We start from the raw sequence: 72,089 nt of genomic DNA, 5'->3' as shown, positions 1-72,089 counted from the left end.
CAAATCCAAACTCATATGGACTAAACTCAATCTTAATTTCTTGCCACCTGGCAGCTCAAGGGTCTGCCATTGCTTCCAAGTTGTTGTGCAACAAATTGAGAACTCTAAGAACTCATATGCAAAGCCAACTTTAACTGGAATGGACACAGAATATGTCAACACGAAAGGTTATAAACCTCAAGTCGTGTGCTAGTGAAGAACTTCAGGTTCTATTCTTGATTAGTTCTTGAGACTTTTAAGACCTTTAAGACTCCCACTGTCCTCTTGACATATAAGACTCCCTTGTCAAACATCCAAGATATAGTGCGGATTCTAATCAAGACAAACACTTTACAGAATTGGCCTTAGTTGGTCTTTGTTTTATCCAAAACATCACAACTTACCAATTTCAAATGTACAAGAGTAGAAAACTTTTACTCTTACATTTGACAAGTGTTTTAAACCTTCTTTAAGACATGTCACTCAAGTTACAATCTTGGAGTATGACTCTAAGACTTGTATTAGAACGAAGTATGACTCATCTTCTTGATTTAACCATTTCAACAATTCAAGTTCCCTCTTCTTAGTCATAAGAATGCACTAAGACTTCCTTAGAGAACTAATTGTGCTATGGTTTCTTAATCATTAAGATGATCACAAAAACTGATACTAAAGTACTCTCCCATCTTTTCAGATTTGAGAAACTTTTATCCTTCTGCCTAATTTGATTCTTCTTATTCGCTCTGCCATACATTGGAACCTTTTCCAATGTCTCAGAGTTACACTTAAGCTTGTAAGTATAATCATATTTACTATGACGAATAGTCTTATCAATCTTTTGTGGTGGACTAAATCAGTGCACAAGAATGTGTACTCGATCCCTTAGTCCTTCACTTGACTCACACATCCATGTGAACGAGTAATTAGTCTTAATTTTTCCAAAACTTGAAAGTTCTCATTCATCATGCTATATAACTTGCACGATTCCAAGTTTTGGTCCAATTGAAACTTGGGTGATGAGAATCTTTCCTTATTTGGTAAATTTTGACATTACCACAAATGAAAGAATCAATTTCATATTTCCACTCTTGCTCTTAATGGAATCATATAAGCAACAATTTTTCCTCAAATGCCATTGTAAGGATATTTTAAAATAAATAAAATCAAAAATTTTCCCTTTTATTTTAAAACTTTGCGGAAAAACTTATCCTTACAACCCATATGAAAACTTGTTGTTATCTATTCCTAAGCAATATCTCATAACTCCTAAGAAGTAGCTCAAGAATCCGATCTTCAAGCTATGCGATAGAAATCCATCTACGCGATCAGATTCAGCATATTCTTTCTTTAAGTTTCTTCACTTTTTCTTTGATTCTTAAAACATCACCATGTGACCCAGTCACATCATGTATCAGGAATCTCAGAATAGAAACTTAGCAGAGTTAGATAGTGGACTTTACCTGAAGTAGAGTCAAACTTATTGACTTTAACATCCTTAGGTAAATTTTGGCAGCTTCGCAACCAATGCCCCTTTCTTTGGCAATACAAACATATGGACCCTTTGATAATGGTACACGAGACTATCACAGACTTAGCTTTTCTCTTTACCATTTGGTCAACCAAGTTGACTATGGCCGATCCCTTTCCATTGGGAAGAGAAAGCTTTCCGGGATTTCCTGTGTCACTATTGTCAATGTCCATCAAGTTTTAAGAAAGTTGATCTTAACAAACAGATAAGATCATTAAGGGTCTTGTCATAGTCTGTTTCATAGGTGTCCCAAAGGAACTCACTATGTGACTTAGAAAGTGATTGAACCACCAACTTTCTTAAGACTTTGACACCCAACTCTCCCGGCTTGTCAATATGTGACTACATCTCCAAGATGTGATCACACCTAGACCTTGCCTTGCCAATAGGGCTTGAGTGACCTTAAACTTTTCAAGAACTTGTGGGTTAGGGAGAATAATTGGAGGAGGTGAAAGAAGTATGATATCCATGGGACATCATCTTCATTAGGAAACCTTGTTTCAAGAGATTTGGGAAGATCATAGGTGTCTAAACCAGACATCTTTTGGGAGATATTCAAGATAGTTGATTTAAAGTCCTTAATATGACACCCAATATGAAATATTAAGGCTAAAACCCAACAAACTATTTTATAACTTAGAAGAGGTATGCCGTAATCCAAGCGATAAAATATTTGAAGGTAGGTGAAAGACGATTCACCAATTTCCACCAAGATAAACGAAATGTATTATTAGGTTTTAATTGGTTTTGAAACTACTAGATCTTTGAGATTCATTGAACTGTTCAATGGCATGTTTCAATCTCGAGTGTGCCCTTCAGGTTTTGTGACTGGGATGCCGAGGATCACAAAACAAGGTGTGAAGTAACCATGCAAATCACTTGGTACCCTTAATAAATTACCCCTCAATCGATGTGCCGGTTAACCACACACGCTCCATCGATACTATGATAAATATTAAGTCACCCTTTACCTACCTTGTTAAGTCCAAGTTAGTGTGCTGGTTAACCACACACGCTCCACTAACGACTTAGACAAAGTGTAAAGTGTAATTTCATGGGTTAGCACCTTATTCACATTTTTCCTAAGGAACTAAGATTGGGTATTATTAAGAGTTTAGTTACTTAGTATTTTCATTAATACTTTTAATGAAGGGAGAATTATAGTCCTGTCAAACCCGTTCAGCTAACAACCCTCCACCAGTCAAGCAAGCGGTGGGTGAGAGTGGACACCCATTAAGTTGCCATTTTATAGGCAACAACCTTATACCCACCTTATAGACCGACTTCGTGAATGAGGCGTACTAGCGGTAAGACTGACTTTACTCTTATACATATATATATTATTAACTTATAATATTATAAAGTATAAGGGTTGAATTTTAACTTTTAAAATTCTAAGGGCTAACTTGGAATTAAAGTATTCATAAGGAAAACTTTTCAAATTCCAAAACTTGAGGGCAAGTTTTGAAACTATTCAAAACTAATTAATTCCATAATTTATGTGTTTAAAGTAGTTTTAATCCAAAAACTCTTCAAGTTCCATAACTTGAGGACAAGTTATGGAAGACTTTAAATTAATAAAAGAACTAACTTTTTCTTTATTTTATAACTTATGGATTTAATTATGGTTACATATTTTTCTTTTAATGAAGTGACTCTTGAACTTCCATAACTTGAGGACAAGTTATGGAGTCATAAAAATTATTCAATGACACAAGACTCTTCATTTTGTAACCATTGCCAACTCTTATGAATTTTATGAGTCTTTAATGTGACTCTTCATGTAACTTGAGGACAAGTTACACAAACACATTTTATAGTCAACTCTTAGATTAAAATGGATTGAAAACAACTATTTCACTCAACATTTCTATTAATTTAGCAACTCATAAGAACAAGATAATTCAAATCAAACTTTTTCATGTAATTAGTCTAAACCTTAAACTAATACAAAACATGAATCTATTGACAATTATCTTTGAAAATGGATTAGCATGAACATTACCACATCAAAAACAAGTTTATAAGTTCAAAAACAACTTAGGGTAATGTTCATAGTCCATTTCTAGCCAAAAAACTCGAAAATATGCTGTCTGGGTTCCAACTCGTCGAGTGCACGAAACAACTCGGCGAGTTGGATGCTTTTTGCCTTGGACTCGGCGAGTCCATTCATGGACTCGGCGAGTCTGCTGGGCAGACAGCATCAAAACTCGTTTTTTCAGCCCCTTTTGCAAGTATAACAAGAAAACAAGCCTAGTCTCTGATACCACTGTTGGGTTATGAGCATTCTAACACTCCTAAGTGTACATGCAACCCTAAATACCTTGTATCTATGTTTTCTCTATTATACATGCAAATAAGAACTTCCAAGGTATTATCCTAATCTAGCATATAAAACAATGAATATAATAAGATAGAATACATACCTCTTTCATGTAGAAAGTCTTCATGAAGCTTGAGTGCCTAGTGCCCCAAGTGTGACACCTCAAATGGAATCACAATCATCAAAACACTTAGAATAGCTTGAGAGAATTCTACAACTCATGAAATCGCCTAGCCCTCTCTAGAATAATACTAGTGGCCGATTTTGCCAAGAATAATATCTTTATATAGTGTTACAATTAGGGCAAACCCTAATTGTCATGACTTTCCATTTCCTTGGATCCATGGGTTCAAATACACCATGGAGCATCCATGAACCATCTTATGGGTTTTAGCCCAACTTGATTATCCATGGAGCATTAGCCCACTATACAAATATGGATGATTTACACAATCAACCCATATATTTAATTAGTCTTCTTTTGATCACTTAATTAATCCTAGATTAATTATTGATCAATACTAATTAAATAATCTCATTATTCTTATTATTAATATACTAGAACTTATAATATATTAATAACCATAAGTGTCTTATTTCTCTCATTATAGTCTATCCAAGTGCATGATGGTATGCAACCCAAATGGACCATGCCGGGTCGGGTCAAGTCTTACCAATTATAGTTATGGACTTAGACATTAATCCAACACTACCCCAGTAGCTAAGTCGCCCTATTGATTAGCACCAGCAGAGATGCAGGAATTATCTGGTCAACTTAACAAGCTGATCAGCAAAGGCTTTATTAGACCAAGCTTCTCACCCTGGGGAGCACGAGTCTTGTTCGTGAAGAAGAAAGACGGATCATTCCGTATGTGTATCGACTATAGAGAAATCAACAAGCTGACGGTCAAAAATCGTTACCCGCTGCCTCGCATAGACGATTTGATCGACCAACTGCAAGGGGCGAGCTACTTTTCCAAAATTGATCTAAGATCCAGATATCACCAATTACAAGTACTAGAGGAGGATGTCCCGAAGGCAGCCTTCCGAACTTGCTACGGACACTACGAGTTTATGGTGATGCCGTTCGGATTGACCAATGCGCCTGCAGTCTTTATGGATCTAATGAATCGAGTATGTCGTCCTTACTTGGATCAGTTCGTCATTGTTTTCATTGATGACATCCTGATCTACTCTCGAAGTAAGGAAAAGCATGGCGATCACCTGCGACAAGTCCTAGGAACCCTGCGAACGGAGAAACTCTACGCGAAGTTCTCGAAATGCAAATTTTGGATCCGAAGAGTCGAATTATTAGGACACGTGGTTAGCGAAGAGGGAACGTGGACCCATCCAAAATTAAGGCCATCGAGAATTAGTCAACACCGAAGACGCCTAACGAAATTTGTCAATTTCTAGGCCTCGCTGGCTACTATCGATGATTCATACAGAACTTCTCTCGAATTGCGAAGCCTCTTACTACACTGACCCAGAAGGGCGTGGCCTTTGACTGGGAAGAGAAACAAGAAAAGGCTTTCCAAACATTGAAACGAGCTTTGTGCACCGCACCGATACTATCCCTTCCCAAAGGAATAGAAGACTTTGTAGTCTAATGTGATGCGTCAAACCAAGGACTCGGTTGTGTTCTGATGCGACGGGGTAAGGTCATAACCTACGCCTCGAGACAGCCGAGGACACACGAAGTCAACTACACCATACACGATCTTGAGCTGGGGTCAATTGTGTTTGCCCTGAAGATCTGGAGATATTACCTGTATGGCACAAGAAACACCATTTTTACTGACCACAAGAGTTTACAACACATATTCGATCAGAAGGAGCTCAACATGCATCAATGACGGTGGGTCGAACTACTCAATGACTACGAATGCGAAATTCGTTATCATTCGGGTAAAACCAACGTAGTAGCAGACGCCCTAAGTCGGAAAGAATATTCTGGTCGAAGGGTCACGTCACTAACAATGACTATCCATTCACATCTACCCGCACAGAATAAGGAGGCACAACTGGAAGCCTTGAAACCTGAAAATGTGGCGGGTGAATCCCTTAGAGGAATGGATAAGAATCTAGGAGTTAATGGTGACGGAGCCTTATATCTCGTGGACCGAATCTGGACACCGCGACATGGTGGCATTATAGACTTGGTCATGAAGGAAGCCCACAACACTCGATATTCCGTGCACCCAGGTTTAGATAAGATGTATCTGGATCCTAAAATGCAATACTGGTGGACTAACATGAAAGCAGAGATTGCTACCTTCGTAAGTAAATGCCTTACTTGCGCAAAGGTAAAGGTCGAATACCAGAAACCCTCCGGTTTGCTGCAACAACCAGGGATTCCATAATGGAAGTGGGAGCGGATCGCTATGGATTTCATAACCAAGTTACCCAAGACAACGGGTGGACTTGATAGCATATGGGTCATCGTCGATAGGTTGACCAAATCTGCACACTTCCTGCCTATCAAGGAAACTGATAAAATGGAGAAGCTTACGAGAATTTACATTAGGGAAATCGTACGATTTCATTGTGTCCCTATATCCATTATCTCCGATAGAGATAGTAGGTTCACTTCGAGGTTCTGGCAGTCGCTACAAAGCTCCCTTGGAACAAGGCTGGACATGAGTAAAGCCTATCATCCACAGACCGACGGACAAAGTGAGAGAACTATCCAAAAGCTAGAAGATATGTTGAGAGCATGTGTGATCGACTTTGGGAAGGCATAGGATACTCATTTACCCCTTGTCGAATTTTCCTACAATAACAGTTATCACACGAGCATCAAAGCTGCTCCATTTAAATTCCTCTATGGCCGAAAGTGCAGATCCCCTCTATGTTGGGCTGAAGTGGGTGACATGAAGCTAGCTAAAGGACGAGTTCCTAAGAGCAACCTCACTGGTCCGGAGATCATTCAGGAAACGACAGAGAAAATCATTCAGATTCGTGAACGGTTGAAGGCCTCTAGAGACCGACAGAAAAGCTATGCAGACAAACGAAGGAAACCTTTGGAATTCCAGGTGGGAGACCGAGTCCTGTTGAAAGTCTCACCCTGGAAGGGCTTGATATGCTTCGGTAAGCGTAGGAAGCTCAATCCAAGATACATAGGGCCTTTCGAGATTCTCGCTAGAATCGGCCATGTAGCTTATAAACTCAATCTACCGCGTGAACTCATTAGCATACATTCTACTTTCCACGTCTCAAATTTGAAAAAGTGCCTGTCCGACGAGACTCTTGTAATCCCACTCGACGAGATCGAGATCAACGAGAGCCTCAACTTCGTGGAAGAACCCATAGAGATCATGGACCGTGAGGTCAAGAAGACGAAGCAAAGCTGCATCCCGATAGTGAAGGTTCACTGGAACGCCAAGTGAGGACTGGAGTTCACTTGGGAGCGCGAGGACCAAATGAAACTTAAATATTTTCATCTTTTTACTTAGTTATTTGTATTAACTTAGTTGCTTAAACTCTAATTTCGGGACGAAATTCCCTCTAACGGGGGGATGATGTGACAACCCGAAATTCCCACCTTGTACAGTTGATCAATTTAATCAAAGTTAGACTCGTTTTGCTAGCTTTTAACACTGTTTGGGGTCTATTTGATTGTTCTAAACCTAGTACAATTAATGTAGGAACCTAGAAATGAGAGAATACGAGACATAACAAGCAAAAACGGGCCAAACACTCCAAAGCATGGAGTGTGTGGCCGTACACCTGAGTGTACGGCCACACACAGGTGTGTACGGCCACACACCCAACCCAACCACACACTCTTACCTATAAAAGGTATCCTTACCCATTTGGAACACATTTTCCCCACTCCTTCAAAGCTGGAACGTTTTCTCTCAAGTATCATCCACATTTCCATCTTGTTCTTCATAAAAGTAAGTGATTCTTCCTTTTTAATAGTTGATGCTTGAAATTATCTAGCCTCATTCACCACTATGATCCATGAAAAACACATTTTGGTGTTAGATCTTCAAGAACACCAAGAACACACACTAAGTTTTGGACCCTAAAACACCCTTTTCTAGCCTTTATAACACATGTATGCTTGTTATAACTTGATTAAGGCCTAGATCACTTGAAGGTGTACCTGAAAAACATCATTTCTCATGATCTTCAAGTGTGTGCAGCTGCACACCTTCATAGTGGCCGCACACACACCTTTTAAGTCCCCAAAATAGCAACAAAATTCATTTAAGGCTAAGGCATGAAGAATGAAACCTTCCTAGATGTCCCGTATAGCTTAAATCACATTTTGACACATTCCATAAGGAGTGTGTGGCCGCACACACCTCCTGGCCGCACACACACATTTGTTGTGCATTTTGACCATACACTCCCTTGTATAGGCATATACCACCCCTATACAATCTTATATGGTTGTAACACTTCATAATAAGTGTTTAATAGTCCCTAATGTGGTCCAAATTCAATAATTAGTTGTTTCAAACTCTAATCGCACACATATATGTCTTTATATGGTTAATAGGATATGTTTGTGCTCAAGTCCACAATTGTCACTCAACTTCCTAAACCGATCCTACAATCACTTCACTCACTACAGGTGAGTTCATACCCCTTAATTAACCTTTGAAATGCTTTTAAATGTTTTTAAATGCTTTATGGGGGGATACAATTTGAACCATGTTAGTTATTAGATCAATCACATGTGATTAATAACCAACATACAAATGGATTTTTCATGCTTTTAACTGTTTTACCAAACAAATGACTTTAAACTGTTATCAAACTATTTTACATGTCAAACTCTTTATCAAATTCACTTTTATACTAAACCTTTCTTTTACAGTTTTCAAACTTATATACTGTTAAAACCATTTCTACTACATATATAGTTATATAAATAAGGTTTGAAGGACTTAGGAGAGATTACCCACTTTACTTCCTGTCGTCGTTTGGTTGTGTTCTTAAAGTACCCGGTTGTTTGTCCGAGTGTCGTTGAATCCTTACTTATATTATATATGTATATATATATATATATATATGTATAGATATAAAGACTTTTATCTCAGTTCAGTACATTCAATAATTTAACAAGTTTGCTAATAAACTATAATAGGTATAGTTTAGAGTTATACTACTTACTAATTCTAGTCCAATGAAGCATAAAAGAGTCAGTTCATACATGAGTCATTACTTATTACTATGAGAACATATGCAACTATACTATGATGAGAACATATACAACTATATACTAGAAAGAGAACATATACAACGATACTATGATGAGTAAATATACATTACATATACATGAATACGTTAACATAAATGTGATCCACTGTATCGGAGCATGCCTTCAATGTCATGGAACGAATTGTAGCCAGAGTCTCTTGGAGGGAGAGCGTGAGTTTACGTATAGATCTATACTGGATTGACTATCCTACACCTTGCTGCTAGCTACAGCTAGACCTGCAGGTCTGCAGGTGCCAAACGTCATACCTTTTTACGACCTACAATGTCGTGTTTCACAGTCGATAGTATGGTACAATTTATCACATAATACCTTGATAAATCTAGTTTAAGGTAGTTAGTACAACAATAATTCCTATAATATAACACTATAATATTACATTGATTTACCCTTTACATTCATTTAGTGATTATTTCACTTAAACATTAATGTACAAACTATATTTTGATAATGATAGTTACACTTGGGAAAATTACACACTTTTACAAGAAACAAACATACGAGACAGTTGTGCCTTGGTAGAAGGCTACTTTTAGTATAAAATATAGGATTTTCTAGGAGTTTCAAACTTTTACAAACACTTACAACCATTTACATACTTTTATTACAAACGTTTACAAGCTCGCACTTCAAACAACGCTCAAACATTTTAATACAAACACCGACACTAACTACTTATGAACTCACCAGCTTTAATTCTGATAAACTCTTTCAAAATAACTTGTATTCTCAGGTCAACAGTAGACAGGTACCGAGGCCAACTTTTGAGAAGATGGAGCGCATACAAGACTCATCTTCTATTTTGATTCATATTTTGGTGTCTATAACTGTACACAACACAATTGTATTGAAATTAAATATTTAATGCAATGGATGATGTTGTTTACTTGTTTACTATTAAACTGTGTTGTGATACTTTACATGACGTCCTCCACCCCAGAACGTTTCCACCGTTCTCAGTTTTGGAGTGTGACAAAGGCCTTTGGATAAGCTTAGGCCCCAAGCAAAGGAACATTAGGGTTTTCCCTAAACCCTAGATCCCTTAGCTATATAAGGAGCATCCTGGCTCTCAAAATTACTCACTCCTACCTTGGAAGAAACCCTAGGCCAATTTTTACATACCCTACCCTCTCTCCTTCAAGTTTCCTTCTTGCTAGTTCTTGGGTGTGATTCCATTAGAGGCATTACATTTGTGATGCTAGGCTTCCAAGAAGATCAAGTTCAAGAGGATTATCAATTGTTTACTATAACAATTGAAAGGTATGTAACTCTTAAACCCTAGTTAGTTATTTTCGAAAATAGCCTCTCTCCTCTAGGGTTATTGTGTTGCAATTCAAAGTTATATGTTCAATAGTTAAAACATAGATCCGAAGTAGGTTACATGTGAACTTAGGAATTGTTTTCTAGTTTATTTGTTTTACCTAAAACCCATCAGTGGTATCAAGAGCCATTGTTTGTTTTAAATTGAATTGCTATAATAGTTGAATTGCAAATTAGGGTTTATAGCCATTAAACCCTAAAGGCCAAAATTTTCGATTTTAAGGTTTTGGTTCAAAGGGTTTTCGAAAAAAAACCCTAGCCTCCATGAACCCTAATCGAAATTAGGGTTAGGGTTTTGGAAACCCTTGCCTCCTCCCTTAAAATTTTGAAATTTGCTAGTCCCTTTTAGGGTTTCTTTGTTTTGGATAATAGTTGCCTTATTGGATAATTGAGAAAAATAACGAAATTATCCTATCCCCATATTTTCGAAATCTAGAAGGGATATGGATTAGGAATAAATTAATTGTTTAATTTAATTAGATAATCCTTACAAGATTTAATAAATTAGTTAAAATTTAATTAATAGATAAATATTAAATCTAGTTATTTGGTTTATTTTAAATTTAAAATTAATGTCTTAATTTTTGAAATTTATATATAAACCCTAAAGTTTTAATAGGTTTAAAACACACCTTATATATATATATATATATATATATATATATATATATATATATTATAATTAAAAGTTAAATATTATATATGTATAAGAATATGGTCAGTCAAATCGCTAGTATGCCTCATTCACGAAGCTAGTCTATAAGGGGGGTATAAGGAAACTGTCTATAAAATGGTAGTTGAATGGGTGTCCATTCTCACCCACCGCTTCCTTGATTAGTGGAGGGTCGTTAGAAGAACGGGTTTGATAGGACAACTACATCTCATTAAAAGTATAATGTTATTAAAGAAAGTAGTAGAAAATTGTTTTACAAAAATCCCAACTCTAGTTACTTTAGGAAAAATGTGAAAAGTATGCTAATCCATGAAATTACACATTATGATTTATTGGTCGTTAGTGGAGCATGTGTGGATTACCAGCACACTAATAAGCACTAATAAAGAGTAGTAATGGGTATATCATAATTATCATTTTTATGGAGCGTGTGTGGTTTACCGACACATCAATAGTTAATGATCAAGACAATGAGGTTACCAAGCACATTTGCATGGTTATTCACATCATGTTTGTGATCCTCAGTGTCCTAGTCACAAATAGAAGAGCATAATCCAAGATTAAAACATGCCATTGAATAGTTTCAATGTGTCTCAAAAGGAATTAGGAATTTCACTTCGTTTATTTTGTCTAATGGTGGAATTAGTGAATCGTCATTCACCTACCTTTATGAGATTTAAACTTGGATCTCGACATCCCATTTCTAAGTTGTAAATCTTCATAGTTGGATCCTAACCTTGATATGATATCTTTGGGTTATTATATTGAGGTGTCTTGAAATCTAACTAAAACTATCTTTCTTTTCAGATGTCTACTCCTAGAAACACTTCTGCTTCATCATCCTCCAGCCACAACTTCTCTTTACTCAACATTTGCTCCAAAGTCGTTATGGATGGCTCTAACTATAACGATTGGATGTGTAACATCAAAATGGCGCTTCGATTTGAGGACAAAGAATATGTCCTTGAAAAGGAGCTCAAAGAACTTGATGAGTCCAAGGCCACTCACGAAGAGTATGTTGCCTACAAGAAGCACTATGATGATGCTACCAAAGTGGCATGCATCATGGTGTAACGCCCGCGTTTCCAGGCTAGGCATTTTTTGTCACACCCCAAAACCACGAACGGCGGAAACGTTCAGGGGTGGAGGACGTCATGTACAGTATCACAACAGTGTAATATAATAAACCAGCAACAACATCATCCGTTGCATTATAAGTAAAGTTTTAATACATGTGTGTTCTTTCATTGTAGTAAGACACCAAAAATATACAATCAAAAATAAAAGACGAGACTTGTCTGCTCCGTCTTCTCAAAACCTGGCCTCCGTACCTGTCTACTGGTGACCTAAGAATACAAGTTATTTTGAAAGCGAGTATCAGCTTTAAAGCTGGTGAATTCATAAGTATATATGTGTCATTACCTTGTTTGTGAAAATCTGTTTTGAAAGCCATGTAAACCTTTAAATGAAAATGTTGAGGTAAGTATGAAATCCCTAGAAAAACCCTTATTTTCTATAAGTATGAAATGTAGTCTTCTACCAAGACCCGAATGTTCTATTTGTAAAATGATAGTTTTCCCTATGTAATGACTAGTACTAAGAGTGCTTAGTCTAACTCATCGTTTATGTGAATGTATCACCAAACAAAGTAAATAGGAAAATATACCCATGAAAGTATTACTCTTGGGTTACCCGGGGATAACACAACATCGCTGAAGCGAAAGATATAACCTAATGAACATCCGAAGATTGTTCAATTTAACCTCTGTGACGAACAGTAGATTCCAGGAATGGTTAGTCCCGTAACTGACTTTACATCGATGTAGTCGAAGTAAATAACCTAATGAACATCCGAAGATTGTTCAATTAACCTCTGTGGCGAACAGTAGGTTCCAGGAATGGTTAGTCCCATAACTGTCTCCTAATATATGTAATAACAACCCAATGAACATCCTAAGATTGTCCAATTAACCTCTATGGCGAACAGTAGGTTCCAGGAATGGTTAGTCCCGTAACTGACTCTACCTTGCTATAAGCGAAATAGATAACCTAATGAACATCCGAAGATTGTCCAATTAACCTTTGTAGCGAACAATAGGTTCCAGGAATGGTTAGTCTCGTAACTGACTCCCGTTGAACTGGGATGGGCAGGACGATTTACTGAAGGTACTAATAATTCATCCTAACGAACTGAGGTTCAGATATTCATGTAAGTATACACAGGTCGATGTATCTACGTAAAGGTATTCATGTAATGTGTTCATGTTAGCGTGTTCATGTATCATGTAAGCGTGTTCATGTATCATGTAAGTATATGTAAAGGTACTCATGTATCAGGTAATGTACTAGTAAAGACTCATGAATGAACTGACTCTTGTGTGATTTCTTGTAATAGAAGTAAAGTTTGATATCTTTAGATTATCCCTATGATAACTTACTGTAATGTAACTGGTGGATCATGTAGGTTTATACACTCTTACTACTCAAGGGTGTGGGAAACTAAATGAAAGATGTAAACTATAACATCAATACATATATAAGAACATAAGTGTATATGCATAGTTTAGTTCAAGAATGAAAGATGGTTTTGTAAGACATCTTATGGTTTTTGAACAATAATTAACAATGACTTGATGTCATTTTAATAAAAATTTCAAAGGTAAAACATTTGGTAACAAATGTGTTTTTAAGATGTAAAACCATTTCATGCATCACATTTTGTAACATGTGAAATCTGTTAAACGACAAACACAGTTATAAAATACATATCAATGATTTAATAACATGTTTGTTTCTACTTGTATTCCCCCCATTAAAGCATTTGAAATCATTTAAAATATTGATTAGGGGTATGAACTCACCTGTGGCGAGTTGTACGAATTGCAGTGTTGGATACCGTGCTAGGTGGCAAACGGAGACTTGTTTACATGCACGAGCCTAGTTATCATATAATAAGCATATATATAACTAATTAGCTAAATAATAACTTAACAAATAAGTTAAGACACTTAGGAACATGTAAACACTTTTCATAAGTGTTAAAGGTCCTAATGGTTGCATCTAGGTTGCTACGGGACAAGGTAAAAGGGTTTGAAGCATCAAATGACTTTGTATAAGAGTTCACCACCCAACAAACCCCACCTTTGGAGTTTACGGCCGTAAACTCATGGGTTTATGTCCGTGAACTCCTCACTTGGTGGTTTTGGGTGTTTTAAGGTGTTATCTTGATCCTAGAATTAACCTAGCTTTGTTGGAATAATCCTTGAAGTAGTTTAAGGCCCTAGAATGCTCCATAGGGGAGTTTACGGCCTAATGTCCATATCCCCTAGAGTTTACGGCCGTAAACTCCTATGGGGTGTTGGATTTTAATTCATTTGAGGCACTTGCACATCTAGGATAGCTTCCATGTTTTTATCTAAGGCTAAAGGGGACAAGAGGCACACATTTGTGCCTTCACTTGGAGTTTACGGCCCAAGTGATGTTCCTTGGCCGTAAACTCCCTTTAAGGGATGGTTTTGATGTCCTTTACTCCTCATTCAAGTCCTATGTGTTCAAGGGTAATTGTCTTAAAGCCTTAGGGGTGTTTGTAGTGCATTTTACCCTTAGAAAAGGGGTTTACGGCCCAAGAGATATTCTTGGATGTAAACTCCTATAAATCTATGATTTTGAAGTGTTTTGATGTCTAAGATAGTCACAAGCATTTGAGGGTTAATGTCCTTAAGCTTTAGGGGTGGTTTAGGGCACTAAAAGCCCTTAAAAACGGGTTTACGGCCCAAGAAAAGTCCTTGGCCGTAAACTCCTATTACTTGTGTTTCTTGATTGCTTTCTAGCCTCTAAAGATCATACATTAAGTCCCTAACTAGTTGTCTATCAAGGAAATGGGACTAAGTAGCCTTAAAGCTCCTTTTTGGAGTTTACTCCCCAAGAACGTTCTTGGGCGGTAAACTCCCGGATCTTGCTGTTTAGACATGTAATTGATGTTATAAAGCATATAACAAGTAATGAAACACATCTAGGAAAGTAGACTCACAATCTGGGATGAAAACCCGAAGATCCGTAAGAGAGAAATTGGCTTTTCTCTAATTGGAATTCAACTAATGAACCAATTTGGTTCAGAATTCTATTTATAGTCCTGAGATTTTTGGCAGAAAATATTTCTATTCTCGGAATGGATTCTAATGACCTAGAGTAATGGAATTTCAGTGTTGCACAAAATCCTAGTGCATCCACTCTCCTAATATCTCTTTAGGTGTAAAACCCTGAAAACTGCCAAACTTATACCATAAGTCTGAATTTTCACTGTAACTTGTCTAATTCTATTGGCTTGATATGGTTTGTTCAGAATGGAAATTTCGGGTTGTCACATTTTCGATGATGTAATAGTCTAGGTTAATCTTTGTAACCCGTTTTGAAATAATAGAAGTATATTATTTGAGTATTATGTGTTTTGTGCTTAATTGCTTAATTATGTGATTTGATTAATTAAGAATAAAATGAGCGTCAAAATTTAAGTGTAAAATAAACTTGATATCTTTGGATAATGTTGTAGTAGTTGAAACGAGGTTTCCGAATATATAAAGAACGCTCAAATCTGACTTCGTATGAGGAAGCTATGATTTTCTGAAGTTTCGACTTAGCGGTATGCAGCCCAAAATACTCGCTTTGAGATCGAGCGGTTTTTAGTCGAATCAATCTAAACAAGAATCGAAGATCTCGTTGTTGGTATCGAAGCGATGAAAAGTTAGGCGGGAACGGACGTCAAACAAAGAAGTTATGAATTTATAACAAAGTTTTTCTGTCCCGGCCTACTAAAAATAATTAATAAAAAATAAATTCAAAATTAGCCGACGGAGTCTAAACGAAAGTTGTAGAGTGTAGTCTCACCTACGCGTGGATATAAAGAACGTCGAAAACGGATTTCGTATGAAGGAGATATGAATTTTCAAAGTTTATTAAATAATTAATATTTAAAATTAATTATAAAATCCGGTATTATCCGAAGGGGAGTCATCGGACTCATCCGAAGTACGCCCAGCGTATAGCGAAGCGTGACGTCCCTCGCACTCGAGTTCTTCGGATGACGCATGCCATCACGATTCGGACGCGTACGCCCCACGTACTGCTGTACGCCCAGCGTACTCCGAGGCTCTAGCCTCCTATAAATAGGATGCGAGGGCAGCCGGCTCATTTGCTCTTTTTCTCTCTTCTCTCTCCCGTTTTGCATCGTTTTTCATGCAATAATTATCCCGAAGCCCCGGTATCATTCCCGAGCCCCGAAGCAAGTCCCGAAGCCCCAAAGATCCCGAGAAGTGCGATTCCCGAGCCAAAGCTCTGCCCGCAAGGAGTCCGGTTTTTTGTGAAGATCTTCCAGATCTGCCAAAGAATACTACTTCTATAAGCCGTAGTGTTGTCCTATCATCTTCTGATCAAGTGAGTGTGTGGTTACTTTCTTCTAACGCATAATTATAAAGTATTTTATACGAAATACGTGTTATGTGTATATTTTGTGTTATATGTGTGAATGTATATTCACCCTCTTCTATCTCATAGATCTGATTTGTTTTCTATGAAATACGTGGTATGTGTGTGTGCCTCATCTGTTATGTGGAATATGTATTCATTAAAGCATGCTATACAGTATTTTTAAACTATGTATAAAAATGTATATTCTTATCTACTAATATGTTGGGTAGAACATGGGTAGATAGTTGGTGTGTAATAAACAGATGAGAGGCCTCGTTGTTGTTTTGATTCAGTCATCTAGCGGAGTTTAGATGACGATCACAAACTTTTCTAGACAGTCATGTGGAACACTAGCAGGCTCGCCACCTGTAGGTGTTAATGAACTTGGGTGTTCATTCGCTGTACTCCATCCCCCTCATGGTTGCCTTATTTGACTTTTATTGCTGAGGAACCCCCACAGCATGTGTTGTCGCCCCGATGAAATATTCTTAGACTAGGTCCCTTATGTCAGTTGTCTTAGGGATGTAAAGTGAGAATAACGGGAATGGGTAATTGGGTTATTATTGGTTGGTGGAATTAAATATAATTATTTATTATGGGTTGAAAACCCTATATGCTCACCAGGCTCCCAAGCCTGACCCACTCAGTTTTATTTGTATTACAGGAAGTGGCGCAAGGGCATAAGATGGATGAACCATCAAGTTGTTTTGTTTACAAGTTTGTATATGTATATATTTGTTGAATGACTTGTAATGTTATCGTTTACGCTTTATGGTCTGTATCGGAACATGACATCCCGAGTTTTGGTTATATAACGAAAATACATTTCTTTTATGAAATGCTTTGGTAAACATTGTTTTATCACGTTTTGTTTTTGGGAACAAATTCCGCAACTCTTTCAAATCAAAAGGATTTACTCTGAAATTATTTTAAAAGCATAAATGAAAATCGGTCTTTTCTGGCCGAGATTTTGGGGATGTCACAGATGGTATCAGAGCATTAGTTTAAACGAACTAGGAATTTGTAGGATTTCTAGACTTAAACTTAGAATGCTAAGTGAAATTTTGAGATATGTGTCTGTTATGTTTTAGACACGAGCACTAGTTTATTTTAGGAAAGTTGCCTAAAATGCTTTTATGTGCTAAATGTTATATGTTGCCATATATGATATTATTTGTTCGGATCTATAGTCTGTTGCCGACCGGATCTAGAAACCTTATGTGTGTAGGATTCTAAGCGTACGTCTACGAATTTAGAACTAGCATGTAAACGTTTCGGAGTGATAAGGATGATTTGAATATCTATCGTGAATGAGGATCTAATTTCACCTTATTCGGTGTATAGATAAAAAATGGTGAGAACAAGAAGTGGAGTTGGAAATGCTGATGAAAACAGGAATCAACCACCAGTGATTGAGCAAATACCTGCCGTAGCAGCAACACCTGAGCCAATAACCATGGCTGGTGTGCAAATGATGGTTCAAACAATGTTGGATCGTCAGATGGATGAAACTAGGCGGTTGCTTCAACAGAATCGTGAAGAACTGTCAATTCGTGTGGAAGAGCCCGAATTAAATGAAGGGCACTCGGAAGGTGGAAACTTCGGTGGGTCTGTTGGTCAAGCCAACCCACCGATAGTTAGGCTAAACAACCATGATGGAAGGAATGATGGAATGGGATGCAAGTACAAGGACTTTCTAGCTTGCAAACCATCGACCTTCAATGGAAAGGAGGATCCGATTGGAGTTATGGATTGGATCTCCGAAATGGAGTTAGCCTTCATGACTTGTGGCTGCAGAGGCAAGTTGCAGACTATCTATGCAGTGCGTCAATTCCGAGGTGGAGCCGTTCGTTGGTGGAACACTCTAGGGAAGACGTTAAGCCCTAATGAGCCACTGCAATTGACATGGGCAGAGTTCTTGGTGCAGCTCAAGCGCAAGTTCTGCTCGGCTCAAAATCTGTTGGAGTTGGAGAATAAGTTTTTGGCATTGACGAAAGGCAGCATGTCAGTTGATGATTACACCAATAACTTCACCGATAAGATGGAGTTTGCCTTGCGTATCATCCCAGACGAGCTGACAAAGGTGGACCGGTATGCGAAGGGACTCCCATGGGAGTACGAGGTGCCAGTACGTCAGGCACATACTCTAGAGGCAGCTATCTGGGCTGCCAAGTCTGTTGAGAACATGATTAAGGGGAGAACCACCAACAAGGTTGAGGTTGGTAAGAAGAGAAAGTTTGAGGGAACATCTGGTTCCGGTAAGAAAAGCAAATTTTCGAAATCTGATTCGAAAAAGTTTGGTGGAGGAAAAGGAGGCGAAGCGAAATGGTGTGATAAGTGTAAGAAAAAGCACTTTGGGAAATGTAGTGAGGATGTAACCTGCTACAAGTGCGGAAAAATTGGGCATTTTGCCAATGAGTGTCCGAACAACAAAAGGATGTGTTTTGGTTGCAATGAAGAGGGGCACATTTTGAAAGACTGTCCAAAGAAGAAGGAGGCAACTAAGCCCAACATTCCACCAAAGCCGAAGGCGAGAGCCTTCCAGATGACACTCGAAGCTGCGAAAGATGAAGCTGATGTCGCTTCAGGTACTTTTCTCGTAAACGAATTACCTACTCAAATTTTGTTTGATTTTGGAGCCAACTACTCCTTTATTTCGCATGAGTTTGGTAGAAAACTAGCCTTGCCTGTTGATAGACTAGATAATGCTTTATTAGTCGAAGTTGCTAGTGGCAAGTTTGTACCTGTTAGCCATCGTATGAAAAACATCTTAATCGACCTTAATAGGAATAAGTTTCACAAGGCATTATTGCCTATCGAACTTAATGGTTTCGACATCGTTCTGGGAATGGATTGGCTTAGCGCCAATGATGCCGAAATTTTATGTAAGAAGAAGATAGTTAAAGTAAACCCGCCTGGGAAGGATTCATTTATGGTGTACGGGGACAAACGGCGAGTAAATTCTGGAATCATTTCCCTAATGAAAGCCATGAAGTGTTTGACCAAGGGATGTACATCATATTTAGCATTCGTGATCGATGCTAAGAAGGAAAAGAAGGTGATACAGAGTATACCAGTGGTATGTGATTATCCGGAAGTATTTCCCGAAGATCTTCCTGGATTACCACCTGATAGACAAGTAGAGTTCAGAATAGACTTGTTACCAGGAATCACGCCAATAGCAAAAGCACCGTATCGATTAGCACCAACGGAGATGAAGGAGCTGATGATGCAACTTCAGGAGTTATTGGACAAAGGTTTCATTAGACCTAGTTCATCACCCTGGGGAGCTCCGGTGTTATTTGTGAAGAAGAAAGATGGAAGTATGAGAATGCGCATTGATTACAGAGAGCTGAACAAGGAAACAATAAAGAATAGATACCCGTTGCCAAGGATTGATGACCTATTTGATCAATTGCAAGGTTCGAGCTATTTCTCGAAGATCGATCTAAGGTCAGGATATCATCAGCTAAAAGTAAGAGAGCAAGATATCGAGAAGACTGCATTCAAAACTAGATATGGACACTACGAGTTCTTGGTTATGTCGTTTGGACTAACCAATGCTCCGGCAGCATTCATGGATTTAATGAATAGGGTTTGTAATCCGTTCCTTGATAAATCCGTGATAGTATTCATAGACGACATTCTGATTTACTCAAAAAGCCAAGAGGAGCATGGCAGACACTTACGAGAAGTGTTAGAAGTCTTGAAGAAGGAGAAGTTGTATGGAAAGTTCTCTAAGTGTGATTTTTTGATTCGTGAAGTCCAATTCTTGGGTTACGTGGTCAATCAAGAAGGGATAATGGTTGATCCAGCAAAGATTGAAGCTGTAATGAAGTGGGAGCAACCGAAAAGTCCCACGGAGATCCGAAGCTTTTTAGGATTAGCCGGATATTACCGAAGGTTTATCCAAGGCTTTTCTTCGATTGCTACTCCATTAACAGCTTTGACCCGCAAAGGAGCTACTTATGCTTGGAGTGATAAGCATAAAGAATCATTCGAGAAGCTAAAGAAGAAGCTATGCGAGGCACCGATACTTTCTTTACCCGATGGAGTTGAAGACTTCGCTTTTTATAGCGATGCGTCTGGGGTTGGATTGGGTTGTGTTTTGACCTAAAGAGAAAAGGTGATAGCATATGCGTCTCGACAGCTGAAGGAGCATGAAAAGAATTACCCGACTCATGATTTGGAGTTGGCAACGGTAGTTTTCGCTCTGAAAATATGGAGGCATTACCTCTATGGCACGAAGTGCAAACTTTTCACTGATCATAAGAGTCTCCAATATCTCTTTAATCATAAAGAATTGAATATGAGGCAACGACGATGGCTAGAGTTACTCAAGGACTAATACTGTGAGATACTTTACCGTCCCGGTAAAGCTAATGTTGTTGCCGATGCTCTTAGTCGGAAAGTCAATCTTGAAAGGAAAAGGCCAAGATCGTTGAGAATTGAAGTTGCCTCGACTATTTTGGAAAGTATAAAGAAAGCCCAAAGCGAAACTTCTGAGAAGAATGACCAAAAGGAGGAATGTTTGGGCAAAACGTTGGTGTTCGGTGTAAACAGTCATGGACTGAAGGTGTTCCAAGATCGGATTTGGATATCTAAGACAGGAGGAGTCAGAGATCTTCTGATGGAAGAAGCTCACAAAACCATGTACTCGATTCATCCCGGTAGCACTAAAATGTATAGGGACCTAAAACCCTACTACTGGTGGCCGACGATGAAGCTTGATGTTGCAAAGTATGTGGCTGAGTGTGTGACTTGTGCGAGAGTAAAGACACAACATCAAAAACCGTACGGGAGTTTAGAACCATTGCCTGTGCCTATGGGTATGTGGGAAGACATTGCTATGGATTTTGTCACTAAACTGCCCAGAACAAAGAATGGTCACGACATGATTTGGGTGGTCGTTGATCGATTCACTAAGAGTGCGCATTTCATAGCAGCCAAGGAGAAATGGTCTATGGAGAAGCTTGCAAATTCTTATGTGAAGGAAATTGTGAGGCTTCACGGTGTTCCGTTAACGATTGTGTCGGATCGTGATAGCCGTTTAACCTCGAGGTTTTGGAAAAGTCTACAAGAGGAATTGGGTACCAAGTTGTGTTTAAGTATAGCTTACCGTCCGCAGACTGATGGCCAGAGTGAAAGAACAATACAAACACTTGAAGATATGCTGGGAGCATGTACCCTGGAATTCCTAGGTAACTGGGATGAACATTTACCTTTGGTAGAATTTTCCTACAATAATAGTTTCCACTCGAGCATAAAGATGGCACCTTATCTAGCTTTGTACGGACAGAAGTGTCGTACGCCATCTTGTTGGCTTGAGGCTGGAGAAAAGCAGTTTATGGGTCCCAAGATGGTCCATCAAACCACTGAAAAGTTGAAAATAATTAGAGAAAGAATGTTAGCAGCTCAAGATCGTCAAAAGAGCTATGCTGACAAGAAGCGAAGGCCAATGACCTTCGAAGTTGGAGATTTGGTTTTTCTTAAAGTCTCTCCGTGGAAGGGACTTATAAGATTTGGTAAAAGGGGAAAGTTGAGTCCAAGGTTTATTGGACCGTTTAAAGTTCTTTAGAGGATTGGGAACCAAGCCTACAAGCTTGAACTACCAGAGGAACTGAATGGAATTCACAACACTTTTCATGTGTGTTATTTGAGGAAGTTCACGGGAGAAGTTCCCGATATAATTCCAATTTATGAATTGAGAATTGATGAAAACAAGAGGTTAATCGAAGAACCAGAGGCAATTGTTGACCGAAAGACTAAGAAGCTTCGACGCAAGATGGTAGAATTAGTTCTTGTTCGTTGGAAACATTCGAATGGGCCAAATCTCACCTGGGAAACGGAGAGTGACATGTTGAGTCGCTATCCGCATTTGTTTGTTAATGTGTGATTCCGGAGACGGAATCATCCTAAGGGGGAGAGAATTGTAACGCCCGCGTTTCCAGGCTAGGCATTTTCATTGATGTAATAGTCTAGGTTAACCTTTGTAACCCGTTTTGAAATAATAGAAGTATATTATTTGAGTATTATGTGTTTTGTGCTTAATTGCTTAATTATGTGATTTGATTAATTAAGAATAAAATGAGCGTCAAAATTTAAGTGTAAAATAAACTTGATATCTTTGGATAATGTTGTAGTAGTTGAAACGAGGTTTCCGAATATATAAAGAACGCCCAAATCTGACTTCGTATGAGGAAGCTATGATTTTATGAAGTTTCGACTTAGCGGTATGCAACCCAAAATACTCGCTTTGAGATCGAGCGGTTTTTAGTCGAATCAATCTAAACGAGAATCGAAGATCTTGTTGTTGGTATCGAAGCGATGAAAAGTTAGGCGGGAACGGACGTCAAACGAAGAAGTTATGAATTTATAACAAAGTTTTTCTGTCCCGGCCTACTAAAAATAATTAATAAAAAATAAAGTCAAAATTAGCCGACGGAGTCTAAACGAAAGTTGTAGAGTGTAGTCTCACCTACGCGTGGATATAAAGAACGTCGAAAACGGAGTTCGTATGAAGGAGATATGAATTTTCAAAGTTTATTAAATAATTAATATTTAAAATTAATTATAAAATCCGGTATTATCCGAAGGGGAGTCATCGGACTCATCCGAAGTACGCCCAACGTATAGCGAAGCGTGACGTCCCTCGCACTCGAGTTCTTCGGATGACGCATGCCATGACGATTCGGACGCGTACGCCCCGCGTACTGCTGTACGTCCAGCGTACTCCGAGGCTCTAGCCTCCTATAAATAGGATGCGAGGGCAGCCGGCTCATTTGCTCTTTTTCTCTCTTCTCTCTCCCGTTTTGCATCGTTTTTCGTGCAAGAATTATCCCGAAGCCCCGGTATCATTCCCGAGCCCCGAAGCAAGTCCCGAAGCCCCAAAGATCCCGAGAAGTGCGATTTCCGAGCCGAAGCTCTGCCCGCGAGGAATCCGGTTTTTTGTGAAGATCTTCCAGATCTGCCAAAGAATACTACTTCTATAAGCCGTAGTGCTGTCCGATCATCTTCTGATCAAGCGAGTGTGTGTTTACTTTCTTCTAACGCATAATTATAAAGTATTTTATACGAAATACGTGTTATGTGTATATTTTATGTTATATGTGTGAATGTATATTCACCCTCTTCTATCTCATAGATCTGATTTGTTTTCTATGAAATACGTGGTATGTGTGTGTGCCTCATCTGTTATGTGGAATATGTATTCATTAAAGCATGCTATACAATTTTTTTAAACTATGTATAAAAATGTATATTCTTATCTACTAATATGTTGGGTAGAACATGGGTAGATAGTTGGTGTGTAATAAACAGATGAGAGGCCTCGTTGTTGTTTTGATTCAGTCATCTAGCGGAGTTTAGATGACGACCACAGACTTTTCTAGACAGTCATGTGGAACACTAGCAGGCTCGCCACCTGTAGGTGTTAATGAACTTGGGTGTTCATTCGCTGTACTCCATCCCCCTCATGGTTGCCTTATTTGACTTTTATTGCTGAGGAACCCCCGAAGCATGTGTTGTCGCCCCGATGAAATATTCTTAGACTAGGTCCCTTATGTCAGTTGTCTTAGGGATGTAAAGTGAGAATAACGGGAATGGGTAATTGGGTTATTGTTGGTTGGTGGAATTAAATATAATTATTTATTATGGGTTGAAAACCCTATATGCTCACCAGGCTCCCAAGCCTGACCCACTCAGTTTTATTTGTATTACAGGAAGTGGCGCAAGGGCATAAGATGGATGAACCATCAAGTTGTTTTGTTTACAAGTCTGTATATGTATATATTTGTTGAATGACTTGTAATGTTATCGTTTATGCTTTATGGTCTGTATCGGAACATGACATCCCGAGTTTTGGTTATATAATACATTTCTTTTATGAAATGCTTTGGTAAACATTGTTTTATCACGTTTTGTTTTTGGGAACAAATTCCGCAACTCTTTCAAATCAAAAGGATTTACTCTGAAATTATTTTAAAAGCATAAATGAAAATCGGTCTTTTCTGGCCGAGATTTTGGGGATGTCACACATGGTCTCAACCATGTCTCCAGAACTGCAAAGGTACTATGAGGACTATTGGCCTTTTGAGATGAACAAGGAACTTATGGAAAAGTACCATAAGCGAGCTCATCAAGAAAAGTTTGAAGTAGTCAAGTCACTCATGGCTTGCAAGATGAAAGAAGGGGAGTCAGTTGTATCTCATGTGCAAAGAATGCAACGCTACATAGAGCGTTTGGTCAAGCTCAACATTCACTTTGATGAGGAATTGGCCATTGACATGGTCTTGAACGCAATGCCCAATTGTTATGGTTAGTTTATCCTAACTTACCATTTGAACAACACTGAGCAGACACTGGCCCAATTGCACAAGTTGTTGCAGACTGCTGAAGCAGGGATGAAGGGTAAAAGTATAGTCTCCACTCCTGCAAGTGCTCATGTCTTAGCTATTGGATAGGGAAAGGGGAAAAAGAGGAAAGGTCCTCCTAAGCAAAATTGGAAGGGAAAGGTCCAAGTTGGGTCATCTAGCAGTGGCCCAAAGGCTAAGCCCAATACTACCATTCCCTATGTTTCTGATCCAAAGGATGCTATTTGCTTTTATTGCAATAAAAAAGAGCATTGGAAGAGAACCTACCCACAATATCTGCAGGATATCAAAGATGGCAAAGTGAAGCCATCTTCGACAGGTATTTACACTATTTATTCTAATAACTCATTATCTTCTCGTTCATGGGTCCTTGATACAGAATGTGGTTTTCACATCTGTTCTGATTTGTAGGGGCTAAAGGAAAGTGAGGAGATAGATCGAGGAAGGATAAACTTGATCATCGGAAACAAGAAGTTTTCACCAGTAACCAAGATCGGAGTTTATCAACTTTTGCTTAGTAATGATGTTAGATTAGATTTATTGAATTGCTGTTATTCGTCTGAGATGACGAGCAACATTATTTCATTTCATGCATTGTTCAGACAAGGTTTTAAGTATTCTTCTAATAATTTGAATGGTTCAATTTCTATTTAAAAGAATGGTGTTTTCATGTTTGAAGGTTTACCTTGTGATGGTGTGTATGAAACAGTGACTTGTGTTGTTAGCTTAGGAAATAGTGTATTTAATATTGACTTGTCTAATAGTATAGACAAGGCATGCTTGTGGCATTGTCATATTGGACACATTAATAATAAACACATAGTCCAACTCCAAAAGGATGGAGTGTTGGAATCATTTGACCAAAAACCAGATGATGTGTATGAATCTTGTCTTTTGGGAAAGATGAAAAAACCACCATTCATAGGGTCTTGTGAAAGAGGTGAAGGTTTGTTGGACCTCATACATACAGATGTTTGTGGACCCTTCAGATCAACCACAAGAGATGCTAATCGATTTTATGTGACTTTCACTAATGATTATAGTAGATATGGTTATGTATACTTAATCAAACATAAGTCAGAAACCTTTGAAAAGTTCAAAGAGTTTAAACATGAGGTCGAAAATCAATTAGGCAGGAAAATAAAGATACTTAGATCCGATAGAGGCGGAGAGTACCTTAGCATTGAGTTCAACGACTATCTAAAGGAATGTGGGATAGTCTCACAATTGACTCCTCCTAGGACACCACAGTTAAATGGTGTGGCCGAGAGGCGTAATCGAACCTTGTTAGATATGGTTCGTTCTATGATGAGTCGTGCTCCACTTCCAATTCATTTCTGGGGTTATGCCTTAGAAACAGCCACCCACATCCTAAATCTTGTCCCAACAAAGAAGGTTGTCAAAACACCTCAAGAAATGTGGACAAGGAAAGTTCCCTCGTTAGCACATATTAAAGTCTGGGGTTGTGAAGCTTTCGTAAGACGAGAGACTCACGACAAGCTAGCAGCAAGAAGTGAGAAATGTGTTTTCATTGGTTACCCAAAACAGTCTTTTGGATATTTGTTCTACAGACCTAGTGAGAACGTGGTTTTTGTAGCACGAATAGGAGTCTTTCTAGAAAGAGAGCTCATATTCAAAGAGGACAGTGGGAGTACCATTGACCTTGAAGAGATTCAAGAGTCAATTATTGAAGGAACCTTAGATGACACTAGCACTCAACCAGAGGAAACAGTTCATGTTGAACCAATTGATAAATCGTTACCTCTTTGATGATCCACTAGGGTGAGTGTGCCACCTGAGTTGTATGGTTTTCATATTACTTCAGACGGTGACACATTCATCAGTGATAGGACACTGGTGAATTTAGATGAACCAGTCTCTTATAAGGAAGCAATGGCAGGCCCAGAGGCTTCCAAGTGGAAAGAGGCAATGGACAGTGAGATAAAGTCCATGTATGACAACCAAGTTTGAAATTTGGTTGATAATGCACTGGGTCGTAAGACAGTTGGGTGCAAATGGATCTTCAAGAAGAAGACAGACATGGATGGGAATGTACACACATTCAAGGCTAGACTGTTTGTGAAAGGTTTCACACAAACCCCAGGGGTTGACTATGATGAAACTTTCTCGCCAGTAGCCAAGATTAAATCTATCAGGATATTGCTCGCCATAGCTGCCTTTCATGACTATGAAATCTAGCAGATGAATGTCAAGACTGCTTTCCTTAATGGGAAGTTGGCTAAGGATGTTTACATGAATCAGCCAGAGGGTTTTGTTGATGCAAACTTTCCCAATAGAGTTTGTAAGCTTGAGAAATCCATTTATGGATTGAAACAAGCATCTCGCAGTTGGAATCTTTGCTTCCATGAGAAAGTCAAAGAGTTTGGCTTCTCTAAGAGTGAAGATGAGTTCTGTGTGTATATCAAGGCTAGTGAGAGTATAGTGACTTTTCTGGTGTTATATGTTGATGACATATTACTCATTGGTAACGACATTCCAACCTTGAACGAAGTTAAGTCTTGGCTTGGAAAGTGTTTTGCCATGAAAGACCTTGGAGAAGCCGCCTACATTCTTGGGATTAGGATATTGAGAGATAGAAAGAAGAGACTAATTGGACTTAGTCAAAGCACATACTTGGATAAGGTACTAAAGAGGTTTAGTATGGAAAATTCCAAGAAGGGAGAGCTACCTATCCAGAGCAACACAAAACTGAGTAAGACTCAATGCCTTAGTATAGATGAGGAAATAGCTGACATGAGTCGTGTACCTTATGCTTCCGCTGTCGGATCGATCATGTACGCGATGACATGTACTTACCCTGATGTGGCCTTTGCTTTGAGCATGGCCAGTCACTATCAGGAAAACCCAGGTAGAGCTCATTGGATAGCAGTAAAGAATATACTCAAGTATTTGCGAAGAACGATGGAATGGGTCCTTATACTTAATGGCAATGATACTTTGAGAGTAGATGGTTACAGTGATGCCAGCTTTCAAACGGATAGAGATAACTTCCGTTCTCAATCTGGTTGGGTATTTCTACTGAATGGAGGAGCGCAGTTACATGGAAAAGTTCCAAGCAAGATATGGTGGCTGATTCTACTTGTGAATCAGAGTACATAGCAACGAGTGAAGCGTCTAAAGAAGTAGCTTGGTTAAGGAACTTCATCAGGGATCTCGGAGTTGTTCCAACCATCCATGAGCCCATGAAAATGTTCTACGATAATGAGGGAGCAGTTGCCATGACTAAGGAACCCATAGACCATGGTAAGACCAGACATATCGACAGAAAGTACCATTTCATTAGGCATAGAGTAGAAGAAGGTCATCTTGTTGTAAAGAGGGTGTCATCTGAAGATAACCCAACAGACCCCCTCACAAAGGGTCTGAGTAGGGCTAAGCATATTCAGCATGCTTGAAGCATAGGGCTGAAAGATGGTATAAGTTTTAGTGGTTAGATTAGTCTGGTTCAGAAACTTGTTACAAAGTAAATGTAATTGACTTTTGGTGATTAAATAATAAAGTATTATTTATGAGTTTGATTACTGCCTTTTCTCAATTGTTTATTATTGTGTTTCATATTTTGCATGTTTAACTTCCCGAATAATATGATTGTTCAAACTCCACAGTCGCTCGAACTTTTGGAAGTAAGTAGTGAATTAAGGCTGTCATGAATTGGATTGCAGATTGTCTAAGGATAGACATAGCAATGGAATTGTTGCAATGTTCATGAGTACTTAGAGAGTGAGATTTGAGTATTGGATAAACCCACGCTCAGAGTATTACTTCATGGAATTCATCACGAGTAATGCTGAGACGATAATATCTATGATCTTGAAACAGAGATATATGAGTTGTAATTTGCAAGTCGGCTATACATTGGTGATACGAAAACGCATCAGTAATTTGGTGTTATAAAACGTATCGTCATGTATGGTTTGATGAGTAAAAGATACAAGCATATGAGTCAATGTTTATTCGTTCCTTTTGCCCTAACGGGAAAAGCGATATCTGTGGGCCCCTCGATGATTTGGTGTTGACTTTTGTGTTGGGCCCAGCCAAGACTAAATTGATGTGTTCAATTAGAAGTCCTATGTCATCGCAAATCAGAAATCGGGAAAGATAGATTCTGGACAAAGAGATTGATTGTATTCCATGTATTATGTCTAGGGATATCTAGTAGAACGAAGGGTCATGTGATCACTTATCTTAGGACACGTAACTGACTGGGTCAGAGTTCGGCAATAGCTTTTGGAAGCTACAATTCGCTGGTCAAATTTAGAAGTCATACTAGCAATTATAGTTACAGACTTATCCAAGTGGGAGACTGTTGGATTAGGTGTCTAATCCCATAACTATAATTGGTATGTACTTGAATTGATAGCAGCACAGTCCTTTTAGGTTGCCCTCAAACCTAGCAACCGGACAAGGAAATTATGAAAGGAGATATTGATTTATTATAAGATTAATAAATTAATATAAATGATTTATTAATATGTTAAAATATTAGTATATTGATTAGAAATCATAATGTTTCATTAATAGTTAGCCAGAAATTAATTAGAATTAATTTTGGGGTTAACTGTATTAATTATAAAGTGCAGGGACTAGTTTGTAATTATCTAATAGTTGAGTGGAAGGTTCCAGAACCTCCTTGGGAGGGGTGGACGAAATCTATAGGGGAAACCCTAATGATTTCGTCCAAGGGGATTGAATAAGGCCTTTGGATAAACTTAGGCCCCAAGCAAAGGAACATTAGGGTTTTCCCTAAACCCTAGATCCCTCAGCTATATAAGGAGCCTCTTGGCTCTCAAAATTACTCACTCCTACCTTGGAAGAAACCCTAGGCTGATTTTTGCATACCCTACCCTCTTTCCTTCAAGTTTCCTTCTTGCTTTTCTTGGGTGTGATTCCATTAGAGGGATTACATTTGTGGTGCTAGGCTTCCAAGAAGATCAAGTTCAAGAGGATTATCAGTTGTTTACTATAACAATTGAAAGGTATGTAACTCTTAAACCCTAGTTAGTTATTTTCAAAAATAGCCTCTCTCCTCTCGAGTTCTTGTTTTGCAATTCAAAGTTATATGTTCAATAGTTAAAACATAGATTCGGAGTAGGTTGCATGCGAACTTAGGAATTGTTTTCTAGTTTATTTGTTTTACCTAAAACCCATCAGTTATGACCTGTCGAAGTTTCACGACAGAACCGGCACGACCCAACGTGACGTAAATCATGAATTTATGTTAGAGTGATATTTAGCCATAGCGATCTAAACAAAAGTCGTAGAGTTTGTTAAACCGTGAGCGTGCATAAAAAGAACGTCCAAATCTGACTACATATGAGGCAGTTATGATTTTTCTAAATTTCGACTTAGCAGTATGCAGCCTGAAACTCGAATTCGAGATCGAGTGATTTCTAGCCGAAACAATCTAAACGCGAATCGAAGATCTTGTTGATAGTAGTTCAACGGTAAAAAGACAGACGAAAACGGACGTCGGATGAAGAAGTTATGAATTTTTAACGGACATTCCCTGTCCCGACCTGTTAAAAATATAATAATAAAAATAAATTCAAAAATAGCCGATGGAGTCTAAATGAAAGTTGTAGAGCTTAGTCACACCTACACGTGGATATAAAGAACGTCAAAAACGGAGCTTGTATGCGAAGGCTATGCAAGTTTGAAGTCTACTTAATCGAGTAAGCCCAACGTAATTTTGGAGTATGCCCAAAGTACCCGGAACCGCCTCAGCTACGCATTCAATGACGTCACTCGAGTACATACGCATGCAATGACGTTGCGTACACCCAACGTAAGGCTTAGTACGCCTAGTGTAATCCCAGATTCAGCACCCTATACGCACTGAGTGATTTACGGGAAACGCTAACCTTACTCGTCGAGTTTGCTGTTGGACTCAGCGAGTTCACGCCATGCACAACTCAATTGACTTCCTGAGGTCAGATCTGTTCCTTTGATCCATAGATCTGACCTTCCTAAGCCTGATAATCACGCAAAGTTCCGATCTTGGTGCTCATGCAAGGGCTCAAGAACTCTATTCGAAGAAATGACCCCTAATATGACATCCTAGTCTAATTCCTTCCGTTAATACACATAAAGCTCAGAGGGTTAAGGTCTCTGGACCTCTTTGGATCCAGATCCAAAGCCTTAACACAAGAAGGGGCCAAATGTTCACCAAATCTAGTCTCTAAAGGGTCTAGAAAACCCTAACTCCAAAGATAATCACCAAAACTGAAGAAGGGTCGAATCAATACCTCAAGAATGATGTCTCTGGCTCTGAACTTCACATAATAGCACTCTCTTCAGCCCCCTATTGCCCTGGTCACCTTCTTCTTGCAATAACACCAACACAAGGCTCAAAAATGGCCTCTTCTCCCTCACAAATGCTCTATCTCTCTTAGAGTTTCTCTCTGGGGTTTTGGTGGCCGCAATTGACAGCCATAAGGGCCTTTAAATAGGTCCTAACCCACGAAATTAGGGTTTCATTAAACAGCGCGGACTCGCCGAGTCCACCCATGAACTCACCGAGTCCGGTCACTAACCCGGATAAGAATTCGCGACCTTACTTGGCGAGTCTAAGCACCAAATCGCCGAGTCCCTCCACAAACTCCAAAATAAATGAATAAAATAATATACCTGGGAACCCGGATGTTACAATTCTCCCCCACTAGAATCAGACTTCGTCCTCGAAGTCTTACTCTGCAAACAACTCTGGATGCTGCTCGTGCATCTCTTGCTCCGACTCCCAAGTCAAACTCTGACCCTTTCCGATGCTGCCACTGGACCTGCACCAGGGGCACTTCCTTGTTCCTCAGAACCTTGATCTTCCGATCCCTAATCGCCACCGGTCTCTCAAGATAGATCATGCCCGCATCCACCGGAATATCCTCTAATGGTACCACTGCCGACTCGTCGGCTATACACTTCCTCAGCTGCGATACGTGGAAAATGTCATGAATCTGGCCCAACTCTGCAGGTAACTCCAAACGGTAGGCTACCCCGCCTAGCCTCGCAATCACTCGGAACAAGCTAATATATCATGGTCCCAGCTTGCCCCTCTTCTTGAACCGGATCACTCCTTTCCAAGGAGATACCTTCAGGAGTACGAAGTCATCGACCTGAAATTCGAGCTCGAACCGGCGCCTGTCCGCATAACTCTTCTATCTAACCTGCTGTATCTGCTTTGTCGTCTGAAGCACAATCTCTGTACTACCCATCACACGTTGCCCTACCTCTCCCCAACAAATGGGATTCCGACACCTCCTCCCATACAACAGCTCAAAGGGCGGCATACCAATACTCGAATGATGGCTGTTGTTATAGGAAAACTCAGCCAAGGGTAAGTACGTGTCCTAACTCCCTCCAAAATATAATACACATGCCCGAAGCATGTCCTCGAGCGTCTGAATCGTTCGCTCGCTCTGAAGTGTCCTCAGACATCACCATGATAAGCTCTTGCTCATTTCTCATATCCCTCTTCGATACTGAGCACCAGGTCAGCTTTTGAGTCCACAGATGAACCTCCAAAGGTTACCCATAACATGATCCAAAATATCTCACTAACTTCCTCCCCGTGACCACTATCCCAATTCCCTTCTGTTGCGACAATCACAACTCAAAACAAAATATAATGATTCCCGACAGAGACGGAGACCCCAGTCTCGCCCCTGGTTCAACCACCGGGCTCCAAAAACTCAATACTAGGGCTACTCAAGCCTAAAACTCTTCTGCATCATACACTGATCGGAGAACACTCCATCATTACACTCTCTTGCCGTCTAGTGAGTACTATGGATCCCCGTAACATCACGACATCCTCTGACTAGTGAGTACTACGGCTCCCCGTAGCACCACAACACCAACTGACTAGTGAGTACTACGGCTCCCCGTAGTACCACGACTCTCTCTCTCTGACTTGTGAGTACTACGGCTCCCCGTAGCATCACAACACCCTCTGACTAGTGAATACTACGTCTCCTCGTAGATTCACCCCATCCTCTCATTCTCATTACAATGCCACACTGTGTCCACTAACTCATGCACCATAGACTATCATAGATAGTTACACACACTTGTCCCAAATATGCATCACAGACTCAGGCGGCAACCGCTATAACAAAGTACCTACCTCTGCGGATATCCACTTCCTTAAATAATCCCTCTTGATGTCAATACCCGAAGGGCTCCCACTGGAACCGTAGATACATGATACACCACTAGTCGTCTCAAACTCAAGATTTTAAATAACTCCGAAATCGGGACATTATACCCGGGTACCACGGAACACCATTACAGAGCATCACAATGTCCTGCCTCTACCACTGATCTCCTACTCCCAGCACCATACATATACAACAATACATTTCCTCTGAGCCCCATAAAGAATTCTTCATTTTACCCAATGCGCAACTTTAGTGTATCCAAACACTCAATTGGAATACAAAGAAAGCGCTAACGCTCCAGAACACACTGATGATCCTCCGAAACCCCTTTCCTCTACTGCTCAAAATCCAAGCAAGAATACACATACCAGTTCGGGAGTTGGCTGCTCGATAATCTTCTATCCACCCCCAAAAAGTGGCATAAACACTCCATACTTCGACCCAGAAGTTCTCAACTGCCCATACCATCATTACGAGCCTTCCACTTGAAACGACCCTGACCACCACTAGATTTCTGACCATTGGCCACCTGCCGTGGAGACACCCATCCCATTCTTAGACATATACCACATGCATTATCTCGCTCTGCACCTTTCCTTGATCACCAATGACCTCGGTCTCATGAATTCGAGCCGCAGGTTTCTGTATCCAACCCCTAACCGCTCTTGCACAAATCTCTAGTTCCCTCAATAAAATACCCAGATCTCCCCCACTTAGGGTTCTGACCATCACCAATTGACGCATCAACAATCTACCCCACATACGGTTTACACCAAAAACATCGCACCTACGCTTGGAAGGTGCCACACAACGCCCAATGATCTCACCACGTAGAGATCAAGAAACCTCAATTACCCTAAATCTCCGATGAAATCCTCAGGAAATCATCATTACGACTGCCTATAGCCATTCGAAGTCTCATACCATCCCAATACCGAACATCTCAACTGTCCAGTGACTGACTCTTAGACTGAAACAATAAATCATCATGCTCCCCATTCTTGACTTCGTAACCCCTGTTCCAACACATGAATCATCAGAAGAATAGGGACTACACTACCATACTCAATACTCATCATAGAAAGAAGAGCCACCTCTCTGATATACTCGACTGGATTACCCGTTGATACCGCTACCACACGCCCTACTATACTCAATTAGGGTGTAATGTGGTCCTTGACCATCTCAGTCCCCACTGACTACCTACTCATGGTAGATCATTTCCTCGCGGAAGACATGCTGCCTGATACACTGGTTGAAAAATCATCATCAATGTCAACCCGTAGGGTTTACTCCTAAACCCAAAACTGAAATCTCACGTCTCTCCTGTATCCCACAGGAAACATAAATAGCACCCATCAGGTCACAGAAGGTGACATCTCCTCCATCGGCTGATTGCTCACTCAGACCGCAATCCCCCATAAATGCCTTCTCTACTAATCCCTGAGTCTTGCGACTACATATGACATCTTACCAATAATACTCTGGAATGCTCTCGACCTCCCTCTCAAGGGATGCCTCTTCAGACTCAATCATGGCCCTCAGGCCTAAAACCCCATCGCGTCCAAATTCCACCAATCAATCCTGACCGGACAACCGGAGAATCACAAGCATAATTTTATAAGAACCATGGTACTCAGCCCATGACATCTCTTCTCAATCTGCTATAGTATATGGTACACGAACCATAACATCACTCCTCAATCTGTTCTGATGTATGGTACTCGAACCATAACATCACTCATCAATCTGCCCCGATGTATGGTACCCGAACCATAACATCACTCCTCAATCTGCTCCGATGTATGGTACTCGAACCATAACATCACTCCTCATTCTGCTCTGATGTATGATATTCGAACCATAACATCACTCCTCAATCTGCTCCGGTGTATGGTACTTGAACCATAACATCACTCATCAATTTGCTATTTAGAACCTTTAGAATACTCCTTGTATCGAGTATGGGTCCTCTGCTTTCGGTAGTACGGGCCCATACTACCTGCCACATCTAACCCATACTTTACACACGGACCATTCCAGAGCTCCTAAGTAGCTGGTCAACCTTCTCGTTCACTAATTCCACCACGCGTGCTCGCTCCTTAGCGAAATGCTCTACTCTGCCAGCGTACTCATCTGACTAAGGTTACTCCCTAGGCTCTTCCTTGGTCCTCCCACTTCTTTGCCATCAGCTGCTGAAGAGCTTCTAATGATGCCAACCATCTACCTCCTGAATATCGTCATATTCACTTGGTAGCTGACTCCCATCATCGAGAGTTCCTCAAAGCACGAAGCAAGCAGCATTCGGGCATCAAAGAATACATAGGACTCACTCTGGGTGATAACTCTGCTTGCTCTGCTCATTCTCAAAAGTACCACCGAACTCTGCAACTTTACCCCTCGCGGGTACTAATTATTCCTTCGATAAGCACCACAATACTCATCTAGGCATCTCTCCTAGATTACTCCTCTACTCAAATCCCCTAAAAGGATTCCAACTGAATACTCTCACTCATCACATGCTCAAAAGCACATCACATATAACAACAACTCCTAGGCTAAGGCATCACGAATCAGGCCACTCTAGTCCTAAGATATGAAATACCTAGCCTGTCTCTAGCATGCATAATATCTCATAAAAATGTATCATAAATATCTCATAACACAAAAGTAAGGGCATTTTGGGAAATCACCGTTCGGGCTCTGGCTGATTGTACACACTGCTCTTTCTCGCTTTCTCTTTGAACTCTTATTCGCTTTAGAAAATCATTTCTTTGAAAATTTTTCTTACTTCCTCAGTTTGAGTCTAGATTTACCCGAAGGTGCATCCGAATCCCTCAAACCAAGGCTCTGATACCAACTTGTAACACCGAAATTTTTAAAACAAAATTTTCATTTAAAATCGTTTATCTCTTTAACACTTTTCATTAAAATCTCTCTTTTTGTTTAAATTACAATACATGACTCTTTTGTTCATTCAATTAATAAACCAGGATCCTCAAAACAAACGCTTCCTCTGGTGTGTACAATCGAGCCGGTGCCGTCTCGTGATCCTGAGAAAACCTTAAACATATAACACAAAACACTGTAAGCAGGAAGCTTAGTGAGTTCCCCAAAATACCACTCTAACACATACGCCTTTCCAGGCCATAAATCTGTAGGATCTTCCGATCCAAGTGTCTCAGGGGATTTCCATCCCATAACTCTGTTGACCTTCCGGTCCATAACTCTGTGGACCTTCCACTCCTAACTCTGGAACATGCACATCATAAATCACATAGAAATAACGCAGTGCAACACATAACATAGATAGCATACAAGATACTCTGTCACCTAACTCTGTTACCACTCTAGGTAAAGTATAGTGAGAAGACTCACCTCATATGTCTCGGTAAATCTTTGTCTCGGTAGAAATACAATCTAGCCTCCGCCTAATCACATAAAGTAAATACTTTCATAAATATAACTCTCGAGACTAGACTCAACCCTCTCTTGGCACCCACAGAAGGGTAGAAAGACCATTTTACCCCTCTCTTGGCTCAAAGGCCCCATTGTTGACTAAACCCTAAAAGTCAATAGTCAAACTTTGACCCGACTCGTCGAGTGCACTTGGGCGACTCGGCGAGTCTACACGTGTCCACTATCTCTCTAGTCTCGCTTGGCATGTCGAGTCTTTCCCCTTGATCGACGAGTTACAACTGGCATGAATCGCGGGGCCACCCCGACTCAACTTTCCGAGTCTCAAGATCAACTCGGTGAGTTCCGCCTTGAACTCCAGTCCTCTATCCCCCTTCTGACTCACCGAGTCATTCCCCCAACTCGGCAAGTTACGCACTGAGTGATTTACGGGAAACCCTAACCCTACTCGTCGAGTCTGCCGTTGGACTCGGCGAGTTCACGCCATGCACAACTCAATTGACCTCCTGAGGTCAGATCTGTTCCTTTGATCCATAGATCTGACCTTCCTAAGCCTGATAATCACGCAAAGTTCCGATCTTGGTGCTCATGCAAGGGCTCAAGAACTCTATTCGAAGAAATGACCCCTAATATGACATCCTAGTCTAATTCCTTCCGTTAATACACATAAAGCTCAGAGGGTTAAGGTCTCTGGACCTCTTTGGATCTAGATCCAAAGCCTTAACACAAGAAGGGGCCAAATGTTCACCAAATCTAGTCTCTAAAGGGTCTAGAAAACCCTAACTCCAAAGATAATCACCAAAATTGAAGAAGGGTCGAATCAATACCTCAAGAATGATGTCTCTGGCTCTAAACTTCATAGAATATCACTCTTTTCATCCCCCTGTTGCCTTGGTCACCTTCTTCTTGCAATAACACCAACACAAGGATCAAAAATGGCCTCTTCTCCCTCACAAATGCTCTAGCTCTCTTAGGGTTTCTATCTGGGGTTTTGGTGGCCGCAATTGACAGCCATAAGGGCCTTTAAATAGGTCCCAACCCACGAAATTAGGGTTTCATTAAGCAGTGCGGACTCGCCGAGTCCACCCATGAACTCGCCGAGTCCAGTCACTAATCCGGATAAGAATTCGCAACCTTACTCAGCGAGTCTAAGCACCAACTCGCCGAGTCCCTCCACAAACTCCAAAATAAATGAATAAAATAATATACCTGGGAACCCGGATGTTACAAATAGTCTAACCCTTATTATGATTTACAAGTCCAGGCGATGTTGTGGCTGCGTAATCATGTGATGATACCCTAAACCTTACTAGACACATATTCAGGGAGTGAATTAGTATTGTCTATGTGATGTAGGTGATGATCCTTAGGAAAAGTTCTTAGGAACAAACATATAAGGAAATAAGATGTAAGGAGATGAGAGGTAAATATGATATAGGAGATGACCCTTAGGATAATATCTTTAGGGAAGATTAAACGAAGATAATGGGGATGGGTAATTGGGTTGATTGTTTGATGATTGAATATAATAATTATATTATTGTGGGTTGAAAACCCTACATGCTCACCGCGCTCCCAAGCTCGACCCACTAAGTTTTCTTTACATTACAGGTAATGGCACAAAAGTATAAGTTGGTGGACTTGACAAGAGATTCTGGATTATAGACCAGTCATTATAAATAACTGTTGTAAGGTCTATTTTATACTGTTTATGCTTTTGGTCTGTATCGGAACATGACATCCCGAGATTTTTTTATTTAATGAAAAATGCATATCTTTAAGAAATACTTTGATAAATTTTATTTTATCATATTTTATTTTGGGAACAAATTCCGCAACTCTTTTAATCAAAGAATTACTCTAATTTTATAAAACAAAGCATAAACAAATCGGTCTTTTTTGACCGTGAAATTGGGGATGTCACAGTGCCCCTAGTGGGGTCCAAGGGGTAGAGCCCCTGGCTGGGGTCTCGATTGTAATTCTTGGAATAATAATTAAAAGGATATGGGGACATAGTGGGAAAAACGAATTCTTGAAGGTGATTATGGTAAAACTGACGAAATTTGTCAGTTTTGGAAACCCTAATTCCTCATTAATTTCAGATTTCTTGGTTTGCTTCCAAAGCAACTCATGACGAACCAACCCTAATGAAACCCTAATCTTGTTTATTATATAAACGACTCTTCCTTTTGAGAAGATATATACGAAAATTAGCTCTTGTTTTTCTTAAAACACTCACAGAGTTCTTCTAGCAATTTGGCTTACGATTTATGTGTCTAGAATCTTAAGTGTCCTCTTGGATTATCCTAGGCTGAATTTCTTGTAAGCCAGACATAGGATAGAAATATCAGTTCGGAAAGTGTTTCATACGATCCAAATGGTATCCAGATCTCCAACGTAAACCCTATATTCTCTAACAATTAAGCTAATTCATTCCTGACTTGAAGCATTTATTTCATAAACATAAAAGAAAATAAGAAACACGAATAATTCCCTATCTATTTTTTTTTCTTTATAATCATGATTTACAATAGTTCCATATTGTAGTCATTTAATGTGTCATTTTTTGAAATGTCTTTTTAAACGTCTTTTTAAACCATAATTTTTTAAGTTTAACCAATCCGTTGTTTAGAAGTCTAACTAAATAACATCTAAATTGAAACATATTGTACCTCTTTAAACCATAATTTTTTAATGAACCCATATATATAATATATGAATGTAATAAATAGTGATATAGTATAGAGTGTTTAACATTAGTAAGTATTATCATTTAAATTTTATTTTCTTTATATTATTACTTGCATTTATGATTTTTTGAAGTTATCATGAGATGGTCTCACATTACAACAAAATTTATTTTAAATTAAGGTAAAAATAAACCATGATATTTTAGTTTTTAGTTTTTACTAAATATTATTACATATAAAAAAGGGAAAATTGCAATAAAATCCTTACATATTGGCCTCATATTCGATTTAGTCTCTTTATTTTTTTTATTCAATTAAGTCTCAAAAACCGGAAATTGTATTCAAATTAACCCTTTTACCAACTTAACAAGTTATCCATCTTTCAAAAATTATATTTTTGTCACAGATTTCAAAATTTATTATGAATTTGGTCCAAAATATACCATTTTGGCACAAATATTAGAATTTTGTTATGAATTCATCCTAACTTTAGTTTTTTTACAACATTTTTCTTAAAAAAAAATTCAAATGTTTTTTCTTTATAAAATCATATTTATACAAAAAAAAAACACATTTTCACATAAAAAATCTTATATTTACTATATAAAACCTTTTTTTTAATTTTTTTTGTATACAAAATAACTATTTATAAAATTAGGTATTTATTAAGTACATAAATATATACAAATCCGTTTTTATTATATATATATATATATATATATATATATATATATATATATATATAAATGTGTTTGAATACAAATGCATTTATTATAAAAATAGGTGTTTATTATATATATATATATATATATATATATATATATATATATATATGTTTTTACAAAATAAAACGCTTATTTGAGTCATATAAATATATTTTTACAGAAGAAATGTATATGTTTACTATGAAATAGGTGTTTTTATAAAAAATATTTGTTTGCATACAAAAGTATTTATAATAAAATAGATGTTTGTATACATTTTCTTTTGTAAAATAAATGTATATATATATTTTTTTTTATAAAAGCAGATTTGTATATATTTATGTACTTAATAAATACCAAATTTTATAAATTGGTATTTCGTATAGAAAAAATTAAAAAGTTTTTATATAGTAAATATAAGATTTTTTTATGTGAAAATATGTTTTTTTTTTGTATAAATATGATTTTATAAAGAAAAAACATTTGATTTTTTTTTTTGAAGAAAAAAATTATAAAAAAACTAAAGTTATGATGAATTAATAACAAAATTCTAATTTAGGCCAAAAGTTTATACGTTGGATCAAATTTGTCAAAAAAAAAAAATTAAAATGGAAGCCTAAAGTACACGTAAAAAATAAGTAAAAAACAAATATATATGTAGATAAAAAAAAATAGTAAAATAAAAGATAAAAGTAAGAAATAAAAAAAGAGGAGTTTAAAATGACTTTTAATTTGTTTCCGGTTCACATTGCTCTGACCCTCTCTCTCTCTCTCTCTCTCTCTCTCTCTCTCTCTCTCTCTCATCGCCTCACTCTAGCTTTCTCAACAGTGAAAATGGCCGAAGCACTAGTGACTATTGCTGCCGAGGGGATACTGAAAAAGGTGTTGACTATCGCTGCCAGCGAAATCTCCATTGCTTGGGGCTGTGAAGAAAAGCTGAGCAGTCTTCACAGAACATTGGATCTGATTCGTGCCAAGTTGAGCGACGCGGAAAGTCAAAAGGGAACACAAGCTGTGATGGTGTGGCTGAAGCAGCTAAAAGATGTAGTGGATGAAGCTGATGATGTGTTGGACGAGGTTCATTACGAAATGTTGAGGCGTCAGATAAAGAAACCAGATCGGTTGTCAAGAAAGGTATCGTGCCTTCCAATCTTAAAAAAGTTTTCATTTCGTAATGAAATAGGTCATAAAATCCAAAACATCAATAAAACGTTGCTTGAGATCTATACACAAGCAAACGGTTTAGGACTACAAAATGAACACCCAGCTGGCTCTATTCCAGATGGACTCTATCGGGAGACTATTCCACATCCAGAAGAATTCAAGATTGTTGGGAGGGATGATGATGTCCTACGTATCATAGAGCTTTTAACCCAATCAAGAAAGGAAGAAAAACTTGCAGTTGTTCCCATTGTGGGAATGGGTGGTATTGGGAAGACAGCTTTGGCTAAGTTGGTCTACAATGATAAAAGAATCGTGCAACATTTTAATGTTAAAGCATGGTTGTGTGTGTCGGTTAAGGTTGACATCATCACTCTTCTTGCAAAGATCTATGAATCTCTTGTTGGAAAGAAACCTGAGTCGGACTCTAAGGTCAATTTAATTAAAAGTCTTGAAGAGAAATTGGGATCAAAAAGATATTTTCTTGTCTTGGATGATGTTTGGGTTGAAGAGAGGCCATATTGGGAAGAGTTTAGGAGATGTATGCTAAGTGTAAACTCACAAAATGGAAGTTGCATTCTTGTCACTACACGGAAACTTGAAATTGGAACTCGCGATATGATCATGGATTCCTATTGTCTGGAAGGTCTTTCCAATGATGAGTGTTGGTCAATCTTTAGAGAAAGAGCGTTTGTGGGAGGAGAATCACCTTCACCAGAATTGGAGGAGATAGGTCGTGAGATTGTGAATAAGTGTGGTGGTTTACCATTGCTATTAAATGTAATAGGTGGCATGTTTGCAAATTACAGTGGTCCAGAGAAGTGGTTATCCATAAAAAACAGCAAGGTTTGGGATCTAGAAGAAGAAAGGGATAGAATTCAAAAGAGTTTGGAACTGAGCTTTGATAATCTCCCTAATTCTATTATCAAGCAATGTTTTGTATATTGTTCCATCTTTGAAAAAGACACGGTAATGGAAAGGGAAGAACTGGTGCGACTTTGGATGGCTTTAGGATTGGTTCAAGCAGATGAGGCAAGTAACAAGGAGATGGAGGTTGTGGGAAATGATATTTTTCAAATATTGGTTAACAATTCATTGTTTCAAGATGTTAAAAGGGATGAGTATGGTCACATCACTCATTGTAGTATGCATGATCTGGTGCATGATCTTTTGTTATCACTTTCGAAACATGAAAGCTTACGTCTGATGGGTGTGAAGAATGATGATATTGCTCGTATTCCTCAGATTAAGCATCTCATTTTTTACCAATTATATCATGAATTAGAAGGCAAGATTTGTAAGTTCATTGAAAGGGATACAGTGGCTAGAACTTTGCGCACATTGTTCATCGAGGGTGAAGTTGAGAAGAATTTTTCATTTGAACGATTCAAGTGCATGAGAATCTTAAAACTCAAAGGATGTCATATAGATAAGTTACATGATTCAATTGGAGAGTTGGTGCATCTTAGGTATCTTGATTTGTCAAATACAGAGATCCATGTTCTTCCAGAATCTATTGGTAACTTATACCACTTGCAAACTCTAAAGTTGCCTTACGGATTTAAGCAGTTTCCAGAATCCATGAGAAATTTAATAAGCCTGCGATATTTCCAAGGTCACATAAAGATTCCCGCCAATATTGTAGGACACCTGACCTCTCTTCGAAATTTGTCTTCCTTCACAGTGCTTAGTAGTATGGGACATGGTATTGAAGTGCTACACCATTTGAATAACCTTACTGGAAAGCTCCGTATTTGCGATCTAGAAAATGTTAGGAGCAAAGAGGATGCTATCAAGGCAGGTTTATCTAGCAAGAAAAACATATACGATATTGAATTCAATTGGAGTGAGTATAATGAAAGTGCCAACAGAAATGACAAGGATGTATTGGAAGGCTTACAACCCCCTCGAGATGTGAAAACATTGACAATTAACAAATTTTCTGGTGATAATTTTCCAGATTGGACGCCACTTGACAATCTCGTGAAGATCTCACTAAGTGGATGTCGCAGCTGCCTCTCCCTTCCAATGCTTGAGCACCTACCACATCTTCGGAATCTTTTCTTATCTAATATGGACAGTTTGACATGCTTAAGGAATTCTGATGTTACCGGATCGATGAAGCCTTTGTTTCCATCGTTGAGATCGCTCGGACTAATACATATGAAAAGACTGGAAAAGTGGATAGATGGAGCACCCAACAGCTCAAAAATGATTTCTCCTGTCCTCGAGAGCTTGTCCATTCGAGATTGCCCGAAGATTGTTCTCTTAGATGAATCCCATCCCCACCCTCTTAATTCCTTAGAGATTAGAGCTTGCACAGGTCTCGTGTCCATTAAGAGCATACAAGGCCTTACATCTCTCGAAACTTTAGTAATTTCCAAGTGTGATAGTCTTTTAGGAATAACCAATTTGCCCAACCAATGTCATTCTTTGAAGACTTTGAAAATTACCTACTGCAGCAAACTGAATTCCTTGCCTCTAAAATTGTTTGATTGTTTTGTGTTCTTAAATAAGTTGAAACTTGGTCCGTTTTCACAGGAGCTCGATTATCTCCCAAGTCTCAAAGGTATCGTGAAGTTAAGGGACCACCTTCACTCATTGGACTTGTGGGGTTGGGATGATTGGGAATCAATGCCAGAAGAAATACAACACCTCACCTCACTGACTCGGTTACAAATACATAAATTTGGAATACAAGAGCTGCCTATGTGGTTAACCAACATGTCATCCATCCGACATTTACTTTTCCATGATTGCAAGGGTCTAGATAAAGAAACGGTTAAACGAGGAGCGCCTCATGAAGCAAATTTTGTCAGTGTAAATTATTCAAGGGTTTCCATAAATAGAGATGTTAATTAGCTATTTGAGTGTGTTGGTGTATAATAAAATGTGTTGTATCATTCGTTTCTCCTCTTGTTCAGTTATAAATTCTCGTCCGACTTTCTCCCTAGCCATCCATTTGTATGAGAGATCGCTGTCATTCAACATTTAAAGGAGACAAGTAGAAATGTTGTGTAAAACAGTAAAAGTCCAAACTTTTTATGAATTTGATTTTTAAACACTTAATACTAAAATTCATAACACTCGGTCTCTTGCCTACCATTTATATCTGTAAGACTACAACTTCTAATTGCAATTAGTTGACCCCAACTTTGCAAAGTTCATTTCTGCTTAATTTTCTTGTATAATTCATCAATCATCATTGGAATTTTCTTGCATGATGGCTCTCATTCATTGCAACTGATTTGTACTACATCTAATAAGTACAAAATTAATGGATTGCAAAATGCAAATCCTAGTCTCCTATTTCTATCACTAAACTACTCATCCTTCAGTATGTTGACAAACATAAACTATCAGTCTAACGTTCCTAAGGACTATCTTAGCATCATTAGTGACAGAATACCACACTAATTATTAGATCAAGTGAAATACCAAATATGACATAATTGTGAACCAAAATCAACATGGAGCATCGTGTTTAACTCAAAAGATGAAGTCATAGCATAGATGCACAAATTAACAACACAACCTCAAATTTTCAGTTTTCAAATCCTCCCAACTTTGTGACAATTTCAGCAAATGGTATAGGCTTCAACTCATTACTTGGTCCATTTGGAACACAACTTTCTTTCTCCCTTTGGATTCAAATGTCTCTTCCCTTCCAGCAATAAAAAGGACAGTAAATATATGTAACTGTGATTGAATGATTAGATTTTTCTGTAGCTTCATCCAACATACATCAAAGATAGCATTGTCATGAGCAAACCCAAACCACTCACATAGCCTGCTTTATCTGCTAAAGAAATCAACACTTCTAAACTTCAGTCTGGTATGTTTGGTAATTAAATGGATATTAATCATCCTCACCAGTAATTCGGTTGATTAGATTCATCACCAAAAATGAGAAGTGTAAGTTTGGAAAATTAAGCTTTCAAAATCGATTCTTTTTAGAATCGGATATATATACAGCCAAACACGTCAATATACATACTTGTATAAAGTTGGAAATGATCAGATTGTGAGTTAGATTAGGTAAACCTGATGTTAAAATTGACTTCAAATCGACTCGGCCTCATCTTAGCCTGACGAGGCCACTTAAAAGTCGCTTCAAACATACAGGGAAGAATCAAAATAGCAGCGATTCTAATTTTGGATGTCCAGGAAGAGGGTTTTATTCAAAACCCGAGATTTCTCAATTTACCCAAATCGGCCCCTTCAATTGTATATCTCCTTATTCATTCTCTTCATTTTTCACTATGGGATCTGTAGTCTCTTTCATCCGTGATTTTTTCTGATTTGGTTTTCCATATAAATCCAGGTGTTTGTCTCAAAATTTTATTTAATTACTTATTATTTTTGATTCAATGATTCTCATTATATATCGGTGATTATCGTTAGTTAGAAGTTTTATTCCACATTATTGAGTCACTTTGGATTATATGGGACATTACATGTGACCTAGTTCATGAATATTATAAAACTTTGTTGATTGGCAAGTGTTTATTGGTTTTGCTCATTATTATCAACTAGGGAAGTATTCCTGTTTTGCGGAGTTAATTCACTCTTTACAAAATTATAAATACATTTCTTCGACCACCTAGGCTTACATGACCTCAATTGACAATCTTACACCTAAATCAGAAAAAAATCATTCATATGAAAAATTGATACATAACACTTATAACATGTACCGCTAGTAACACGAGAATCACGCTTAAAACTTGGATCAACGAAGCAAAAGATTGCTTAGTGATTATGATGAGCTGACGTCCAAGTTTTGTCGTAGAATTGGGTCCTTAACCTTGGTATGAACTACCTTAATTAATTTTCTAAGGATAAGTTTGGTTGTAGTTTTGCTAATATGCAAATAGGTTGATTGTGCACCTTATAATTGCATTTGTTTGGACAATTAGGATATATAAGAAACTCATAATTATCTTCATACAAATTTGATTTAAAAGCATCAGAAAGGTAAATATATTAGTATAACTTAAACTATATACCATTGAAAACATAAACAAATTAAAGAAATGCTAAGATTAATCAAAATATACATAAATAAAGAAATTGAAAGCAAACTACAAATTGACCGACATGTGATGCATCCAAACTTAATAATGTATACCCCTTTGGAAGTATTTCCAACAAAAATGAAATCAAGAAATATCGATATTCATGCTGAAAAAAGAAAATATTCAAATAGTTATCTCTTCATGACACATGTCACTATAATTTTAAATCAAGAGAGTAAGATGTATTACCTGTATAGTTCTGTTGTGGTATTTTTAAATGATATTATAGCCAATAGTATCAAGAACTACGCAATTAAATCTTCTACCGCTGCACCACCAAATGACAAAATCAATTACAAAGGATGCATTCTTATGCTCCCTTAGATTAAATAACCCAAAAATCACCAATCTGAAAATGAGGTTGTAAAATCTTGATATGTAAGAAGCATACATGATGTAGAAGATAGGCAACATGAAAAAAAATTACCAAGAAAGTTGAAAGGGCTTACTCAAGTAACTGTAGACACAAATAATCAAGTCATTAGCAACACAATTGATTTGAGGTCAACAAAACTGCTCATTTTTTAATATGCCCTACAATACAACATAGAGGTCAAGAACATTCAAGAAACCCTTAAAATCAAAATACATATGTAATGTGTGTAAATTAAAGATAGAAATTATACTTGTTCCCTAAGTTGCACGAAAACGGATACGACAACAGGAAACGGATACAGAACGGAAATGGGAAAAGACAAAACTCAAAAATTCAAGATACGGATACGGAAAAGATACGACAATATAGGCATAGGGCATGGGCATAGCCATAGGCATTGGCATGGGCATTGGCATTGGCATGGGCATGGGCATAACCATATGCATAGGCATTGGCATTGGCATGGGCATGTGCATGGGCATAGGCATGAGCATGAGCATTGGCATGGGCATGGTCATGGGCATGGGCTTGTGCATAGGCATGGACATGGGTATGGGCATGGTCATACGCATAGGCATAGACATAAGCATGGGCATGGACATGAGCATGGGCATGGGCATGGGTATGCGTATAGGCATAGGCATGGGCATAAGCATACACATATACATAGGCATAGAAATAGGCATGAGCATGGGCATGAACATGGGCATATGCACAGGCATAGGTAATGTCATAGGCATAGGCATAGGCATAGGCATAGGCATAGGTATAGGTATAGGCATAGGAATCAACATAGGCATAGGCATAGGCATATGCATATGCATGGGCATAGGCATAGGCACAGATATGGGCATGGGCATGGGCGTGGGCATGGGTATGGACATAGGCATAGGTATAGGCACGTGCATGGGCATTGGCATGGGCATTAGCATGAGCATGGGCATAGCCATAGACATATGCATAGCTATAGGCATAGCCATAGCCATAGGCATAGGCATAGGCATGGGCATGGGCATGGACATGGGCAAGGCATGGGCATGGGTATAGGCACGGGCATAGGCATAGACATAGGCATAGGCAAAGGCATAGGACTAGGCCTAGGAATAAGCATAGGTATAGGCATATACATAGGCATAGGCATATGCATAATCATAGGCATTGGAATAGGCATCATCATCGGCATCGACATAGGCATCGGTATCGACATAGGCATATGCATAGGTATCAACATGGGCATGGGCATGGCAAGGGAATGGACATTGGCATGGGCATGGGTATAGGCATAGGCATAGACATGGGCATGGGCATAGGCATTGGCATAGGTATGGGCATGGGCATGGCCATGGAGGTTGCTTCTTGTTCTTGAGAGGCCATAATAATCAATATGATTTTTGAATTGGTGAGTGGTTAATTTTTTCTTGTTCTTGATCGACGACAGGCAAGGGCGCAAGGCAGTAAACGATTAGAATTAACCGGGAGGCAACGATCGGTTTAGGCTTGTAGTTGTAGGGTAATATCGATTACTATAGTCCATTATTCCATTAGCCTTTTGGACTTAGAAAGCCCATGCAAAACCAAAAAAAAATAGAAACTTTGTGGAAACTTACCATAAACGTTTCTTGATTTACCGATACGTCCCGTAAATGTTTCCCAAGTGTTTCCCCCAGGTTTCCGTTTCCCCCACATTTCAGATACGGATACGGCTCCCTAATTGTTGTTTCCATGCATCATAGCTTGTTCCTTAAGATAGTGCTTGTTGTTTATGGAGGCAATTTCCCATTTTGAAATCATCAATCGATTAGTGAGTGGAATGAAATATATTGGGTTTATCCCCTAAATGCTATAGAGGGTGATGGATTTTCCCAGCTAATTAACAACCATTGTACTTGATTCAAATCACTTGTAGTATTTGAAAAACACATGAAATTTAGGGTTTAAACGTTGAAGAAAACTTACCCCTTGTGTTTGGAGAGATGGAGTTGGTTACATAGAACTTGAATTGTGCATCAAAATTCACATATACCAACTGGTTGGGGCATACCACCAAACACATTGAACCGATGATTGAACATCGAAGAGTTGAAGGTACCAATGGTGACCTATGAAATAGAATACATTTACAGACGAGGATGACGATGGAAGAAAGTTCACGATGACACGAGATGATGATGGAAAACGATATAAATCATAAATCGAGGACAATCACGACACCTAAAGCATAAAATAATGGACTAACCTTTTTCTCTTATGGAAATCGTGGAATCAAGGCGGTCGATGCATACTAAAAAACGGAGAATGGAAGTGGGCAGTGTGGAAGTTTACGCAAGGCTGAGGACGATGCTTGCTGACAGAAGTACATATCATAGTACATATCAGAGATGGAGATGTAGTCGGTGGGAAATATGTACACACATTTTATTAGACAAAAGAAAGGTAGAATCACAAAGAGAAACACATAGAAGGAGAAGAACGGATAAAAGTAACTCGTATTGGGAATAAATAGTAACGACACCAACTCACTATCATGGAAAAATACAGATTACAACAAAGAAAAAAACAAAAGAACCCTCCAATCAGAATAGGAACTGTTCACTAGAAAAATACAGATTATAAAAAACAAAAAAACAAAAAAAACCCACCAATCAGAAAAAGTACCTTAGGATTAATATATCTCATCTCCCTATTCTAATAAAAGAATAGTTTTATTCGGCTTTTGACATATGTCACCCTATTGGGCATCTTAGTTAATGCATATTTTATTTTTCTTTTGACATATGTCACCCTATTATATCTCTTAGTTAATGCATGCCACTTGTTAACTTATTGATTCTCCATTTTAAATTTCAAAATTTAAATTTCTCACTCTAATTATATTAAATTAATATTAGAATAAAAATTAAAATAAAATTAATACAAATTCTAAAATGATATAATTTCATATATTTATTTAAATCAATGGTTAAAATTTATATAACTAACAAAATCTATTAATTAAAAATATATTTAAAATAATTGATTAATAATTTTGAGGTTTTACTATAAAAGTTTAATTAATTTAGTAACCGTGGTTCCCACGGGTTATAAACTAGTATATAAATAAGTGGCATCAAAGCATTATTATGGGTTTTCTTGATTTGATTACATCCTAGTGTTTGGGTTTCTTCACTAGTATGCCAACTATGAGATTTGACATTCCATTGTTTGGTAGAAATGCAAGGTTTCTATTATGCTAAGTAAAGATGAAAGGTATTTTTAATTCAACTTTTTTTTACACTTTAATGGGTTAGAAGAAGATGTTGGCTTCATGGTCTGATGAAGAAAAACAAAGGATTTAAAAGCATCCTCACAAATTCATTTGCATTTATATAATGACATTTTGCAAGATGTTTTGAAGGAGACTAGTGTAATGATTATTTGGTTAAAATTAGAGCAATTGTGTATGACCAAGAGGCACCTAAACAAGTTGCATTTAAAGAAACATTTATATTCTGACCGTCTTATTAAAGGTGGTGCCGTTTTCGACCATGCCTCCACGTTTAAAGAGACGGTCATTGTGAAGAACTCAATAAACTAAAGCCTAGAGTAAATATGTGTTACTTCGTGAATATCCCAACAAGGATTTTGGGTAGTTGTTATACAAAGCCTTTGAGAACAAAGTATTTTTTTTGCTAGACGGGAAATCTTCTGTCACACCCCCGGCCAAGGCAGAACATGCCGGGAGTGCGACTAAGTTCATGGATAACTGTAGCACCTGATTCCTGGTACGCCCTTAATTCAAAGTATTTTTATGTTTTTCTCTGGGACTTGACAAGTTCGATGCCTAACTCATCGAGTAGATTCGGGACCCGCAGACATTTTAAGTGACCTACTCGACGAGTCGATAGACTGACTCGGCGAGTAGGTGTTGTTTGAGTGAAACCCTAATCTAAGGGATTGTACCCTATGTAAGCATCTCATTCAGCCTCCCTTCGTCCCTATTGCTCTCAGAACTCTCCATATCAAACCCTAATCATTTGTGTAAAGATCTAAGGCCTTTGTGGTGATCAGCACGTAGGTCTCCTAGGTAGGTTCCAGACTACTAACCTACTCTCCGGGCTCCAATCCCATATAGGGGTCCTTTTCTACTTCATTATTGGATGGGTTAACTAATGAGCATCCGATAATGTGACACGATTCTTTAGCTGATCCGGGAGAGGGAAATGTGGAGTTCAACCTAACTAAACTGTACAAAAGGAATCCTAGCGTTTAGAAGCATTTTAGCAGCCTAATGTAACTTGATAGCTATGTATAACCAATTTCGGTCTTGCACTTGCTGTTCCTTTATTATACTTAGGTGATCAGGCTATGTATAATAGGGTCCAGTAATGCACTACCCGATTTTTTTATACTAGATAGTATGTTTATTAACTCATTGGTTATAGTTTAGGCTTTCCCAAGGGAACCAAGGGAAAGAAAAAACCGGTATTCGCTATAACCTTTGGCTCTGATACCTAATCTGTCACACCCCGTTAAAGTGGAAACACGAAGGATAACATGCTAAGGTCTCATAACACAAGGTAAATAGGATTACCAACCATAATCATTAAACATTTTATGTTTACATCATATTCGAAACAATATTACATTTTAGTTCCATACTACATAATCTAGTACATAACAAGAGCACTAAACATAAATCATTGTGGCGTCTTAACCTGGTTCACTGACCGTTTCCTGAAAAGCATGCATAAACGAGGGTCAACTATAAAATAGTTGGTGAGTTCACATGTTTATAAAGGTACATTTTAGTAAGAAAATATAGATTTGTTCATTGTTATGTGATAACAATGAACAAGAGTCAAAGACTGTTGCTATCGAATTTGGGAGTTGTTTTGTAGATAATCAATGTTCACTCATTTACAGTTGTATGCGATATTGTCCAGAGTTAAAAGCAGAGATAGTTTAAAAATATTAATTGTAGACAGTGACGATAAACTTAGCAATATGACATCCAATGTTGTATTGAAAGAAATTTTTTGAAAGTTTGTGATTCATAACAATTATTTACAATGTGTTAATAGTTTTTTATTAGTATAAATTCAATAGCCCAATTATTCATGTTTTTATTGTATTTATTTTGAAAGTTTACTTCAAAAAACTGATTAATTTTTACACTTTGATATTCAACACAATTATTTAAAACATGTTAATAGTTTTTTATTAATATATTGAATTATTTATTTATTCATCACTTTGTTTGTATTTATTTTAAAAAATATTTAATTTTTACACGTTATTTTTAATATTTTTGTATAATTAATTTGTATAGTATATGGGTTGCATTCCTAACGTCATATCAATTGAAAATTTCAATTAATTGATCGAACATAATCTCATGAAAATTCATATCACTTTTTGAAATTGATCCCCCTTAGCGTTTTCCGGCCACCGTCCTCGCCTCCTCACGTGTGAATTGATCGAACATAATCTCTAGTGAAAATTCATTTGACTTTTTGAAGTATCACTCTCTTTCTTTTTGCGGCTCTACGCTTGAGCCATGAGCCAGCCTGAAGCTTAGCATTCTTTCCTCACCGGTAATCTTATCAGGTGAACTTCTAAACCCTAGTTTATTCATTTAGGTAATTTTAGTTTTCTTGATCATGCTTACTAAACTTCCTTGTATGTCATTATTCTTTGCTTAATTTGGTAATGTTTTGTAATAACAATTTGATTAGGGCAAGTATGTTACTGGTGAACCCCCTCTATTTTATGAACACCAAGTGTTTGACAAAATCCCCAACGAAAAGACCTCCACATGTTGTGATGAATTTATTAATTTTTTTTACCATCATTACTTTCATTTTCCTTCCCCATATTTATAAAGATTACTTTTCATTTTGTATTCAGTAGGTGAACATATTCCGATCAATAGATTACTTTTCATTGAAAGTCACATTTTTTTTATAAAGTTACTATATCCATATGTGATATGCCATCTATATACCGACAAATCCACAGGCATAAAGATACCTAAATGATAATGTCTCTGTCTAAAGTCAAAACAATATATATATATATATATATATATATATATATATATATATATATATATATATATATATATAGTTTTGCATAAAGATACCTAAATGATAATGTCTCTGTCTAAAGTCAAAACAATATACATATAGTTTTGTCTGTAAACCTTAATTTCTCCATTTATAACTTTTAGTATCTTTCTTGAAAAAAATCTCAATTTACATTCAATAAAACAACGTATTAGAAATCCGAATGCTACTGTATTTTAATATCCAAATAAAAAGTAATGAATGAATGAATCGTATGAATTTACATTCGGTAATCTGTTTTTCCTTCATTGATATAATCGTAATGAATGAATCATATGAATTTAAGATAAGATGATAACCTCGAAAGAAATCAATGACGAATCGTATGAATTTTTTTTCGAATCGATCTCGAATTTGCGTTAACAGCGACAACTATTCGATGGATGTAGATTTTATATGATTTCGTCGTTGATTTTGATAATTTTGAAGGTTAGAAGATGATATTTTGGAAAGAAAATCGTACAGATGTTGCAGTTACGTAATTAAAGTAATAAAAAAGTGTAAAAGACAATCTTACCCTTATGATCTTAAACCCAATCCAACGGTCTACTTTTAGTTTTCGGGAAACTATGATTTCTCAACCGATCTCAACCCTATATATATATATATATATATATATATATATATATATATATATATATATATAATAAGATTTTTTTTAAAAATAAAACAGAAAGGGTAAAATAGTCATTAAAAGCTAATTCTAAATAAATTGGACCAAACTCGCAACAAAATCAAAGTTTTTGACCGGTGATGTTTGTTCAACTTTTTGGACGAAAGTGAAAATTTTCGACATGCCACATGAACCATTTTGCAATTTAATCTTTTGGAAAAAACCCACTGGAAATCCAAATTCGTAAAGCCAAAACCAATAGGGGAGACCAAAAGAACAATCGAAAGTGGCCTGAAGAACCTTTTACACATATAATATCAATCTTCTCAACATGGAGTAAAAAACCCACTGGGAATCCAAATTCGTAAAGCCAAAACCAATAGGGGAGACCAAAAGAACAATCAAAAGTTGCCTCAAGAACCTTGTACACGTATAATATCAATCTTCTCTACATGGAGTAAATAATATTCGGATACATACAAAAACACTAATCACTAATAATAATCTTCATGGGCTTCAATGGTGCAATGTTATAGATTAAAGTAGACATGCTTAATGACTTTCAAGCAAAAAAAATCATTTCAACAAAATATAGGAATTCGTAAATATGTAATTTTGTGGATAAAACGTGTTCGCTTCATCTTCGCCGTGAGGTCCATTTCATTACCATAAAATATGGACAAACCAATCATTTCCAAACAATCATAAAGACCATGTTTGAGCTAAAAAAAAAATCATCCGAATGTCTGTCAAGTCAATGATGACTTAGCTCAACGTTTGTTGGAGCTTTTAGTTTTGAAAAATGGGTCTTTGGAACAACTCATGAGCCATGTTTTGAAAATCGGACTGGATTGACCGGTTTGACCGGTTCAATTGCGAACCAATTCTTCAAGGCCAAAAAACCATTATGCATATGAATCGGTAAAAACCGATTCATACGCATAATGGTTTTTTGGCCTTTAAGAACTGATTCGCGGTTGAACAAGTAAAACCGGTCAAGACCGAGAATTTTAAAAATATATATATTTTTTCATTTTTTGTATTTTTATATAATTAAAATTAATTATAATGAAATTATAATATCATCTGATTTTTCTGTTTTTCAGATTGGTTGGACCAGTTGAACCATCGAACCGGTAAAACGGTCGGTCCGATCTCCGATCCGGTTTTCAAAACCTTGCTCATGAGAAATAGGGGAAGAATTTATTGGAGGTGGCTATAGCTTGTATCGATAGAAAATTTAAAATCTAAATATATCGAATGAAAGATATCTTAGCTAACAGTTTAGAGTTTATACTTTTTTTGGACTTCGGTTTATACGAATCTAACAATCTAACAATTGAAAGATTAAATTTAGTGACCGAAAGACTATATAAAACAATGAATACTTTTTGTATCAATAATATAAATTTGGATTAAAACACGAGAAAATATCAATCACCAAGGACCAAATAGTATATGATTTGTTTACTACGGTCCATATAACTACAAATCTTGTCTTAAATGCTTTAAGATAAAATTAATATTGAATATTTAATAGTTTTTTTTTTTTTTAATTATTTTGAACAATGGGTCCTGTACTCCTGTTCTCCATACCCCTTTAGTGGGTTCTGAGTTGTGACTCGTGGTTTCGTTTCGGGTATTTCACACACCCCCCCCCCCCCCTCTCTCTCTCTCTCTCTCTCTCTCCATCCAGTGAACATGGCCGACGCTTTAGTTACTGTTGCTGCTGAGGCGATCCTAAAAAAGGTGGCATCCATAGCTGCCAACGAAATCGCCCTTGCTTGGGGTTACAAAGAGAAGTTGTACACACTTGAACGGACCTTGAAAATGATTCGTGCCAAGTTACAGGATGCCGAGATTCAGAAAGGTCAAAAACATGGTGTGAGGGAGTGGCTGAAACAACTAAAAGATGTGGTTGATGAAGCTGATGATGTGGTGGATGAGGTTCACTACCAGATGCTGAGTCGGGAGGTAAAGAATCGAGATCGGGTGGGAATAAAGGTACCCTCTCTCCCAAGCTTGAAAAAGCTTAAATTTCGTAGAGAAATGGGTCATAAAATCAAAAACATCAACGAAAAGTTGTCTCAAATCAATAAGGATGCTAACGACTTGGGACTACAAAATGAACAGGCTGGCCCTGTTGTCCAATATCGTCCCTACCCGGAGACAGATCCAAATCTAGGCGAATTCAAAATTGTTGGGAGGGGGGATGAAGAAGGGCGCATCATACACCTATTAACCGAGTCAAGAAAAGAAGAAAAGCTTACGATTGTTCCCATTGTGGGAATGGGCGGGATGGGGAAAACCACTCTGGCCCAGTGTATATACAATAATCCAAAAATCCAGCAACATTTTGATGTTAAAGCTTGGTTGTGTGTGTCAGTTAAGGTTGACATCAACACACTTCTTGCAAAGATTTATGAATCTCTTGCACGAGAGAAACCTAAGTCGGAAACTATTGTCAATTTAGTTAGCGATCTTGAAGAGAAGTTGGCGTCAAAAAGATATTTGCTAGTCCTAGATGATGTTTGGGACGAAGAGAGATTATATTGGGAAGATTTTAGGAGTGTTATGATAAATGTGAAGTCGCAAATTGGAAGTAGCATTCTTGTCACTACCCAGAAACTTAACATCGGAACAAAGGCAATGGCAATGGATTCATGTCCTTTAAAAGGTCTTTCTGATGATTATTGTTGGCACATTTTTAAAGATAGGGCATTTCTACCAGGACAGTCACCACAACCTGAATTGGAGGACATAGGGCGTGATATTGTGAAAAAATGCTGTGGTTTGCCTTTGCTAGTAAAGGTAATAGGAGGCATGTTGCAAAATTACATCGACCCAGAGAAGTGGTTGTCCATAAAAAATAGCAAAGTCTGGGATCTAGAAGATGAAAGGGATAGAGTTGAAAAAAGCTTGCAACTAAGCTTTGATAATCTTCCTAATTCTATGGCTAAGCAATGCTTTGCGTATTGTTCCATCTTTGAGAAAGATACACTCATGGAAAGGGAAGAACTGGTTCAACTTTGGATGGCTTTAGGGTTGGTTCAAGCAGATTATACAAGAGGCAAGGAGATGGAGGATGTCGGAAATGATATTTTTCAGATTTTGGTAAGCAATTCGTTGTTCCAAGATGTTCAAAGGGATGAGTATGGTCACATCACTCATTGTAGGATGCATGATCTGATGCATGATCTTTCATTATCACTTTCCAAACATGAAAGTTTATGTCATGTGGTGGGTGCGGCGAATGATGATATGTCTCGTATTGATCATATCGATCATGTTAAGCATCTAGCCTTTTACAAAAAACGGGAGGACGATGAATTTGAAGCCGAGGCTTCTATGTTCATTGAAAGGGATATGATGGCTAGAACTTTGCATACATTGTTTCTCATTGGATTATATGAGAAGAATTTATCATTTCAACGATTCAAATGCATGCGAATCCTAAAACTCGAAGATTATAAAATTGAGAAGTTAGGCGATTCAATTGGAGAGTTGGTGCATCTAAGGTATCTAGATTTGTTGTATACCTATATCACTGCTCTTCCAGAATCTATTGGTAAATTATACCACTTGCAAACTCTGAAGTTGCCTGATATCATTGAGCAGCTTCCAGAATCCATGAGAAATTTGATAAGCCTGCGATATTTCATTTATGAGGGAAACATTCCCTCCAATATTGTGGTACAATGGATTCTTATCCGAAATTTGCCTTCCTTCATAGTGCTTAGAAGGAAGGGACATGGTATTGAAGAGCTATGCCATTTGAATAACCTTGGTGGAAAGCTTCGTATTGGTGGTCTTGAAAATGTTAGGAGCAAAGAGGATGCTGTTAAAGCAGACTTATCTCGAAAGAAAAATTTATATGATATTGAATTCAATTGGACTTAGAAGGATGAAGCTGCCAAAAGAAACAATGAGGATGTATTGGAAGGCTTGCAACCTCCACAAGATGTGAAAATATTGAGAATCAACAATTTTTGTGGTGATAGCTTTCCAGATTGGGTAACGAAGATGGCAATCCATATCGAACCGAAATGGACGCCCCTTGACAAGATCGTGTCAATCAGATTAGAGGGATGTAGGAATTGCCTCTCTCTTCCAACGCTTGAGCACCTACCACATCTTCGGGATCTTGTGTTAAGGGAAATGGACAGCTTGACGTGCTTAAGGAGTTCTGTTGTTAGCGGATCAACAAATCCTTTGTCTCCATCGTTGAGAACACTCCGACTAAGAAGTATGAAAAGACTAGAAAAGTGGATAGATGGAGCAACCAACAGCTCAAAAATGATATCGCCAGTCCTCGAGAAGTTGGAGATTACTCATTGCCCAAAGATTATACTCATAGATGAATGCCATCCCCATCCTCTTGTTTCCTTGGATATATTTGATTGTAGTGGTCTGGTGTCCATTAAGAGCATACAAGGACTAACACGTCTCTTAACTTTAAAAATTTCCAGGTGTGATAGTCTTTTAGGAATAACCAATTTGCCCAATGAGTGTCATTCTTTGAAGACTTTGTTTATTAACCATTGCAACAAGCTGACTTCCTTGCCTCATGAAATGTTTAACTGTTTTGCCTTCTTAAACGAGTTGAGAGTTGGTCCGTTTTCGAAGGCGCTCGATTCTTTCCCAAGTCTCCAAGGCATTGAGAAGTTAAGGAACCACCTTCACTCGTTAACATTGACAGGTTGGGATCATTGGGAGTCGGTGCCAGAAGAAATACAACATTTCACCTCACTGATGCGGTTACGCATAGTTGGATTCGGAATACAAGAACTGCCTATGTGGTTGACCAACATGTCATCTATCCAACATTTAATTTTCAATGAATGCAAAGGGCTAAATAAAGGAAAGGTTAGACAGGGAGCGCCAAAGAAAGCAAATATTGTCGAACTAGATAATGTAGAGTGTTAATTAATTATTTATTTGAGTGTGTTTGTGTATAGATAGATATGTTGTATCAGTCATTCCTCCTTTTAACATATCTATCGTACAAACAAGTACAATAAATGGGTAAAAGTCGAAACATTTTTATAAGTTTGATGCTAAATATCCCAAAACTCTTCTCTCACTCCTAACTTACATGTGCTTAATATTCTTTCATAATTCATCATTTGTCCAATTCATTCCATGATGTATCTCGTCCACTGTAACTGATTTGCTGTTACCTTGTAATTAATGCAATATTAACAATGATTAAATGTCCATTTTATTTGCGTTATTAACTTAGGAAGGTTTCTGCAAGTTAATTAATGCAGGTTCTACTTTTAGTAGTAGGTGTATTGGTTATAAAGCTAAAGTCCAAGGACTGGGCAGTTAATTTAAAGAACTTGAGGGCTACAGAGTAAAGTACAGGGGCTGATGCTATCAAGTGCTAAAAGTTGGAGGTGGCTGAGGATATCAAAAGTTATTAAAAGTTGTTCCCATATGTGCACACTCGAGAGTCATATTCTAAGTTGGGGTTTTGGTTTGGATGTGAATCCAATTGATACATTTTCAAAACGTGACTCCTAACAGTACAAATTAAATTGAAATCCTATCACAATATCCAAGCTAAATAGTACAATCCAAATTATCCAATTAAAAAATTCCTCCAAATAGTAAACAACCATAATTCTATGTTTGGTTATATGTTATTAAAAGATTAAAAGAAGTGAACAGTATAGATTAAAATTTAATTAGATATTTTTGTCATTTAATTGTTTCTGTACAAACCTGTGACTGTGTGAGAAAGGGTTAGTGTTTTCAGTGTGTGATCTGTTTGTCAACCAAAATCAACATGTAGTGTTGTATGTATTCCAAAAGACGAGGGGACAACATGGACTTACAAATATACACAATAAAGGTAAAACAAAACCATACATGTACATCTCTATTTAACATTTAACAACACTCTAACCTTCTAATATACTAATTAATTTCAACATATGTTGTAAGCTTCATCACGATTGCTTGGTCCATTTGGGACAAGGGCACTGTTTCTCCAGTAGTCATAGTCAAACCCACATGTCTTCACTCCACCTGCCAATAAACTTGTCACCGATTCAATAAACCAATACCGATAGACTAAACAAAAATGCTTACAAAAAATAGTAGGTTTTTAAATAAAAATAACACTAGCAAATTTCAATTCGGTTTGAATAGCATACACTAGAATATGTTGCATTTGGAAACATAAATATATCTTATAAAAGTTGTCAATTACTTTTTATCAATTATCTTTTATAATTGTCATTTACTTTTTATACCTTATTCAAAATAATGAAAAAAGGTATCCTGCATTAGGAAACATAATCATATCCTTATCAGGATCAATGTTTGAAGTTGTTAATATAGGTTTAGAATGCCTTATACTCTTTAGGGTTGAGCATCAGAACCGGGTACCCGCTTTTAGAACTGGAACCACCTCAAAACTGTCGGTTTTGGAACTGGAACCGTCTTAAGCGGTTCTGGTTCCGGTTTCTAAAGTTATGGAACCGCCTTAAGTGGTTCCGGTTCCGGTTCTCGTTTTTTCGAAACTGCTACCCGCTGGGTACCCGCCGAAACCGGTTTATATATATATATATATATATATATATATATATATAATTTCATATAAATATGTGTGTTATTTAAACCGATTTAGAATATATACTAGGTGTAACACCCATGTATTACATGAGTTTATTTAGAAAAAATTAAATATGAAATTTTAACAATTTGAAAAGTTTGAATTTATAAGAAAAATGAGAAATTTTTTGAATTATTAAAATTAATGAGGTTTTAATGTATTGAATACATTACATATATAAACATTTTTTAATAAATACCTTACATATATATTACCTTACATATTAAATGAAGAATTTTAATTGAATAAAATGAAAAATACAATAAAATGACAAGTGGAAAATAGAAAATTCATAAATTCTAGAAAATGACATGAGTCCAAATGAAGAAAAAGAAGACATGTGGCAAAAAGTTCTTTATTTATTAGGGAGGATTTGAAAAGTTTGAATTTATAAGAAAAATGAGAAAATTTTTGAATTATTAAAATTAATGAGGTTTTAATGTATTGAATACATTACATATATAAACCCTTTTTAATAAATACCTTACATATATATTATCTTAATTATCAAATGAAGAATTTTAATTTAATAAAATGAAAAATACAATAAAATGACAAGTGGAAAATAGAAAATTCAAAAATTCTAGAAAATGACATGTCTAAATGAAAGAAAAGAGGACATCTGGCAAAAAGATTTTTTATTTATTAGGGAGGATAATGGTTTACTAATATAAACAAATTTATATTAATGGTTGATATTTAATGCCTTAATTGAAATGTTTTTTGTAATATGTTTTTAATGTTGACCATTTTAAAACCTTTATAACCGGAAAATTCAGGATTTAAAATATAGGAAATTTTTATTAGAATTAAATACATTACATTTCAATGGATTTAAGTTGATTTTGTTTGACAATTAGAAAGCTTTTATTGGAATTAAATACATTTAATTTGGAAAAGATGATGTCATCAATTTGATCTAAGGGTGGAAAACATAGGATTGAAATACAATCAATGACCCAGATTGTTTTAATATATATTAAAGATAACAAAATTATTGATATGTTTATTTAATGAACTTTTTAAAAAAGAAAAAATTGAACAGGTGTGAATTTTGAAGCCAAAAACTATAAATAAGAGAGTTAAATTATGAACAATATTAATTAGGGTAAATGATGGCATAGATCGTCGAAAGATGGAGATGTTTGCTTCAGTTTGTAGAGATTTGTGTGAAGCCAAAACACATGTGTGATAATTGGAGATGCAAGGAAGAGGCAATACACAAATTCTAAGAATACATGAGCAAAAAGGAACCAACTTATGGTGCTACATTCTATGATGAACACACAAAACATCAATTGAAGCACAACCATTGACATGAGGACGAAGAGGATTAGGGAATTATGGTTTAAGAGAAAAAAATAGAGGAGAAAGATGGGGCGGCTATTCATGTTTTTGACAAGATTTATGGAGAAACCGATACCTAATATATAAATAGAATGATATGCTTCATTAATAACATAATTTTTGATTTTAAAGAATATATAATTAAATATAATTGTGCTCGAATTGTGAAATATATTTTAGAAAGTATGATAGATTCTATAGTTAAAGATTTTATAATTAAATGTAATTGTGATTAAAATGTAATTGCTAAATTTAAAGATTCTATAATTAAAATTTTGAATTCTATTTGGAGAAGATGATGTCAGCAATTTGATCTAAGGGTGGAAATCATATGATTGAAATACAATCAAGGGCCATAATTGCTTCATTGGTGAATTAAGGGTTCTCTTTTAATAATATTTAGAGATTGGTCTGATTTTATCCGTCTTTGGTCTGAATTGACTTGATTTGGATCGAACTAAATTGCGGTTTTATCGACAAAAGTTAACAAAATTAATGTAACCGGGTTACCTGCTCCCGGAACTGGAACCGCCGGTTCTGGGACTGGTTCCAAACATTTTAAGAACTGCCTAGAGTGGTTCCGGTTCCGGTTCTAACTTTCTAGAAACCGCCGGTTCCGGTTCTCGCCAAATAAGGCGGGTACCTCCCCTATGCTCATCCCTAATACCCTTATCTCAACAAATACAAATTTTGACATAATCACATGGAAAATATGAATTAGGGATTCACAGTATAATGACATCACATCATTCAACTGTGAAATACCATCACTCTAAGTTGCGAAATCAGATTGCCGAGATTTCACAAAGTATCCAAATGTCAAGTAAACTTAAGAACAAGAAGAAAGGTTTTACATGATTCTCGATGAAAGCTGTAGATGAACAATGGGGAACAATAGCACTAACACATTTTTTTCGATGCTCAGAATACCTTATCTGCCTTGATATCGATGTGATTTCAATACACTTCATGTAGAGGCAACTCTCATTCATGAGTCTGCTGGATTGTGCTTCAACAAAATCAAAACAAATTTCAGAACGAAATCCTACAACTAGAAGATCAAATCACAAATGGGTTGCCAGAGGGGGAGAAGGAAGCACCAGCGGTGGGGTCACCAAAACAGCTTGTTTTGGGGCTCAGAAGGGTGTTTGGTGCAAAAAGCCAAAAAGTAAAGGGAATTTAATTTTAATTAAAAAAAATCCCAATTAAAGGTTTTAGCAGGGTTGTTCAAGTGTACGAATCAATTCCTTTTGAAATTGATCTCCCTTAGCGTTTTCCGGCCACCGTCCCCGCCTCCTCATGCGTGTAATTGATCAGACATAATCTCTGGTGAAAATTCATTTGACTTTTTGAAGTATCACCAACTCTCTTTCTTTTTGCAGCTCTACGCTCGAGCCATGAGCCACTCCGAAGCTTAGCATTCAGGTGACCTTCTAAACCCTAGTTTATTCATTTAGGTAATTTTAGGGGGTGTTTGGATTAACTTTTTAGCTTATTGCTTATAGCTTATTTGTGGTGGGAATAAGCAATAAGTATGGGGAGGGATGCTTATTAAAATTAGCTTATTTAGCTTAATAAGCTGGATTTTATCTAAACACTCAAATTAGCTTATTTTTGGAATAAGCAATAAGCACCTCTTTTTTTCCTATCCAAACACCCCCTTAATTTTTTTGATGATGCTTATTAAACTTCTTTATATGTCATTATTCTTTGCTTAATTTGGTAATGTTTTGTAATAACAATTTGATTAGGGCAAGTATCTTACTGGTGAACCCCCTCTATTTTATGAACACTAAGTGTTCGACAAAATTTCCCAATGAAAAGACCTCCACAGATTTTAGGCACGTCTTGTAGTGTTTAATTAGGAGAATATGTTGTGATGAATTTATTAATTTTTTTTTACAATCATTACTTTTCCTTCCCCATATTTATAAAGATTACTTTTCATTTTGTATTCAGTAGGTGAACATATTCTGATCAATAGATTACTTTTCATTCAAATTATTTCAAAGTCCCATTTTTTTTATAAAGTTACTATATCCATATGTGATATGCCATCTATATACCGACAAATACACAGGCATAAAGATACCTAAATGATAATGTCTCTGTCTAAAGTCTGTCTGTCTGTCTGTCTCTCTCTCTCTCTCTCTATATATATATATATATATATATATATATATAAACATTTCGTACATCGAATAAAAATGATCTAGCACATTACATTTATACAAATGATTTAGCTCATTATTCAAATACATTTGAACTCAAGCATGAGCAAAATATTATCAGATAACATGATTCCTATCTCATCTTAGCCAACATTTTGATCCTTACATAATAGAACCTTATAAAAATTTCCCTTGAAATTAACATAGGTCGGAAAACTCCTCCCCTGTAGATTCCTAGCTAATTTGCAACTGATTACTCATGATTTTATGATACGTATATTGATCATACTGGAATAGGAAGAGTATTTCCATCATCTGTATGAATCTTGGAAATCATGAGATTTCCAATGTATCTATTTACATTGGTGAGGACATCAATATTATTTGTCATATGATCGGAAGCCTGCAGATCGAAGTACTTAGCATAATCTTTAGTTAAAATTTTACCTAAGAATCCTTAATGCAGATAAGATGAAGTATATGATGTTTTTGGGGTCATGAATTGTGAAGAACCATGCAAAAATGATCATTTGTGAAGTCGACTAAAGCTAATTACAAAGCCCAGATCCACCATGCCATATAAAATCTTTCCATATAAAATGTTATGAACAAATCCTTTCATATTACAATTGATTCCATTGACAATAAGTACCGGAAGCACATGTTTTTGGAAGTATGATATGTCCTTATCAAGCTAAACAGAGTTAATTGTATCAAATGTAGAAAACTAATCAAAATATATTTACCTTTTTAATATAATTTTCCCTACAAATAAGCATGTGTGCACATGGGTGGTAGGTAGACATGTGGGGAGTATGGACTATGTGTAACGCCCGTAGATTAGGGCTAGTCAATTTAGAGACGCTAGGCGTCAAAAATGACTTTTTGATGGAAGATCATTTAGAAGGATTACTCTTAACCAAGTTTTAGTATATATTACAAGGTTTCCGTGCATATTAAGAACGCCGAAATCCGAGTTATAACGAAGAAGTTATGACCTGTCGAAGTTTCGCGACAGAACTGACATGACGCCGAGTGACGTAAAAATATGAATTTAAGATAGAGCGATATTTAGCCTTAGCGATCTGAACGAAAGTCGTAGATTTCGTTAAACTGAGAGCGTGCATAAAAGGAACGCCCAAATCTGACTTCGTATGAGGAAGTTATGATTTTCTGAAATTTCGACGTGGCAGTATGCAGCCCGAATACTCGATTTGAGATCGAGCGGTTTTTAGCCGAAACAATCTAAATGAGAATCGAAGATCTCGTTGTTAGTAGCGAAACGATGAAAAGTTAGGCGAGAATGGACGTCGGACGAAGAAGTTATGAATTAATAACGAAATTTTCTGTCCCGACCTCCTAAAAATAATTAATAAAAATAAAAGTCAAAATTAGCCGATGGAGTCTAAATGAAAGTTGTAGATGTTGGATTAATGTCTAAGTCCATAACTATATTTGGTAAGACTTGACCCGACCCGGCATGGTCCATTTGGGTTGCATACCATCATGCACTTGAATGAGAGAAATAAGACACTTATGGTTATTAATATATTATAAGTTCTAGTATATTAATAATAAGAATAATAAGATTATTTAATTAGTATTGATCAAGAATTAATCTAGGATTAATTAAGTGATCAAAAGAAGACTAATTAAATATATGGGTTGATTGTGTAAATCATCCATACTTGTATAGTGGGCTAATGCTCCATGGATAATCAAGTTGGGCTAAAACCCATAGGATGGTCCATGGATGCTCCATGGTGTATTTGTACCCATGGATCCAAGGAAATGGAAAGCCATGACAATTAAGAGTTTACCCTAATTGTGTAACTATATAAGCATCTTATTATTGAGGAAAAATCGGCCACTAGAGATAGTGAAGAAAGGGCTAGCCGATTTTGATGAGTGTAGAATTCTCTCAAGTCATTCCAAGTGTTTTGATGATTGTGATTCCATTTGAGGTGTCACACTTGGGGCACTAAGCACTCAAGCTTCATGAAGACTTACTACACCAAAAAGGTATGTATTCTATCCTACTATATCCATTGTTTTATATGCTAGATTAGGATAATACCTTGGAAGTTCTTATTTGCATGTATAATAGAGAAAACATAGATCCAAGGTATTTAGGGTTGCATGTACACTTAGGAAGTGTTAGAATGCTAAAAACCCAACAGTGGTATCAGAGCCACGGGTTGTTTTCTGTTATATTGATGCAAATATTTTATTTTCAAAGTTGAAAAAAAAAGGAAAAAAACCATGAAGTTCGTCAAATTTTAAGATAATTACTTGTTCTTGTGAAAAACTAATTATTTGTAAAATTTGAATAATTTGCTTTATGAGTTGAATTAGGTCAAAATTTAATAAAAGATAAAATAATATGATTATTTTATTAGTTTTAAAAGTTTGATCTAAAGAGTTTTATTTTTTGAAACCTCCATAAGTTATGGATATGAAAAGGTTTAAAAAAAAATTGATTCAAAGTTTTTTTGGAGTTACAAAATTTGGTGTTAATGTTTTAAAGGATTCCATAACTTAAGAATAAGTTATGGATCACCAAAAGTTTTTTGTGTTACCTTGTTTTATGAGTAAATTTAGATTAATGAATAAAATTATGTGATAGTTGGTTTTAATCCAAATTAATCTAAGAATTGATTCTAAAATGTGTTTTTGTAACTTGTCCTCAAGTTATATGAAAAGTCACATTTAAGAATCATAAAACTCATAAAAATTGGCAAAGGTTACAAAAATGAAGAGTCTAGTTCTAATTAAATGGTTTTATGACTCCATAACTTGTCCTCAAGTTATGGAGGACCAAGAGTCTCTTCATTTAATAAAATAAAATAAAATAAAAAAAGGTGTAACCTTAATTAATTCCATAAGTTATAAAATAAAGAAAAGTTAATTCTTTTATTAGTTTAAAGTCTTCCATAACTTGTCCTCAAGTTATGGAACTTGAAGAGTTTTTGGATTAAAACTACTTTAAACACATAAGTTATGGAATTAATTAGTTTTGAATAGTTTCAAAACTTGCCCTCAAGTTTTGGAATTTGTGAAGTTTTCACTTATGAATACTTTAATTCCAAGTTAGCCCTTAGAATTTTAAAAGTTAAAATTCAACCCTTATACTTTATAATATTATAAGTTAATAATATATATATGTATAAGAGTAAAGTCAGTCTTACCGCTAGTACGCCTCATTCACGAAGCCGGTCTATAAGGTGGGTATAAGGTTGTTGCCTATAAAATGGCAACTTAATGGGTGTCCACTCTCACCCACCGCTTGCTTGACCGGTGGAGGGTCGTTAGCCGAACGGGTTTGACAGGACTATAATTCTCCCTTCATTAAAAGTATTAATGAAAATACTAAGTAACTAAACTTTTAATAATACCCAATCTTAGTTACTTAGAAAAATGTGAATAAGGTGCTAATCCATGAAATTACACTTTACACTTTGTCTAAGTCGTTAGTGGAGCGTGTGTGGTTAACCGGCACACTAACTTGGACTTAACAAGGTAGGTAAAGGGTGACTTAATATTTATCATAGTATCGATGGAGCGTGTGTGGTTAACCGGCACATCGATTGAGGGGTAATTTATTAAGGGTACCAAGTGATTTGCATGGTTACTTCACACCTTGTTTTGTGATCCTCGGCGTCCCAGTCACAAAACCTGAAGGGCACACTCGAGATTGAAACATGCCTTTGAAAAGTTCAATGAATCTCAAAGATCTAGGAGTTTCAAAACCAATTAAAACCTAATAATACATTTCGTTTATCTTGGTGGAAATTGGTGAATCGTCATTCACCTACCTTCAAATATTTTATAGCTTGGATTACGGCATACCTCTTCTAAGTTATAAAATAGTTTGTTGGGTCCTAGCCTTAATATTTCATATTGGGTGTCATATTAAGGACTTTAAATCAATTATCTTGAATCTCTCCCAAAAGATGTCTGTAATAGACACCTATGATCTTCCCAAATCTAGTGAAACAAGGTTTCCTAAATGAAGATGATGTCCTTTGGAAATCATACTTCTTTCACCTCCTCCAATTCTTCTCCCCAACCCACAAGTTCTTGAAAAGTTTAAGGTCACTCAAGCCCTATTGGCAAGGCAAGGTCTAGGTGTGGACACATCTTGGAGATGTAGTCACATATTGAGAAGCCGGGAGAGTTGGGTGTCAAAGTCTTGAGAAAGTTGGTGGTTCAACTACTTTCTAAGTCACATAGTGAGTTCTTTTGGAACACCTATGAAACAGACTATGACAGGACCCTTAATGATCTTATCTATTTGTTAAGATCAACTTCTTTAAAACTTGATGGACATTGACAATAGTGACACAGGAAATCCAGAAAAGCATTCTCTTCCCAATGGTAAAGGGATCGGCTATAGTCAACTCGGTTGACCAAATGGTAAAGAGAAAAGCTAAGTCTGTGATAGTCCTGTGTACCATTATCAAAGGGTCCATATGTTTGTATTACCAAAGAAAGGGCATTGGTTGCGAAGCTGCCAAATTTACCTAAGGATGTTAAAGTCAATAAGTTTGACTCTACTTCAGGTAAAATCCACTATCTAACTCTGTTAAGTTTCTATTCTGAGATTCTTGATACATGATGTGACCGGGTCGCATGGTGATGGTTTAAGAATCAAAGGAAAGTGAAGAAACTTAAAGGAAGAATATGTTGAATCTGATCGCATAGATGGATTTCTATCGCATAGTTTGAAAAATCGGATTCTTGAGCTACTTCTTAGGAGTTATGAGATATTGCTTAGGAATAGATAACAACAAGTTTTCATATGGATTGTAAGGATAGTTTTTCCGCAAAGTTTTAAAATAAAAGGAAATTTTTGATTTTATTTATTTTAAAATATCCTTACAATGGCATCTGTGGAAATTTTTGTTGCTTATAAGATTCCATTAGTAGCAAGAGTGGAAGTATGAAATTGATTCTTTCATTTGTGGTAATGTCTAAATTTACCAAATAAGGAAAGATTCTCATCACCCAAGTTTCAATTGGACCGGAACTTGGAATCATGCAAGTTGTATAGCATGATGAATGAGAACTTTCAAGTTTTGGAAAATTAAGACTAATTACTTGTTCACATGGATGTGTGAGTCAAGTAAAGGACTTAGGGATCGAGTACACATTCTTGTGCACTGATTAAGTCCACCACTAAAGATCGTTAAGAAGAATCAAATTAGGCAGAAGGATAAAAGTTTCTCATATCTGAAAAGATGGGAGAGTACTTTAGTATCAGTTTTGAGATCATCTTAATGATTAAGAAACCATATCAAAATTAGTTCTCTAAGGAAATCTTAGTGCATTCTTATGACTAAGAAGAGGAACTTGAATTGTTGAAATGGTTAAATCAAGAAGATGAGTCATACTTCGTTCCAATACAAGTCTTAGAGTCATACTCCAAGATTGTCATTTGAGTGACATGTCTTAAAGAAGGTTTAAAACACTTGTCAAATGTAAGAGTAAAAGTTTTCTACTCTTGTACATTTGAAATTGGTAAGTTGTGATGTTTTGGATAAAACAAAGACCAACTTAGGCCAATTGTGTGAAGTGTTTGTCTTGATTAGAATCCACACTATCTCTTGGATATTTGACAAGGGAGTCTTATAGGTCAAGAGGTCAGTGGGAGTCTTAAAAGTCTTGAAAGTCTCAAGAACTAATCAAGAATAAAACCTAAAGTTCTTCACTAGCACACAACTTGAGGTTCATAACCTATCGTGTTGACATATTCTGTGCCCATTCCAGTTAAAGTTGGCTTTGCATATGAGTTCTTAGAGTTCTCAATTTGTTGCACAACTTCTTGGAAGCAATGGCAGGCCCTTGCGCTGCCAGGTGGCAAGAAATTAAGATTGAGTTCAGTCCATATGAGTTTGTATTTGTCATTATCCTTGTCTTGTGTCTATGGTTTTGACAATTCACATGGATAAGAACACATACACCATTAAATCTAAGTGTCATAAGGTTCTCTCCGATTCATGAAAATGATGGTGAGGAAACACTTTCACTAAGTAGATTTTAGCTAGATAGCAATTGTGATATTTGCATTCTCAAAGTCGTTAGTGGAGCGTGTGTGGTTTACCGGCACACTAACCTGGACTTGTGAGAAGTAGCAAAAAGGTCTAACCATTATGATTACGGCATCCCTCTTCATAATTGTTTAGACACACAAGTGTGATATCTAAGGGAAGGTGTATGCTTTTGATTAAGTTTTATCAAAACAATCTAGTATCAGAAATATGAACTTTGGTAAGAAAGTCAGCTGATTTCTGAGTACATGTCAAAGCTAGTGGGAGCATAAGTGTTATGCTAATAATCATCATGTTAGTGGGAGCATGATAATTATGATAAGTATTGCAAGTTAGCAATGTTAATTATAGAAAACAAAAGTTTCAATTGGGAAAAAGTTGTTTTGCTATAATTAAGGGAGAGAAAATTATACTTCATCTCAAATCTATAAGCTTAGATCGTGAGGTTTTAATCATTTAGTCAAGGATATATATGAATTTCATGTTGGAATGGCTCAACATAAGGAAATTTTGTATATGAGTCCATTATTTGCGTTCTAAAATTCGATTATGATTACGGCATCCCTTTTCATAATCTGAATTATGAGAACTTGGCAAATTGAAATGGAAATGTTATAGCAAAAGACTGGTTTAGTCTTTATGTGAGACATCATGAATCGATTCCCATATACTTCGGATATAGGATTGATTACATGTGCTATATTCATCCTTTCTAAAATTTTCCAAATGCCTGGGGCATTAAGAAGGGAAAAGGTTTAGAACTGGATATGACTAAAAGGATTAAACAATTGTCGAGGACAATCTAAGGTTTACCAAAGATTGGTTGCTCAAGGACAGTTGGAAGTATAGTGATAATTCTGGAAGGACCATATTGACATAATCTATAAGGAGGCAAATCTTGTTCAGAAGTGATAGTCAAAATGGAATCTGGAAATGTTTCAAAGTTAGAATTTTTCAATCTGTTTAAGATTAGGAAACTTAATGCAAGAAGGATATTCCCAAGGAGCTGATCTCCTTTGGAATGGTCTGTAATGGTTGTTGTCAAGTCCTTCTGACTTTGTGCATAATCATTACAAGAACTAATCAAGAATAAAACCTAAAGTTCTTCACTAGCACACAACTTGAGGTTCATAACCTATCGTGTTGACATATTCTGTGCCCATTCCAGTTAAAGTTGGCTTTGCATATGAGTTCTTAGAGTTCTCAATTTGTTGCACAACTTCTTGGAAGCAATGGCAGGCCCTTGCGCTGCCAGGTGGCAAGAAATTAAGATTGAGTTCAGTCCATATGAGTTTGTATTTGTCATTATCCTTGTCTTGTGTCTATGGTTTTGACAATTCACATGGATAAGAACACATACACCATTAAATCTAAGTGTCATAAGGTTCTCTCCGATTCATGAAAATGATGGTGAGGAAACACTTTCACTAAGTAGATTTTAGCTAGATAGCAATTGTGATATTTGCATTCTCAAAGTCGTTAGTGGAGCGTGTGTGGTTTACCGGCACACTAACCTGGACTTGTGAGAAGTAGCAAAAAGGTCTAACCATTATGATTACGGCATCCCTCTTCATAATTGTTTAGACACACAAGTGTGATATCTAAGGGAAGGTGTATGCTTTTGATTAAGTTTTATCAAAACAATCTAGTATCAGAAATATGAACTTTGGTAAGAAAGTCAGCTGATTTCTGAGTACATGTCAAAGCTAGTGGGAGCATAAGTGTTATGCTAATAATCATCATGTTAGTGGGAGCATGATAATTATGATAAGTATTGCAAGTTAGCAATGTTAATTATAGAAAACAAAAGTTTCAATTGGGAAAAAGTTGTTTTGCTATAATTAAGGGAGAGAAAATTATACTTCATCTCAAATCTATAAGCTTAGATCGTGAGGTTTTAATCATTTAGTCAAGGATATATATGAATTTCATGTTGGAATGGCTCAACATAAGGAAATTTTGTATATGAGTCCATTATTTGCGTTCTAAAATTCGATTATGATTACGGCATCCCTTTTCATAATCTGAATTATGAGAACTTGGCAAATTGAAATGGAAATGTTATAGCAAAAGACTGGTTTAGTCTTTATGTGAGACATCATGAATCGATTCCCATATACTTCGGATATAGGATTGATTACATGTGCTATATTCATCCTTTCTAAAATTTTCCAAATGCCTGGGGCATTAAGAAGGGAAAAGGTTTAGAACTGGATATGACTAAAAGGATTAAACAATTGTCGAGGACAATCTAAGGTTTACCAAAGATTGGTTGCTCAAGGACAGTTGGAAGTATAGTGATAATTCTGGAAGGACCATATTGACATAATCTATAAGGAGGCAAATCTTGTTCAGAAGTGATAGTCAAAATGGAATCTGGAAATGTTTCAAAGTTAGAATTTTTCAATCTGTTTAAGATTAGGAAACTTAATGCAAGAAGGATATTCCCAAGGAGCTGATCTCCTTTGGAATGGTCTGTAATGGTTGTTGTCAAGTCCTTCTGACTTTGTGCATAATCATTACAAGAGGTTCAATGCATGTAAGTTTAGAATCTAACAGATATCAGTAAATGGCATGAATTTGGAATTCTTGCATTTGCAGTAAGGATTTGGGAGTGTGAAAAGAGAATCATTGAAGTTATGTTCAATTGATCTAGTTCACAAAGTAAAGATCATAGACAAACATAGTATG

General features: G+C 36.9%; 3 protein-coding genes and 1 long non-coding RNA gene across 4 annotated transcripts; 3 read left to right on the top strand and 1 right to left on the bottom strand.

Moving 5' to 3' along the window:
• Positions 1 to 40,623: 40,623 nt before the first annotated feature.
• On the top strand, positions 40,624 to 44,101 carry LOC145086365 (putative disease resistance protein RGA3). The gene has a single exon (XM_079024114.1). The coding sequence runs from the start codon at positions 40,711 to 40,713 to the stop codon at positions 43,897 to 43,899; it is 3,189 nt and encodes a 1,062-aa protein (XP_078880240.1). The 5' UTR covers positions 40,624 to 40,710; the 3' UTR covers positions 43,900 to 44,101.
• Positions 44,102 to 44,435: 334 nt separating this feature from the next.
• Positions 44,436 to 45,373, bottom strand: LOC145090331 (uncharacterized). The gene is made up of 2 exons (XR_013701498.1): positions 45,082 to 45,373; positions 44,436 to 44,839 (listed from the first exon to the last, which is right to left on the bottom strand). It is a non-coding gene; the product is annotated as an uncharacterized LOC145090331 (long non-coding RNA).
• A 9,504-nt stretch (positions 45,374 to 54,877) lies between these two features.
• LOC145086364 (putative disease resistance protein RGA4) lies at positions 54,878 to 58,261 on the top strand. Its single transcript, XM_079024113.1, has 2 exons — positions 54,878 to 55,212; positions 55,342 to 58,261. The coding sequence occupies exons 1-2, from the start codon at positions 54,910 to 54,912 to the stop codon at positions 57,106 to 57,108; spliced, it is 2,070 nt and encodes a 689-aa protein (XP_078880239.1). The 5' UTR covers positions 54,878 to 54,909; the 3' UTR covers positions 57,109 to 58,261.
• Positions 57,232 to 58,134, top strand: LOC145089327 (putative disease resistance RPP13-like protein 1). The gene has a single exon (XM_079027777.1). The coding sequence runs from the start codon at positions 57,232 to 57,234 to the stop codon at positions 58,132 to 58,134; it is 903 nt and encodes a 300-aa protein (XP_078883903.1).
• Positions 58,262 to 72,089: the final 13,828 nt, after the last annotated feature.

The sequence above is a fragment of the Lactuca serriola genome, chromosome 2 (genome assembly GCF_051521515.1).
Source record: "Lactuca serriola cultivar US96UC23 chromosome 2, Lser_US96UC23_V15, whole genome shotgun sequence".
Lineage (NCBI taxonomy): Eukaryota > Viridiplantae > Streptophyta > Magnoliopsida > Asterales > Asteraceae > Lactuca > Lactuca serriola.
This window is presented reverse-complemented; position numbering and strand designations above follow the sequence as displayed.

Excerpts from the sequence above, each read along its gene's own strand:
- LOC145086365 (XM_079024114.1), top strand. The coding sequence starts at position 40,711 with ATGGCCGAAGCACTAGTGACTATTGCTGCCGAGGGGATACTGAAAAAG.
- LOC145086364 (XM_079024113.1), top strand. The coding sequence starts at position 54,910 with ATGGCCGACGCTTTAGTTACTGTTGCTGCTGAGGCGATCCTAAAAAAG. Across the intron at positions 55,213-55,341 it reads GAGATCGGGTGGGAATAAAG|GCTGGCCCTGTTGTCCAATA; the intron begins GTACCCTCTCTC and ends CAAAATGAACAG.
- LOC145089327 (XM_079027777.1), top strand. The coding sequence starts at position 57,232 with ATGGCAATCCATATCGAACCGAAATGGACGCCCCTTGACAAGATCGTG.